A 61,957-nucleotide genomic window follows, 5' to 3' on the forward strand; every position below is an offset into this window, starting at 1 on the left:
AGCCTTACACCTAAGCTCTTGTTTCATGCTTGGTTTGGCCTTCTAGCCACTGAAATCTAGTGGATTTTCAGTGGCTAGCACACTGTTTTGAGCCTCCAAATCAGAGGGGGGTGACCCCCTCTCACCTTGACTTGTTTGGTGGTCATTTTTGGCCTTCCAAAGAGAGCCTATCTTGCATGCTTTGAAGTCACTTTGCAGGGTCAATTTGGTGAGTTCTAAGACTACTATATTTGATTTTCATAGTTGTTTATGCCATGATAAGTGTCCACCTTGTATGTGCTTAATAATCCATTGCATGACCCTCTAAAGGAGCTCATCATTTTTGCATGTATTGGTTGCATCTCCATGGTTATTTGGGCATATTTTCACATATTTTATTCACTAATTTTTGCTGGTTTGGTAAGATTCCATGTGCATCCTATACCTGCCATATAACTCATGTTTGCTAGCCAATCTTGCATGCTATTTTAGTCCACCATGCTAGCATCTTTTGGCCATGCTTTGAACTGGAAATGTTCATGTTTTGGGACTGCCTTGGCTCTGTCTTTAGACTTCATGATCAAATAATGCATGCTTTGTATAGCTATAAGTCATTCCATGTGCCCAGTTTCGAGTTTCGGGGTTCATCTCATGCACCGGGTCCCTTTTTTTTTTTCCACGTTTCGAGGCTGTTTAGCATCATATTTCAGTGCTGGAATTTGTGAGTATGTTTTCCATCTTGCATCCCTTGTCATGCCTTGTTAGAGTTACATGTTATGCCCAGGATCGGTCCTCAGTTTGCGTGCATGTGTGCACGCATTTCGATAGTCCCATTTTCACCTAATGGCTACTGATGTGAGTGTGGCTGAGGTCCACTCATGTTGGTGTAAGTCCATCGTGCATTGTGCATGCCATTTCATTTCGCAGCATTGTGTATGATAGATTGTATGTTAGAGCATTGTGTATGCCTCGTTACATCGTGCATTGTGTTTGCCATTTCATAGCATTGTGTATGCTAGGATGCATGTTAGGATCGCATTCATGCATGTCATGCATATTGCATAGTGCTTGGGATAGGAGTTAGCCCAAGCACGGGAAACGAGGGACATTTCGTACTACGAGTGACGGAACGTGTCTCAATTCCCTGTCGCCGACACTCCGGATTACCCATGATGGAGTTTAGGCCTTGTTGTGTCCATATGTACATTCATTTCATATTGAGTCATGCAAATCGACTCCTCGGCCATCATGCATCGAGATGCGTGATTGGTGGCACGAGGATCGAGGACTACACTCCTTGAAGAGTAGTCATGCATACATATGTGAAAATACTTTGCCATGCCCCTGTGTTGCTCTCTGTTGCAGCAAATCAGAAATTGGCAGCCTTCCGGAGCTTGGCACGCATCCCGAGAACAATTACAAACAGAGGCAAACCGGGGCATCGCAATGGATTTCCGTGCAAGGCAACTCGAGCATGCATCATCCATCATTCGGAACAGAGCTGAGGCGGTCCACAGATTTGCGTGCAATTTACTGCTTTCCTAGATTAATTTGCTAATTAATTAGGATTTTGTACTTATTCGGACTGTACAATTTATTCGGGACTGTATATTATTTATTCGGACCCTCCGAGTAAGGGCACAACTGTAATAAGTGTGCGTGTGTGTGATGTATGTCTTCCAACCCCACGTCTTTCTCCCTTTTATTTACCCGCTTATGATGGTTAGATTAGGGCATGTTTCAATTAACATACAGTATGATAGCATGTTTGCATTCATTCATCTGTTTTGCATGCACCGGGCTCGGCGCATCATACTAACTACATTGCATTTTAATTCCGAGTTGAATACTTGTTAGTTGTAGCATTTCGCATGCCATCTTTAGAATAGCCGAGCCTATCTTAGTTGCATCTTGCATGTGTTGCATTAGGCATTTCTGTATGGTTAGGATCATGCATGGGTTTCTAATCAGCTTCTATTTTGGCTTGGAGTACTCGGTAAGTTTTATGCTTTAGCATCTTTGCATGCGTGTGAGTGACTGCCATGATAGCATGCTTACCATGAGGCTATGTGGTTATGTGATATAAACTGCCTGAATGCTTGTGGGTGAAGGTTGGGTTATTTGAGTTGGAACAATTCGTTGACTGTGAGTTTTAAGTCCACTAGATAGTGGCAAAATCATGTTTTCTAAGCCCATCCGAGGGTGGCAAATCCACGTCTTAGCCTACTTGCGGGTAGCACCATCAAACCATTTTCAAATAAACAAACATGAAATGTTTTGTTCCAATTCAGGCAACCCAATCTATACTTGTATGTTGTGCGTATCACATAGTAAATCTAGGCTAATAACCGGAATAAGAACGCATAATGTTTTCAAAAATAGATATCATGGTTAGTAGAGGCCGATCTTTGATCGGGCGAGCGGGGGTGCTCACGAAGTGACCTTCCCCAATAGTACCCAAGTTCCCGAACCGAGGCAACTTTGGTGATGACGGACACGTGGCCTTAGGCAAACGAGTCAGGGTTTCCTAAATTTTCCCAAAATAAAACATTTAGGTGGCAACTCTGTATCTGGCAAAGCAATCCATGTTTGGCACTTCTTTCAAAATCTGTTTTCTCAAAACGATTTGCCGGATTTGGACTCTTTGGTTCAGATTTAGAACCGTGACAATTTGAGAGTCCGAACATGTAGTGAGCCCAAATGAACAGAATGGGACTCATCCTCCCGGGACGTTCGAGGACGTCTACACATACAGACTGTCACAGCTTATTGGACATTGTTTATTTACTGTTTTGGCTTCCGCCATGCCCCTGTACTCTGTTTTACTGTATTGCTGTTAAGCAGGCCTTCGGTAATCTTGGATTACTGGCCGGTTACGGTGCTAAACCCATAGGGGCGGGTTTGGGTCGTGACAGAGTGGTATCAGAGCGATACTTACCACGAGTTATACCGCACACACGTGTCCCAACGAGCTATAGGATGTCCTAGAAAAGCGATTAGGGCATTACATGAGCATGATAAGTGTGTGGCTATGACATGACTGAATGCATGCTAATGTGTTAATCTGTTTAAACAAATGACTGCCTATGTTGATAACTGTTATAACTGCCTATAGTGAAATGGATAATGCGAGAACTGCAAATGAATTTGAATCCTCATCCTCTGAGGCAAGAATGGCAAGACTGGAAAGAATGATGGAACTAATAACTGAGAGACTAGATCAACAACAGAATCAACAGACACCACCTCTTCCTCCGGTACAGCCGAAGCAGAATGTGAATGTTAATGATGGGGACATAATTGCTCTCACCCATAAGTTCAGCAAAATGAAACCGCCATCCTTCTAGGGAGGCCTTGAACCGTTAAAAGCTGAAGTGTGGGTTCTCGAGACAGAAAAATTGTTTGAGGTTTTTCCGTGCTCTGAAGCACATAAAGTGCTATTGGCCACCTTTACTCTGCAAGAAGAAGCTAGAAGGTGGTGGATGCTTATCCGTGATGACAACACTGTAATGACTTGGGCTCAATTCAAAGGAGCCTTCTTTGAAAAGTATTTCCTTCAGTGTGTCAGGGACAGAAAAGTAACTGAATTTGAACAGCTGAGACAGGGCACAATGTCCGTTGCTGAATATGAAACGAAGTTCACTGAGCTTGCTAGATATGCACCACACATGGTTGACACTGACTACAAGAAGGCCAGAAAGTTTGAAGGCGGCCTTAATGTTGCAATACTCAATAAAATAAATGTTCTGAAATTACCGAATTATGTAAATGTTCTTGACCGAGCCTTGATGGCTGAATCGAACATCGAGGCACTGAAAACTGAAACACCAGCGCCTGAATAGCGTGGTAAAAGGCAGGGTTTTAAATTCAAGAAAGGCAAGCATAACCCATTGAACAAGAAACAGAATACGGGGTCAACAACTAGCCCCAGCCAAGGGAGTGGTTTCATACCACCCTGTTCTGAGTGTGGCAAGAAACATAAAGGGGTCTGTTACAAAATATCTGGAGCCTGTTACAGGTATGGCAAGGTGGGCCACATGGTTAAAGACTACCCCTCTGCTCACAAGCCAGTAGTAAAGCTGCACCAAGCGTGGCAACATCAACTGTTGCACCAAAACCAAACCCCAAAGCTACCGGGACAGAGCCCATGAGGCAGGGCCAAGTGTTCGCCCTAGTACCGGGAGACGTGCAGAATACCGAGACCGTTGTGTCAGGTATTCTCTCTATTTGTACTCAAAATGCTTATGTACTGATTGATTCGGGATCTACGCATTCATATGTGTCGCATGCTTTTTTGCGAAAATCGAATAGACCATTAGAACCCATGAATTATCTGTTAGTTGTATCATCACCCATTGGGGGATCTATGACCTGTGCATATATGTACCCTGCTTGTGAAATTATTGTTGGAGATGCACATTTGTTTATTGACTTACTGCCCCTGAACATTGATCATTTTGATGTAATATTGAGAATGGACTAGTTAACGAAATACCATGCTACCATAGACTGTGTAACAAAACAGGTAGTTTTCCATCCACCGAGTTTACCCGAATTTGTGTTTAATGGGGTTGGAAGAGTACCTCCTCCGTATTTGATTTCATCTGTGAAAGCTGTTAAATTGATTAGAAAGGGGTGTAAGGGATATCTGTGTTCTGTATTGACTGTATCTACTGATGATAATGCTAACGTGAACAGTATTCCTATAGTCAGAGAATTCCCAGATGTTTTTCCAGATAATCTGCCAGGGGATTTGACTGATAGGGAGATTGAATTTACCGTTGATGTAATTCCAAAAACGCAGCCAGTATCTAAAGCTCCTTACCGAATGGCTCCAACTGAACTGAAGGAATTGAAAGTGCAACTGCAAGAACTGCTAGATAAGAAGTTCATCAGGCCTAGCACTTCGCCATGGGGCGCTCCTGTTTTATTTGTGAAGAAGAAAGATGGCTCGCTGCAACTATGTATTCACTACCGTGAACTGAACAAGATAACTGTGAAAAATAAATACCCATTGCCACGTATTGATGACTTATTTGATCAGTTACAGGGTGCTCAAGTGTTCTCTAAGATCAACCTCAGATCAGGATACCATTAGTTGAAAGTTAAACCAGAAGACATTGACAAAACTGCTTTTCGAACGAGGTATGGATGTTACGAATTTTTAGTTATACCTTTTGGAGTTACCAATGCACCTGCTGCATTTATGGACCTCATGAACAGAATCTTTAAACCATACCTTGATGACTTTATTGTAGTATTCATTGATGACATACTGATTTACTCCAAAAGTATAGAAGAACATGAACATCATCTGAGACTTGCCCTACAAACCCTAAGAGAACAGAAACTTTATGCTAAACTGTCTAAATGTGAATTTTGGCTTGATCATGTTATGTTTTTGGGGCATGTTGTTAGCAAAGATGGAATTTCCATTGATCCACAGAAAATTGAAGCTGTAGTGAACTGGCCTAGACCAACAAATGCGACCGAAGTTCGAAGCTTTTTGGGTTTGGCTGGATATTACAGAAGATTTGTCAAAGATTTCTCCAAAATTGCCTTACCGTTGACTCAGTTAACTCAGAAGGGGATATCATTTGACTGGACTGACCAAAGGGAATCAGCATTCCAAGAGTTAAAAACTCGACTTGTAATTGCACCGATTCTTACCCTACCTTCAGGTACGAATGGTTATACTGTATTTAGTGATGCTTCTCATAAGGGTTTGGGATGTGTTTTAATGCAAAATGGGAGAGTTATTGCTTATGCTTCCCGACAACTGAGACCGCACGAAAAGAACTACCCAACCCATGATCTGGAACTTGCTACAGTAGTGTTTGCACTGAAAATCTGGAGTCACTATCTGTATGGGGCGACATGTGAAGTATATACCGACCACAAGAGTCTGAAATATTTCTTCACACAGAAAGAACTGAATATGAGACAGCGGAGATGGCTAGAACTAATTAAAGACAATGACCTACAGATTTTGTACCGTCCGGGAAAAGCCAACACCGTTGCCGATGCACTGAGCCGGAAATCAATTGGAAATTTAACCTGTTTGCTTACCGGGCAGAAGGAATTGCTTTGTGACCTTGAAAAATCTGAAATTGAAATTTTTTTACGAGAACAAGGTGGAACAATAGTTGCTATTTCTGCTCAACCAGCACTAATTGAAGAGATTAAAGAAAAACAGCAACTGGATGACTTCTTGAAGAAGATCATCGAAGAAAGGGAAACTAAACCAAGACCGGGTTTCAAATTTGAAAATAATGTACTGAAATTTCAAGAAAGACTGTGCGTACCAAATGATTCTGAATTGAAAAGAAGAGTTCTGCAAGAGGGTCACAACTCAAAATTTTCTATCCATCCAGGGAATACGAAAATGTATCAAGATCTGAAACTGAATTTCTGGTGGCCGGGAATGAAAAAAGAAATTATTGATTTTGTATCAAAATGTCTTCATTGCCAACAAGTTAAAACCGAACATCAACGACCCGCAGGCTTATTGCAGCCCTTACCGATACCGGAGTGGAAATGGGAGCATATCACCATGGATTTTATTGTGGGATTGCCTCGCTCCAGTAAAGGTATGGACTCAATTTGGGTTATTGTTGATAGACTGACTAAATCTGCTCACTTCTTACCTGTTAAGACAATTTATAATACGGACAAATTGACTATACTCTATATTGATGAAATTGTTAGACTACATGGAGTGCCTGTGTCTATTGTTTCTGACAGGGATTCGAAGTTCACATCGAGATTTTGGCAAAGCTTACAGACTGCATTGGGTACTGAATTGAGACTGAGTAGTGCTTATCATCCTCAAACTGATGGCCAGTCAGAAAGGACCATCCAGACTCTGGAGGATTTATTGAGAATGTGTGTCCTTGATTTTCAGGGAAACTGGGAAAGTCATTTGCCCTTAGCTGAATTCGCCTACAACAACAGCTATCATTCAAGTATTGGTATGGTGCCTTTCAAGGCATTGTATAGCAGAAAATGTAGATCTCCGATTTGCTGGGCAGAAGTTGGAGATGGGCCTTTGCTTGGGCCTGAGATTGTATACGAAACAACTGAAAAAGTGAAACTGATACAACAGAGACTGAAAACTGCACAGAGCAGACAGAAAAGTTATGCTGATGTCAGAAGACGGGACAGAGAATATGAAGTGGGTGATCACGTGTTTGTGAAAGTGACACCGATGAAAGGCCAGACTTGTTTTGGAGTCAAAGGCAAAGTTAGCACCGAGATACGTCGGACCATATGAGATTATTGAGAAAATCAATCCGGTGGCGTATCAAGTTGCGCTTCCTCCTGAAATGGAGCATATGCACAATGTCTTCCACATTTCTATGTTGAGGGACTACCTCCGGGATCCTTTCCATGTGATAGAGCCCACTCGTGCAGTGCTGAGTGATGACTACACTTACGAGGAACGGCCTATTCAGATTGTAAACAGATGGATCAAAAAGTTGAGAAACAAAGAGATTCCGTTAGTGAAAGTTGACTGGCAAAACCATGGTGGCGTGTATGCCACTTGGGAGAGGGAAGATGACATGGCTAAAAGATATCCTGAACTGTTTCCACTGAGTCCTGTTTTCTTGTAAAACGAAGGTAACTCGAGTTTAGAGGACTAAACTCTTTTTAAGGAGGGGAGACTGTAACAACCCTCGTCACTGTTTACCGATTAACCACTGATTACTGCTAAACTGAGACTGATTATGATTGGTAATCGAACTGATTGAAATACTGAACTGACTGACTAAAATCTAAAACTGAATTGATTAAGTATATCTATTTAATTGTATGTCTATCTGTTGACTGCTTAATTATCTGTTCATGTTTTTGTGTTTAAATTGCAAATTGAAGGCCTTATTGGCGGCCGAATCTGAAACTAATTAATGTTCTGTGTTCATTAGAATTTATAAGATTTTATGGTGTATTTATCTAAAATGTGATTTGGTATGATTAAATTGGATTAAAATGTATTAAATTGCAATAGTTGGCTTAATTACCAATTTGTCATCCTAGAGGGCCACTTGCTAGGCACTTGTGAGACTTGGTCATATACTTTGCATATCTCTTCTTCAGCCCTTTTGTGAGCTATAGCCGATTAGAGAGAGAGAGTGAGAGGGAAAGAGTGATTTCAACACATTTAGCTTGGTGACTTGAAGAACTTGTAGGAGATTTGCATAATTGAGCTTCTGTAGACGTCCCCGAACGCCCCGGGAGGGTGAGTCCCGTTCTGTTCATTTTAGGGTCACTACAGCTCAGGACTCTCAAATTTGTCACGGTTCTAAGTCTGAACCAAAGAGTCCAAATCCGACAAATCGTTTTGAGAAAAACAGATTTTTGAAAGAAGTGCCAAACATGGACTGCTTTGCCAGATACAGAGTCGCCACCTAAATGTTTTTTAAATGGGAAATTTAGGAAACCCTGACTCGGTGCCAAAGGCCACGTGTCCGTCATCACCAAAGTTGCCTCGGCTCGGGAACTTGGGTACGATTGGGGAAGGTCACTTCGTGAGCACCCCCGCTCGCCCGATCAAAGATCGGCCTCTACTAACCATGATATCTATTTTTGAAAACATTGTGAGTTCTTATTCCGGTTATTAGCCTAGGTTACTATGTGATGCGCACAGCATACAAGTATAGACTGGATCGCCTGAATTGGAACAAAACATTTCATGTTCGCTTTTCGAAAATGGTTTGCTACCCGCAGGTAGGCTTGAAACATTTGATGATTTATTCCAATTTAAGTAACCCAACCTTCACCCACAGGCATTTAGGCAGTTATATCACATAAGCATATAGCCTCATGGTAAGCATGCTATTCATGGCAGCACTCACACGCATGCAAGGATGCTAAAGCATAAAGCTTACCGAGTACTCCAAGCAAAAACAAAAACTGTATTAGAAATCATGCATGATCCTAGGTATACAGAAATGCCTAATGCAACACATGCAGAGATGCAACTATAGCAGGCTCGGCTATTCTAAACATGGCATATGGAATGCTACAGCTAACACGTATTCAACTTTGACATTGAAATAAAATGCAGTTAGTATGATGCGCCGAGCCCGGTGCATGCAAAAACAGATGAATGATGCAAACATGCTGTCATACTGTATGCTAATTGAAATATGCCCTAATCTAACCATCATAAGCGGATAAATAAAGGGAAGAAAGACGTGGGGTTGGAAGACATACAACACACACACGCACACTTATTACAGTTGTGGCCCTCGCGCAGAGGGTCCAAATAAATATACAGTCCCAAATAAAAGAATATTACAGTCCAAATATTACAGTCCGAATAATATACAAATTCCTAATTAATTAATGAATTAACTAAGAAAGCAAATAAAACTGGGGTGCAAGCCCGGGATTGCCTTGCTTCTGATGGATGATGTACATTTGGGCTGCCTTACGCGGAAATCCACCGGGATGCCCCAATTAGCCTCTGTTTAGCAGTTATTCTTGGAAAGCGTGCCAAGCTCCGAAAAGTTGCTGATTCTTGATTTTGCTGCAACAGAGAGCAGGAAAGGGGCATAGCAATGTATTTTCACAGATATATGCATGCCTCGATCCTCGTGCCACCAATCACGCATACCGAGACATGATGGCCGAGGAGTCGAAATGCACAATTCAATATAGGATGAATGCACATGAAAACACAGCTAAAACCTAACTCCATCATGGATAATCCGGAGTGTCGGTGACTGGGGAATTGAGATACATTCCGTCACTCGGAGTACGAAATGCACCTCGTTTCCCGTGTCCGGGCTAACTCCTATTCCGAACACGATGCAATATCCATGACATGCATGAAATGCAACTAAGATACAATCCTAACATACACAATGCTATGGAATGACATGCCTCGAAATGCGTGCACACGGGCACGCAAACTGAGAAAATGACAGAATGCGATCTAAGATACAACCTAGTATGCACTATGCTGTAAAAATGAGATGCCTCGAAATGCGTGCACACGGGCACGCAAACCGAGGCAATGGCATATGCAATGTAAATGACATGGAAATGTGATATGGGCTTACACTAATATGAGAGAGCCTCAGCCACACTCACATAAGAGGCCGGTGGATGAAAATGAAGTGCCTCGAAATGCGTGCACACGGGCACGCAAATCGAGGCAATGGCATACGCAATGCAATATGGCAAAAATGGCATATAGAATGCAACATGGACTTATACTAACATGAGAGAGCCTCAGCCACACTCACATAAGAGGCCGGTGGATGAAAATGAAGTGCCTCGAAATACGTGCACACGGGCATGCAAACCGAGGTGATGACATACGCAATGCAATGGCATGGAAATGACATATAGAATGCAACATGGACTTATACTAACATGAGAGAGCCTTAGCCACACTCACATAAGAGGCCGGTGGATGAAAATGAAGTGCCTCGAAATGCGTGCACACGGGCACGCAAACCGAGGCGATGACATACGCAATGCAATGGCATGGAAAGATGATATGCAAACATGCTAATGGATTTTCAGCAATGAAATGTGGGGGAAAACAGCCCCGAAATGAGGCGAAAACACACCCGATGCATGGAATCTCTCCCGAAATGCAAATTAGGCGCATAGAATGAACTACAGCTATACAAAGCATGCACAATTGGTACATGGAATGAAAAGACAGAAGCAAGAAAGCCCCAAAATAAGCATTTTTCCAGTACAAATCATGGCCAAACAGCAAGCAAAGATAGGGCAACAATGGCATGCAAAAATGGCCCTAAACATGAGATTATGAAGCAACTCACAGCTGCTAACTCCAAATAGGTTAGGGCCCTTCAACAACATTGAAGAGGGGCCAAAAATAAGTACATTTACAGAATTGTAAAAACCTCAAAAACAAACACAGGTATGGCTGCACTCCCATGCAAGAAAAAGGGCCAAAAGGTGGCCAAAGAGGCAAGTGGTATATGCAAAGCCCAAACTGAAAAATTCCCTTCTACAACATTGAAGAGGGACCAAAAATATGACTATCTTCAGAACTGTAAAAACTCCAAAACAGTATACAAACATGCTAGAAATGCAATGCAAAATGAGGCTCAAAAGTGGCTATAACACAAAGTATGCAAAATATTCATCAAACAGCCAAAGACCCTTGATTAAACATGAAGAATGGGCCAAAATAAGACTATTTTTAGTACTATAAAAAGGCCAAAAACCGAAGCAAGATAGGCTAACAAATCATGCAAAAATGGGGATTAAAAGAGAGATATAACATGAAGTGCGTAAAATATGCCTCAAACCATGAAAGGCCCTTAATGAAACATGAAGAATGGGCCAAAATAAGAACTTTTCTAACTCTTTAAAATGACCAAAAATGGAACCAAGATAGGCTGCCAAGTCATACAAGAATAGGGGACCAAAGATGGATATAAAGACAAGTGGTACATGGAGGTCCCAAACAAAGATGAGCCCTTCTTCAATGTTGAAGAGGGGATCAAAATAAGCCTACTTACAGTTCATGAGAAACTCCAAAATAGATCACACTTAGGTTAAAAAAAAAGCATGCAAAATATTGACATACAAAGGGGGTATTGAAGCAAGTGCAAGATGGAGGGCTCAAACAGGGTTGAGCTCTTAATGAGACATGAAAATGAGCTCAAAAAAATGACCTTTTCAGTTTTGGTCGGAGCTCAAAACAATAAGCATGTATGGCTTGCAAAAGATACAAGAAATGGGCCAAAAAGGGGAAATTGTAACTCACCCTTGAAGATCAATTCTTTTGTTGCTTCTTGGACCAAATTTGTTGCCTTTTAGCTGCTGGAATTCCTCCCCTTGCTGCTGGATTGGAGTGGTGGTGGTAGAGCTTGGTGGTGTAGAAGAAATGGTAGTGTAGAACTTGAAGGTTTTCAAGGAAATGAGGGAGATGGAGAGGGAGTTTTGTATTAAAGCTTGAGGAGTAAATTTTCTAACCCTTGAATGCAATGTTGTCAGCCGATTATATGGACAAAAAAGGGGGAGTAAAGGAGGGGCAAAAGGTGGGGGAAAATAGGCAAGCTTTTCCCCACAAAATATCCCCCGGATTGGGATATTTTCTGGGGGATAAAGCTATACAGCTGTAAAGTGAACAGTGTGAGGATCATGGCCGGCCAGGTATTTTTGTTTCAGGTGGCCGGCCGGCCACATCCCCTAGCCGGCCGGCTAGGGGTCAAAAGGGTCAAGTTGGTTTAGTGGCTGGCCACCAACTTTTAGGGTCCTCCCATGTGTGTACATCACAAATATGTGGTTCAAAGTTCAAGAAAGTGGCCCCAAGTTGTTCAACATTAGCTCGGAAGGAGGAGTTCAAAAGGGTCAAGTAACATTAGTGGCCGGCCACCAACTTTTAGGGTCCTCCCATGTGTGTACATCACAAATATGTGGTTCAAAGTTCAAGAAAGTGGCCCCAAGGTGTTCAACATTAGCCCGGAAGTGAGAAAAACGGGTGTCGGAGGGCGAAAATGGAATATAACTGGTTGCCAAGATAATTGCTGGCCTCCCACCCTCCAGTGACCTTCCTGGTGATGAAATAGAGGCACCTGCCAAAAATGAACGAAAACCGATGCAAAACGAATGCTCGGGGGCCAAAACACGCAGTTCGGGGTCCCGAAAATGGGCTGTTAAGCACCGAAGGTGGCGTTTGGCCACGAAGTGGGTTTCTCAGACCCCAGTGTCCCTTGAAAGGGAGAAAATAAGATGTATGCCAAAAATCAGAGCAAATGGAGATGGTTAAGCGGTCCCGAACCGGGGCACACGGCCAACGGTCCCGAAAAACCGGAAACCGAACTCCAAAATGGGCAAAATGGCCTACGGCCACCAAATGTAGCCCACAGCCACTGAGAGATGGTCTACGGGACCTCTCCCTCCCCTCAGGAAAAGAAACAAAGAAAATCGAGCCTGGTTCGCAAACCGAGGCAAAGCACAAAAGAGGGTTCGGAAGTCCGGAGGCAGGGCTCACGGCCGCGACTCTGAAACTTCTGAACGAGCACATTATGCAACATCACCAAGCGCTCAATCAGTGACGTCTGAGTCTTAAGGTCGGTCAAAAATGGGGTGTCTACAGCTTCCCTTCTTATAATTGAAGACTTAAGGTAGAGATTGTACCTTCTTGTTCATGTAATCAAGTCATATGTTGCATGGTTTATGGAAGTTTAGAAATTAAGGGCATGAATTAACTTTAAATTGTTAAATTGGAGCTCATTCCATGCATGCATGTTTGAATTGTGAGTTGTGAGTTGATTTCATGGTAAAATGTTATATGCATGTTCATATTGTGTTTAAGTCCATGATTTCACCTTGTCTTTGAAAGAATTGGCTCATTGGAGCATGAAATTGAAGCTTTGAAATGGTTTAAACTCATGCATGTTCAATTGAAGTTATGTTCTTGAGTATTGGTTTGGAATTGAGTTGTTTGAAACACCCTTGGACTTTGATTTTACAATTGAGCTTTGGAATCATGTTAAACTATGAGTTTTGAGATGTTTTCTGGAAAATTGGCCCAAGAGGATCGAAATTTATGTTTTAAAACTTGAATTTGAGCTTAAGGTTCAAATATGGGAATTCCAGATTTTGAACTCACGCTCGAGCGGGGTGACTGGTGCTCGAGCGTGTAATTCGTGCTCCCAGTACTTTGCACTGTTTTGAAGTCCGCTCGAGCGGAATAATTGACGCTCGAGCGAGACATTGTGTCTCATGCTCGAGCGGGTGTCGAGCGCCCAATCGAGCGTGATTTTCACCTATCCAGCATTTTTGACTGTTTTGCAGAACGCTCGAGTGGGTAAGTCTACGGCCGAGTGGAAACCTTTGTCTGCATATCCGCTCGAGCGGAGTAACATACGCTCGAGTGTGACCCCTGTTTTCTGAAAATTCTGAAAATACTTTTAAAGTGCATCTTTGTATCCTCATCCATCCTAGGCATTCTTAGGCCTAGTTTAAGACATCTTAATGAGGATATAGATGTAGAACACACCGACGCAAATTAGGGATTAAGTTATTATCTTTCTCAACTGTGTAGCTTAGTGTGTGTGTTCAATCTGTAACTGTGTAGGGTTGGCGACTGGGGACGCGCTCTAACTTTACTGTAGCCCAGAACTCTGTGAGTAATAACTGTGTAAAGATATGTTTAAAATGATTATCTTCTGAACAATTGAACTGTACTGCTTTCTGAACTGTTACTGTTAATTGAATGAATGAATATATATCCTATGTTCTGAACTGTATTGTGGCATCCTTAGCAACTACTGTTTACTGTTACTGTTACAGAGATCTCTGTCGGTTCCCTTGTTGGAACCACTACTGTTTACTGATTGATGGCCATCATTTACTGTTCAGTCTTTCAAGACCTACTGTTTACTGTACTGTTATGCTAATGGATGTACCACATATGACTGTACTGACCGAACGACTGAAATACTGATTTAATGAACTGTTTTCATTACTGTAAGGACATTCATTCTAAACCCCTTTACGCATTATGTTATTTACTGGGCTTTAGCTCACTGCTTATATATATATGTAGGTGTACAGGCACCGGACCGCAGCTAGAAACGTCGGGATAAACTCCAGTTTTGTCAAGCCAACCTATGTGCCTCACTACGAGGTTCCGAGCCTGTCAAGCTAAGGCTATGGGGTGTTTTAGTTTTCCCCCTTCTGTTCTGTCTTGTAAACTGTAAACTGTTACCGTACTGTTTAATAGGGATTAGGTCCCTAAACTGAATGACTGTATATATAGTACATACTGTTTTGTCTTACTGTATATAGTTGAATGAAAAGTTTTTTTGAATACAGACTGTCACAGTTCATTGGACATTGTTTATTTACTATTTTGGCTTCCGCCATGCCCCTGTACTCTGTTTTACTGTATTACTATTAAGCAGGCCTTCGGTAATCTTGGATTACTGACCGGTTACGGTGCTAAACCCATAGGGGCGGGTTTGGGTCGTGACAGATGCTTGGCTTCCATTGGGAATAAAATTGTTCAATCAGTTTTTAGTTTGCGATTTTTTTTTTAGTTTGGGAATAAAATTATAGGGCAAATTACAAACACCTCCCTCGAGGTTTGGTGAAAATACAGATTCTCCCCTAAGGGTTGAGAAATTACATCCCGCTCCTTGAGGTTTATATTTTCATAACAAATTGCCCCCTGAGGTTTTTATTTTCATACAGATTCCTCCCTAATTTTTCCTAATTTGTTATGAAAATCTGACCCTCAGGGGGCAATTTGTAATTTCTCAAACCTCAGGGGAGAATCTGTATTTTTACCAAATCTCGAGGGGGGTATTTGTAATTTGCCCAAAATTATACTAGTGTCCCTCTTTAATTATTTTAAGCTACCTAATATTTTTAATTTTTTAGAAAAGAAACCATGTATGATGTTTTAAGAAGGGAAAATTAATCTAAGGTCCTTCTCCCATTTTTAGTAATGAAAGAGATCCACAATATTATTTTATGATGTCTAAGGTCCCTCAACCCCCACACCCATATATCACAGAGAAATTTGGCTCTCTCAAATCAAATTTCATTTTTCTTTCTCTACTTCAATACTGTTTAAACCCTAGCTCTCACCAATCTCCTCCTTCTCTCTCTACAAAAATGGCAAACAATGGTCGACCACTCGCTGAGATTGTGATTTTGAAAGGTATGATTTAATATATTGCGAAAAAAGGGTCTGATCCACTCACTGATATGAATGCTTTTTATGATTTCATCAAGAAATCGCTGTACATTGATGTTTGCAAAACCCAATTGTTTGAAAAAGTGAGGAGGTTGAAGAAGAAGTATGAGAACAATGCTAGCAAGAGTAAAATGGGCAAGGATCGGATTTTTTCGAAGGCTCATGAACAAAAAACGTATGAATTGTCGAAAAAGATATGGTTTGGTAGAGCTAATTCTGGAGGTGTTGATAGTGCAAAGGTTAATGGGAAAGCAAAGAAAAATTAGAGTCAAAGAGCTATTGAAGCTTCACCAAGGGGTTGATAGTGGAAAGGAAGAAACAAAGATGCAGGTTGAGCCAAGTGCAGGGGTGTCTCTCTCATAATTTAACTTGGTTTTCAATTTCTTCATCTATGAATTGTGTATTTTTCTGCAACTTGTGTTTAGCTCATATTCACTGTAATTTATGTGACTAAATGGGAATTGGTTCTTGCTCTGTTTTGTTTCTGTGAAATTTTCCTCCCAGATTTGGTCATATTGAATCTAAATTAAGTTTGTTTGTGTTAGAACTTTTGCTAAACTTGTTTTCTTGTCAGATTGTTCTTCTTTACTCTTTTGGGAATTGTTTATTCCAAGGCATATTTTGGGAAGTGATTGTGTTTAGCTCATATTCACTATAATTTATGTGACTAAATGGGAATTGGTCCTTGCTCTGTTTTGTTTCTGTGAAATTTTCCTCCCATATTTGGTCATATTGAATCTAAATTAAGTTTGTTTGTGTTAGAACTTTTGCTAAATTTGTTTTCTTGTCAGATTGTTCTTTTTTACTCTTTTGGGAATTGTTTATTCCAAGGCATATTTTGGGAAGTGATTTTGTTTAGGAATTTCTCTAAATTCCCAAAATTTCTCTGGAGGAAGAAGATGATGAACAAAGAAGATGATGATGAAGGCTTTAGGAATTTCTCTAAGAATTCTCAGAATTTTCTCTGGACAAAGAAGATGATGAAGGCTTTAGGAATTTCTCTGAAGAGAAATTTCTCTAGACTTCTCAGAATTTCTCTTGACAAAGAAGATGACGAAGGCTTCTGGAATTTCTTTCGGAAGTCCAGAATTTCTCTAGACTTCTCAGAATTTCTCTGAACAAAGAAGATGATGAAGGCTTTAGGAATTTCTCTAGAGAGAAATTTCTCTGGACTTCTTAGAATTTCTCTAGACAAAGATAAAGGCTTAAGATAGAAATTTCTCTAGAAAGTTCAAAATTTCTCTGAAGAGTGAAGTCTAGAGAAATCTTCAGAATTTCTCTAGATCAGATTTTCTCTTAGCTGAATTTTCTCTGGATCGATGTTAAGGGACCTTAGGCATTATGAAAATATTGAGTGTCTTTTATGCTATAAAATCTTAATACCAGGGACCTTAAAAAAAATCCCTTTTTAAGAAAGAGTATAATGCTTGTATTTTCTCTCTCTAGATGAGTGCTAGCCAGGACCCATCTCCGCCGCCCACCTCCGCAGAGGAAGCAGACTTGCTACGCCAGAGTAAGAAAAAGGTAAAACGTAGACATGCACGAGGCCCCATAGATGATGAAGATGTTGATGAGGGAGAAGAGTCCTCCTACATGGATCTGGAAAGCTCTGCTACACAGCCATTCGGTAAGGAAACCCTTTCTTCATCATTTCGAGATGCTCTTACTGGGGATCATTCTCATGCTTAGTACCATGGGGAAAGTAAATATGACGATTTTGAGGAACCTTCTAAATCAGCGACAAAAAGGTTTTTCTACAGATAAATCAAATTCTAAAAAAATAGATTATGTACATTGTCTTCTTACTTCTTCTTCTTTTTTTTTACATATTATTTCGTATAAAAATTAAAATATTACTAAAAATCAATTCACAAACCAATCCTTAATTGTGTTTAAAAAAAAAACCCTTAATTATGCAAACAGTTGATTGAGATTTTTCTTTTCCCAACCTTTCTTTTCTTTTCTCACCAAAAACTATCAATCCAAACAGAGTGTAAATAATCTAGGACTTTTCTTTACTAAAATTCCTGGATTCTTATGGGATGTTAAAGAATCGACTCATCCATGGCCATTTCCACAGGCTTGGGATTCGTCCGAATAAACATAGATTTGTAACCATTAATTTCATTTTCATGCAAGTTCAATTAGGCTTTGTTGCAGCATTTGAAACAATTGATGAACCAAAGTCTCAATGTACACCCAAACAAACCCAACATTCAAATAGATCCAACAACCCATAACATTAATCCAAACCCATAATCGAAATTGCAGTTAAAAACACAAAATAATCGAACAAATATGGAGTGGATGTGAAAGAGAGAGAGAGAGAGAGAGAGAGAGAGAGAGAGAATGGTGGAATCCGAACATACTTCAAGAATCGAACTGATATTTTTTCAGATCGAAAAGAAGAGAACGAAACCCTTCCCCTTCGAACCGTCAATCGTCGCCGCCGCCGCCCAAGCAGTCTCATTGCTGAAGAGAGAGCACCGTTTCCAAGTTGAAATCTGTTGCTGCCGAAGTCTCCCTTTCGAAAAAAAAAATATTTGAAAAAAAATTTTGTTAGTGAAATTTTTAAATTTCTGTTTAAAAAATAACGTAAGATAAAAATTACGCTGACACCCCTTGAGGTTTATGTTTATTACACCCAAAAGATAAAAATTATATAAAAATGATAATTATTTTTTATTTTTTATTTCTTAACCAAATTAAATTTTAATTTTAAAAAAAAATATTCTAAAAATCAAACCATACATAGCCTAAGAATCATTTGATAAGTCATTTCTTACGTTGATAACTTATTTAATTATTTGTTAATTTTACGATATTTTTACCATCTGAGATCTGTTTGGTAACCATTTCGTTTTCAATTTTCAATTTATATTTACAAAAATTTAAAAACTGTCATAAAAACTTGTTTGATAATTTTTTTGGTTTATAAATGGTTGTCTCAGTTTGCAAATTTGAAAAAAAAAAACATAAATTAAAAAATGAGTTTACGTTGATTTTTAAACAGAAATTTAAAAATTGAAATAACAAAAAAAAATTCAATTAATTTTTTTTTCAAATAATTTTTTTTCCAATTAATTTTTTTTTCAATGAATTTTTTTTTTCAACTAATACTAACCGATGGGGCAATTGGTAATACTACTTTAAACCATAGAGAGAAGATTGTAATTTCTAAAATGTGAGGGGTATTAATGTAATTTACCTAGTGAGGGCAAAATTGGTATTTAAAAAAATTAAATTGCTGGAGGGAGTAATCTGTAATTAAACTTTAAACCTCAGGGAAGGGGATGTAATTTTCAAAAGGTAAGGGAGGAACTGTAATAAACATAAACCTCAGGGAGTGTCAATGTAATTTACCCAATAATATAGTATCATATATTTAGGGGTATAAATCTAGTCCACTGCTCCGTGGCCCATGCGAAATCCACTTGTGGACGGATGCGGACCTACCCGTTTAGGCCCGAGCCTTGGCCCGAGTTTACCTGAAGACCCTGGACCTAAGCCTGAACCATCTATTTTGAAGCTTGGCCTAGTTCAAGCTCGATTGGCCCCAAAAATTTCACCCCTTATTAACTCGACCTAATAATTTTCGCCACTGGTGGCCTGACAGAATGTGCATAATTCCAACCCCAAGGTCAAATTTTTGAAATTCCTTCAAACGGGTCGACCATTATTCCTTAACGGCCAAAACTTTTTTTTTTTAATAATTTAAACCAAAATTCCTATAAATATCACCTCCTCTCTCATTTTATTTCTAATAAACAAATCTCACTCTTAAGCTCTCATTCTCTTTCAACTCTCTCAATTAATTTTTAAGTCTCATTCTTAAGTGACAATTGTAATTATGCAAAAAAATTTCTTTATCAAAAGAAGTTGAGTTTTGTATCGCATTCGCCAGTCGGTAACATTAATTATTTGAATTAATATTTATTAGTTACTCTTTTTTTTACATCTATTGTTTGTTAACGTATATTACTTGTTGTTATTCATATTTATTATTTATTCTTTATTTTAATTCATTGTTAGTTAATATATATTATTTTACTTATATTAATATGGATCCTAATGTCCCTAATATTTTTGTCTATATTGATGAATATACATAACATGAATCTATTGACTCTCCATCTACTATATCTAATATCCCTCTTCCAACAGCATCATCATCATCTAGAGACACGTCTAGTACTGTTTGTGAGCATTTTGAATAACTATTTGTACCTAATTCTGATGGGCCAGTTGTAATTAAAGTAAAATGTAAATATTGTGCAAATCTACTTAGTATTGCATCAGTAGGGAGTACTAGTCATCTAAAAAAATATGTTAATAAACATTTACAAAGCCAACAGCTTTTTATTAGAACTCAAATGCAATTAAGAATTTTAGCAATTGGTAATTTGCAAACATTTTTATATAATCTTATACGTGCACAAAATTATGTTATTAAAAAAGAATAATCTTTTACTATTAGTAAATGTCCCAATTTTCTAAAAACGATTCACGAAGATTTTGCATCTCAATATCAAGGTTTTTCAAGAAATATTACTAGAAATAAGACTTTAAAGAAATTTGAAAATATTAAAAATGAATTATTTAACATTTTTCAAGATTGAAATGGAAATTTTTGTTCAACATCCGATCTGTGGACAAATTGTGGTTTATATTATCAATGAATCCTTACATATTATATAGTGCTTGAAAATTAAATAAAATAATAATTTCATTTAGATTAATAAAATTGATGAGAATTATTGCATCACTACATATTGATATTGATAATTTCACTCTTTTATACCTATCCACCATTTGTAAAATTGATTGAAATTAATAATGAAATGACCAAAGTAAGATTACAATAAAAATGTAAGGACTAATGTCATAATTTAATAAAACTGTAGCAGCCAATGAAGTGAGAAAGATATCATGTATTGTCCACATAATAAGTTTCGTTGATTTTATTAACGTCAAATGAATAGAAGATCGAGTAATATTATTGTAACTTAACTTAAAGTGTAAGGTGTTAATTGTTACAATTAAAAATAAAATAATCAAAATAAAATTTTAATAAAAATATAGGGAAATTCTAGCATAACCTTTAAAAAGGATGCATATTGTGTACCCCTAATTATGTCAATTTTTTTTTTAGTTATGATGTTATTTTAATTATAACTAATAAATTCTTTAATTATATCTCAAGTTGTGTTTAATTATGATATATTTTTTTTAGTTATAATTCAAAAAGTATAAAATTATGTCATTTTTTTTTTTAGTTATAAGATATATATGATAGACACCTTTGAATAGTGTGTACCATTGTATTTTCCAAGCGTGTAAAAGTGTTAAGTATAATTTATCCCATTTATTATATAAATTAGATAAATTACACTATTTAAGTTTCTTCGCAACTTACGTCTCCAATGTTTCTAAATTTTTCCAATTTATTCCAATTAGCCTACATTCATCCAAAATTGTACAATGGACAGCTACATTGTCCCAAATTTAAAACCTACACTCCCCGTTCCCCTCCTTCCCCTCGTCAGAGCTATAATTGTCAAATTAATATAATTGATCTAATTTTAAAAGGTGTGACTAACGAAGATGTGCATCAAACATTTACTCATGCACACCAAAATAATTCATCTTTTTATCTTTTTATTTTTTTATCTTTTTTTCATCACATCACCTCTCTACTTTTTTGCACATCTTTTCATAAAAAAACAAAAAATACACTTATTTAAGTCATCCTGAACAACCCCTAAATGTATATTCATAGAGATGCAAATGATAAATATACACTCATGAAGATGCAAATGAATGCAACCAAAAGTTGTAGAATAATATTAGAGACCCCAAAAAGTCTACCAAAAATTTTATCAAATGTCTTACATGTGTGTAAGACCCACACAACATGAGTCTTATATAAGTCCCATACCTATGTGAAACATTTAGTAGAATTATTCATAAAATTTTTAAAATCTTTAGCATTTTTGAAAGTTGTATCCCATGCCAAAGCTTTTACTTTCACTTGCATCAAACAAGATACACTTGTACTTCCATGAAAATTACAAATTAAAAATTACAATTATTTCGAGTTTTTCCCACCAAAAGCCAATTTCCCCAACAACTCTTCGGACAAAATACGGTGTAAAGATCCAAGAAGAAAATGAATCACACTATAAAGCACTTCATTGCTTTAATAGCCTATTGACAACACTAGGCCAGACGCCACAAAAAGAAAATAAAAATTATCTAAGCAAAATTAAGAAGTCATAAAAGTTTATCTAGGTTTGAACTTCAATGAAAAACAAAAACAAATGAGAGCATATCGAGCTCTCACTTGAGAAAAGTACATCCAAGAAACAAAAAGACATATGCCACCAGTGATGTTAAAAGTTCAAGTGTCCAGGTTGGGTGTATCACAACTGATGGGATCATGGGAACCAAGAAAGAACCACATACCCAGCCAACCACAAGAGATCCAAATCTGCAATGAAGTAGACAAACATTTAAACAAAAGCAAGAGGGGAACTGCAACATGCACGGAGATGTTGAACACAGAAAAAACGATCAATCTCTTCTTATAGAAACTTACCCGATAATGGAAGCTCTAGCTAAGCTCTTTGTCTTGTCATTAAGGAAGTATATGCAAGCTGCCAAAGAAATGGCCACCTGCATAATGGAAATAAATATTATTTTGAAAGAAAGTAAATATTATTTCCAAATATTCTTCATGTATATACAGAGATCAATTAGACTGAAAAATTGATTACACCAAGTGCATATGATATGTGCGCACATTGCCAGGTGTATAAAGAATAGCTTAATGATAGTTTCAGCATTGGTTATCCCATCCAACAGAGAGGCAGAGACTTAAAATGTAACAAAAGGTCAATTTCATGCTACAGTAGACTATTTTTTGCCGAGAAAATATCATTTTGCCTCCCAAACTATCATTGAAAAATCAATTCAACCCATGTTCTTTCAATAATATCAATTTTATACCTAAACTATTCAATTTTGCATCAATTTCACCCCACCGTCAATTGCCATCTATAATCAAATAGAAGTTGCTAATGTGGGGCCCAAACTTCATTTGAAATTTTATTTTATCCCCCAAAGTATCCCCAAACTATCAATTAGAACCCTGAACAACATGAAGTTTGGGGGTCTAATTTATATTTTATAGATAGTTTGAGGCGAGAAAATAAAATTTCAAACAAAATTTCAATGCCATGTCAACATCTTCCGTTTGATTATAAACGGCAACTAACGGCAGGGGTAAAATTGATCCAAAATCAAATAATTTAGGTGTAAAATTGATATTATTAAAAGAACAATGGTTGAATTAATTTTTGAGTGATAGTTTAGGAGGCAAAATGATATTTGCTCCTTTTTGCCTTCTATCATTATTATTTATCAATTTACTTTTTTGATAAATAAGCAATCTTACTGAAAGAGCATCAAGAAGATGCTAAAAGAATACAATGAACGAACCCAAAAAAAAAGGCAACTACACAGAACACATCTGGACTGGCATCTCAGTTTGATCTTTCTAGGGTCATGAAACAAATATTAATCATTCCATTAAATTCTTAGAACCAACATTACCGTTGGTTGCTAGAATCTAATACAAGGATTCAAGGTCATATTACAGTAAACAACTGGAATCTTCAATGCTCCATTAGCAGAATATACTCTTTTATACATTGGAGCACTAAACACATTATTAGAAGTTAAGCAACCATCTCAACTTGAGCTACTTCAAGGCTTTCTAAACAATACCTAAAATTTTATAATTCTAAAGGCATATGGTTGCGTCTGTCAAAGAAGACAGTGTGTGCAATGAATAAGTCTGCCATGCATGAGATGGATCAAAATTATTGGCAAAAGCAGCTCTTTCTTTTATGAATAGAACAAACAGTAAATTGAGTTAAGACAGTATGGTAAGGTTCATGTGGTTTATCATCCATTATCCCCCTCTAATCCATCATCATTGAATTTTCAAAAAATTTAATATTCAGAGTCAAAACAGTAAACCCCAGATAAGCAGACTTGTCTAGCCACTCCAGACATCAATTAGAAAACCTTTAATGATTTAAAGATGCATTGGAAAGTGAAAATAAAAAACAAAAAATTTGTAAGGGCAAGATTTTCTGCAGACTAAGAGGGAATTAAGAAAAGAGACTTTGATTGAAAATAAGAATGAAAACAAACCTGGAAAGCAGGCCCACTTTCAGCAGAATTCATGATACTCCAGCCAGCCATGAATGCAAAAAGGAATAATCTTCTAAGGATAATTACAGTAGGAGGAACTTCCACAAAGCTGAGCAAGTTCTTGACCCAAGGTGGAGACTCTTCTACTTTCTTTTTTAACCTGCTTTTCAAGTTGATTTTTGTTTTCTTCCTATTTATGAAACTTGCCATTAGTATTTTTTCAAAAGCAGCTTCTATTGCTTCTGCACTTCTTTCATGCCGAGCATATTGATCCAAAAGAAAATTGCGGGAACCCCAAATTTCTTCTTCAGAAGCATCAGTACTTATACCAAGGCGTTTATAAGGGTCCCAAACATTAGTTCGAGGGAATTTTGGAACATTGCCTACAGAAGAAGAAAATAAATATTTGACAAGAATTTTTCAATGTAATCAGCAATCATGCGAAAACATAAGGAAAACTGTGAGTGATGTATGTTACATAAGCTGATAAGCATTAAAAACTAGGAGTGATGACTTTAAATACAAATTAATCAAATCAATCTATGCAATCCAGTTAAGAAGATCCACACTGGAACTTCTATACTAGAACCATTGGATGCACACGAACTGACCAACCAAATCATTGAATTCTTTCATGCTCCTAAGAAATGAGAAGCTGAGGAAGTATAACAAACAAATGATTGATCTTCGCAATGCTTATCGCTGGACAAAGAAATCAACACAAAACCTTGCTTATTATTTTTCTTAATAAGAATCGCTCATACACCTATGTTCCAAATGTGACTGAATCCTAAACCTCTGTTTTGGTTAGAAGGGGTACGGCATTGACATATGTAAAATATAAACTAATTTATTCATTTGCTGCCTGCTTACCAACGGAGGGGGTAAGTTGTTATGTGAATATAAACCTCAAGGGATGGGACGTGATTTCTAGAATAGCATGGGGTAATTCGTATTTTCACTAAGCCTCAAGGGTGTAGTTGGTAATTTGCCCTAATATTTTCCATGAAGGGTATCTTTGCATAACTGCACAAGTACAACAGATGAACTTAGTGGGAAAAAATATATATATACAAAAAGCAAATGACTGAAGGTGGAAACTACAGATTAAGTGCTACAGGGCATTCAAGTGTAAGCAAACGTGCATTGTTTTAATTTGGGTAAATTACACTTTGCCCCATTTACGTTTGGTCACTTTTCCACTTTGACCCTTAAAGTTTATTTTTTCCCACTTTGGCCCTTCAGGTTTCGAGTTTTTCCCAGCTTGCTCCTAAAACTAATTTCTATTAAAAATTAGATGGAAAATTATACATTGACAGTCACCTGGTATAAAAATATTTTATCATATATAACTCACATCTTCTGTTATCAGAATCTTACAATTTGTGATTCGATTCATAATTTTTGTAAAATCGCTACGAATCTATGGGTGAATCTATTTTGGAAGTGAATGTTTAATGAATTGCACGATTCACGATTCGATTCACTTTTCACGATTCATGCAATTTTTTAAATTAGGGGTGACCATTGGTTTAATGGTTAAGACTTGGCCTAATAATCTCGAGGTTATGGGTTCAAGTTTTGGGACCATCACTTTGTGTATTATGTCAAAAATTAGATGTGTACTCAATCTTTCCCTTCCCAAACACACATTAATGTGTACTAATTGGGCGTTTTTTTTTTTATTGTAATTTTTTAAATTATTGTGTCCGACATATTTTTTGACTTCTTTTTAACATCTACATATTAAACTACACGATTATTATTCAAAATAATATTTTCATTGATTTAAGTCTAAATATTTCACATTCATAAGATATATTTAACATCTAAATGTATAGACATATATTTTTAAGTAATTTAGAAAAAATGACCAAATCTTTACGATTCACGATTCAATTCAATTCGCGCTTCGGTATGAAACTGTTTCAATTCACGATATGAATCCCTAACATAAATTTAAACCCCAACATAATAATATATTTTTTTATATTATGTGATAGCTATTATGGCATTTTCCGTCTAATTTTTAATAGAAGTTAGCTTAGAAGTAAATTGGGAAAAACTTGAAATATAAAGGGCCAAAATGGAAAAAAATAAACTTAAAGGGCCAAAGTAGGAAATGTTAAGTGTGCTTTTTCAAGTTGCCCCCCTTTTGCCCGTTCTTTTTTATTTATCCAAAAAAAAAAAGGCCCAAAGTAGGAAAGTGGTCAAATATAAAGGGGGCAAAGTGTAATTTACCCTTTTAATTTTTAAGGATAGTCTACTCACACAGATAGGAACTACCTCTCATATTAAATATACCTGGTGGGATTGGTTATTTGGTATTTGTGTCTCACTAAATGAGTAATACACGGATCACATTACCCTTGCAATATACATTCTTTATTCTCTTGCCTTTGCTACGGAGAAGTTCCATCGGAAGCTGGAGAATAAATAAATGCTATAAATCTTAAGGCGAAATCACTCAAATCAAATCCTCAATAGGCCACACACACACACAAAAAAAAAAAAAAAAAAAAAAAAAAAGAGGGTTAAATATGGAGGAGATAATGTTACAAACTGAGTTGTAAATTTAATTTATTTTATAAGCAACAAATTGAGTAACAACTAGCAAATATCACCGGGAAAAAGCATGCATTTCTGACAGATTTGAACAAGAATTTACCAAAGTTGGCCAGTGATTGAGATTCACAGGACAGTTATTAAGCACCAAGTGTCACAGTCAGAAACAAACTATATTGCTTGTACAACAGTTTCATGTGTACTTGATCGGTTCAGTATTTTCATTTTAAGTAAATTACACTAACTCTACAAGTTTGCCATAGTTACTTCATGCTTCCCTAAGATTTAAATTCTCATAGCACTTTGCACCCCTCGTAATCAATCATATTGTTAACAATATGGATGAAAATGATGATATTATCTCTTTTACACTAAAATATATATTTTACATTTGATTATGGATGTAGCTATACACTGTCTGCATTAGTTACGGTTGCTATCCATTAGAAGTCAAATATATCTAAGCCAAATTGGCACCTACAAGATTTTGATCATGAATAATCAGCAATCCAATAAGTTAATGCGTAAGAAAAACACCTAAAGACATTTCCAGTTCCCTTGTGGTAGTATAAGAAGGGTATTCTGCAAAGTGCCAACAAAAATACAATATACCAAGAAAGCTAATAAACAAGCACGAGAAACAACATCCTAATGCCCATATATACACTAGTACATAAATAAACATTGAGATGATATCTCAGTGACCGCACCCACATATCATAGATTGTAAATGCTTGTTTTATTTGCAAGATTAAAAATGATGGGAATAGTGAGACACGTAATTTCCTCTTGTCCATGTTTGTTTTGCAATAGATATGGAAATATATAATTTCAATTATATGTATATTTTGCGTTATTAGTTATATGATTAAAAAATGGTCAATTTTGTAGGATAAAATGACCATTGGAATCGAATCCGAACAATAAAATTTATAACCAAACAATGGAATGTAAGTCCCATGGATTAATAATCCCAATCATATGTTATAGTCCACCCAATCAAACAAGCCCCAAGTGTTAACTGGGTACTTCAAATTTTCAAATGTCACAAATTTCCAAAAAAATACAATTGCATCTAGTTCCTATTCTCAAACATACCACATACACACATAGCTTCAACTTGCTTAGAATTGCTAACAAAATTAAACACTAGGCATTAAATAACCCACTTGGAACAAAATTAAACATTATCAATACCTTCATAAGGTGTATCCACAGCGCATCTAGGGCTCCTAAAATGCAAGCTACACACGGTGGACCTCTTTGAATCGCTACTAAGAGAACTGAACCAGAAACAAAGATTAATCAAAAAGCATTAAAAATCTCGAATTAGTAAAATAACCAACCCTAGAATTAAAAACAATTGTGATAAAAATATGAATTTTATCAAATTGAATTGACTTTCCCATACATATATGAGAGGGGGGGGGGGGGGGCTTACAGTTTTTGGCCGAGGAAAGGAGAGAAAAGGGTAGGGTTTGAAACCAGAAGGGCGGCCATAATTGTCTTCTTCTTTTTTGAATCTTATTTCACAGCGAATTTGTGCAGAAGAAGAAGAGAGACAAAAACCCTAAATTCGGATATTGAAGAAATGGAGCTTCATTGCAGTGCTGGTGATGGTGGGTTGATTGGTACTGTGGCTCGCAATTCCTCTCTCCAAAGAAGCTCTGGGTAGAGGCGAGAGAGAGAGAGAGACAGCTCTTCCTAGTGATAGTATACACTACGCTATGATGCGCAATGCGCCCCTTCGTAAAATAAGTAAATAAATAAATTTGCCGGTTTATTTATTTGATATTTTCAATGAAATTGCATAGGTGCATACTGTAGAAAAATTGTTGACTTTCAGGGGGGGAAATTTCAGGGGGAAATAACTTGTCAGTTGAGCGAAATAAAAAAAAATAAAAAATTTACTAAAATGTGATAAATATTATAAATATTAATAATTGAAATTTTTTTTTTTTTTATTAATGTGTAATAATTTTGAAGAATACTATTGATTGGTAATTTTTTCAAAATTTAATTGATCAAACTTGAAAACATAGATTGAAGGGATATATATATATATATGTATGAATGTATGTATGTATATTTTGGCAATAAAAGAAACGGCACTGCTACGTAGTTCGAAAATCAAATGACTCGAATGACTCGAAATTCTAAAATGACATCATTTTAGGGTGTTTTTTTATTCTCTTACCGGTAAGATAATATTTTCGAGCCATTCAAGCTCTCACGCATTTTCTTAAAAGAAAATCGGTTCCGATTCGTAGCTCGAATTTTCCGTGGCTCGAGTGGCTCGAAATCCCCAAACGACGTCGTTTTAGGATGTTTTTTTATTCTCTTACCGGTAAGATAATATTTTCCATACCATTTGCGCCATTCGAGCCTTACTTTCTCGAGTTACGGAGCATTTTTCAAAGAAAATATAATAAATTTGCTAAACATGGAAAATGGCCTCTTTTTTTCTTTGGGTAATGCTAGCGACACCAAATTTTCTACCAAACAAATGACCAAATGTCTGGGGTCCTCAATTTTGTGGGCCCCACACCCATGTGAGACATCTGGTCATTTATTTAGTAGAAAATTTAAGACCTCTAATATTTTCCTTTTTCTTTATGTAAATTGGTTTTGCAAATGGTTGATGAATTACTTTTTTTTTTTTAAAGATATTTTCAGTGATAAGGTAAATTTATCTTGGAGTAACGAATTTTTAATAAGGGGGTGTTTGGGAAGAAAAAAAATAGCCAAATTTAGGCTAAAAATCACAAAAAGACAAAATAGAATAAAATAGCTAATAAGACAAAATATCACATCAAACCCATAATCATTTCACTTTTTCTCTCACAAACATCACATCCAACCACAAAAAAATCCAATCATCTTCCCAAACACAAAAATTTTAAGCTACTTAAAATAGTCAAAAACTAAAATAGCCTACTAAAATAACCACTTCCCAAACGAGGCCTAAATAAGTTCAGTTGTCCGGTTCACAGAAACAACTCATAATTTTTATTTATTTATTTTTTAATGGAGGAGGATCCGCTCCGGTCTAGATTTAGGATTGGAGGGCATTGTTTGGGCTCATAGGATTCATCACGAGTCCTGTTTTGATAATTTCAAACAGTTTATTTTGCTAGATATTTTATATATTTCATTTACACAAAAAATTAGGCAGATCTGATAAATGCAACTTATTTAATTTATCACATTTTTTACCAAAAAAATATATGATTTATTTTTTAAAACACAATTATTTTTGGTCAAAAATGTGATAAATCAAGTAAATTATAATTACCGAATCAACCTAATTTTTTGTGCAGATGAAATATACAAAATATTCGACAAAATAAACGGTTTGAATCATCAAAACAACCCTAATAGACCCCACAAATGCACAATAGATCCCACAAGTCCAAAGAGCGCTCTTCAATTTAAAATCTAGGCAAGAGGGAACCTCCTAAAAAAAAATAGAGCATCAAAGAATATCAGAAACTAACTGCCTCTAGCTGGATCACCAGTAGCATTGAGGAAAAATATGTTGGGCTGGGGGTGGAATGGGCTGGGCTAAGGTGCTGAACTTTGCTTAGTTGGGCTTGAGCTTGTTCTAATCTAAGCCTACAGAAAGATTTAAAAGCCTTAATTGACATCTAAATTTTATCAAGTTGCCTATTATTATTTATACACTTTTTTTATCTGATATTTTTTGTTGAGTAAAAAATTTATAATATTCGTATACTCCTATACTTGGGTACTCCCACTTTTTGGATTGGGGTACATTAAAACCTAACACTCTAATTAGATGGAATGATTTGGTGAGAAATAATAAAAAAAAATGGTGAAAAAGAGAACTTTTTTCTCATATGTAGTTTATAAATTGGGGATGAAGGGAAATAACTTGTCACCTAATCAAACATATTAGCAGCATGTGGCTCACAGCAAATTTTTTATTTTTTATTTTTTTTTTTGGGTTAACAAACGAATTAAATGCAAAATGATATCGCATTTTGCTGTCAAAGCACGCCCCTTCATTCCTATAAATTGGGTAAGAAAGAATGAGAAAGAGAATTCACTATCTATTTTATTTCTCACTAAAAGTTGTGAGATTTGGTGAGAAATAAATTGATTGGTTGTAAAATATTTATAATACCAAGATTGTCCTTTAAAATGCAAAAAAAAACAAAAAAAAAGAAACAAACAAAAAAAGAAAGAAATGTCACTCATATCCCTTTGTCACGTGCTTTATTTTATACTCATTCAAATATGAAAATAAAAAATTACAATAATTTCTTTTCTTTTCTCACATAAGTGAGACATTACAATCATTTCTTTTCTTTTCTCACCCTCCGATCCAAACGGATTGTAAGTGTAAATAGTTAATGGGTAAAAGCAACTCCAACTGCTTTCCCTTAAATCTCATTTTTAGTTATTTTGAGGAGTTTTAGTATAAAAAAACATGTAATGATAAACTTAGTAGTATTTCCATGAATAAAATAATAATCAATTTACTGTATTATATTTTTGTATTGCATATCTGATCCTCTTTATATAGAGCACGGAATAACTAACTGAGATTTTTGCACCAATTCATGTGGGATAGTGTCCCCAGATGTAGAGGTGATAATCATTATCCAAATGGATTGTTAGGATCCTTTTACGTCTCCACTAGAATGCAAGCAGAGTGCACCCGAGTAGGGGAAATTATTCAATGATCTCTAGAATATTAAGTATTTGTATTTCTTAATCAATCATTATTTAATAAGGAGACTTATAAGTTCTAATAAGTGAATTTATTGTCCAATAAGTTCTATGATAATTAATAACATTTTTCATTAAATACTATTAAAAAATGTTACTAATTGTTAATTTTTAGCGACAATATGAAAATTGTCACAAAAAATGACACTAATTATAAATTTAGTGACAGTTTAAAAAATCGTCACAAAAAAGTGTCATTAATTCACTACTTTTAGCGACAATTTAAAAAATTCATTACAAAAAAAGTCATTAATTGTAAGTTTTAGCGACAATTTATAAAAATCATGACAACAAAAAGTTACTAATTGTTAATTTTTAGCGACATACGTAAAAAATCGTCACAAAAAAATTATTTTTAACAACGATTTTGCCAAGACTTATTTTTAATAAGACTTGATGGGAATTGAGTCTAACTATTAAGACTTATTGGTAGTTTACCCTATTTAATATACCCCTCATGTTTCCGAATCATCCAACACAATACCCCACCTACTCACCTTCATCAATTATTATGTCATGAAATATTACGTGTCTATATTTTAAAATTAATGAATAATTAACCCCAAGTAAAATACCTAGAAGAGGATCCAAGTAGAGTGCACAAAAAATTATGTCACGTGCCCATACTAGACCCATATAATTCCATGTTATTTTTAGCTCCCACAAAGGAGTCACTGCTGGAAAATCGACTTTTAGCGGCGTTTTAAAAACGCCGCTATAGGTACTGAAAACGTCGCTAATTATTTTTGTGACGTTTTGTACCAAACGCCGAAGACGCGGCCGTCGCTATAGCTTTATGGCGTTTGGAAAACGTCGGTATATTAGTATAGGCGGCGTTTTTAAAAACGCCGCCAAATGTCCTACCCTAACTGTACTGTGACGTCAGTATGACATTTAGCGACGTTTTGAAAACGCCGTCAAAGATATTTATACATTTTAAAAATCTAACCGTTGGAATAGGGATATAGTGACGTTCAAAAAACGCCGCCATAGCCTTTATTTTTATTTTTTTTTATTTTTGAAGTTGTGCTAATTTTATATGGTTGAAAAAAATACCTGTCATAAACAATTATTAAGAACTAATAATTGATGTTTATTAAAATAATAAAAAACAAAATTAAAAATAAAAAACAATGCAATAAGATGAAAAATTATAAACAAAATAAAAATAAAAATAATCAATTTAACAGAAACATATAACTCATTTAGGTGCTAACCAAAATTGAGTGGATGCATCAAGAATTCACATCCTGTTAACAAATACAAACCACTTTGATATATATATATACATACACATTTAAAGAGGTCCACGTACTCCATGAAATCTGAAATGTGCATCTCTGTTGAGTTGAGACAGCATGTACCGACTACATAGTGCTTACAATATAGTGCTTGAGAAATTTGCATGGATCTATTTGCTGCAGCAACAAGTGTGGCTTCATTTAACCGAAGATTGGAACTTCGACATCACCGGTTGAACTTCTTGTGTGGTGATGCCAATGAGGTTGTTGTGGCTGATTCAAGCTGTAGTTGCACTGCTTGGTTGTTCCCTTAGCTTCCTCTTTGGATGACACTGCAGCGAGGAGATCTATTCCACCCGAATCCACCTTACTAAACATGAGGTTAGCAACAGCCCTGTCAATGGAATTCGTCTTTGATTCCATAGTTTTCGTGTCCTCCAACCTGAGAGAATAGAATTAGCCTTGTGAATATCTGTCGTTGCAACAAGAACACCAACACCATTGTTCTCATGACAAAATGAAACTTCATCATTTGACATGTATAAAAATACAAAACCCTACACGCACAGAAAGTTTGTGTGCACAAAATGCAGCGATTTGTACATTTTGAGACATTGGTGGATACTGTGTGCGTAAACTTTTATGCACATATCATTGCTGATGCAATTGTATTTAACATGAAGGAAAATAATAAATGATGCAGTAGAAAATTTTAAGAGAAGTAAAGATGACAACATGAGCTTCAGGAAGAGGAGAATAAAACAGGTTATGACTATTTTCATAGATCAAAGCATTTATGCTATTAGTAAATGAAATTGTAGCAGAGTTTCAGAGTACATTGAATAAGAAACTCCAAAACATTAGATTAGAGAGATGTGTGTATGTTGAAATATACCAAAAAGAAAAGACAATAAAATATGATTTCCACGATTCTTTAAGAACATTAACTACACTGCAAATGTTGGCTATCGCTACATTGCAGATATGCTCTCATATCATGTCAAGCTATCATTCCATCCAAAAACATAAATGATAGATCACATTGTGCACTCTGTTAGAAACTCTACCACATACTACCTAAACTAATCATGACAGGTAATAAAACACTATGAGTCTATGAGCGTCATGTTCAGCATAATCTATACTACTTATTTACCCTTAATAAGAGGAATTTTGCACATAATATCACAAAGAAAATACAAAGAATTTCAATGACGAGTACGGAATTAAATGTTTACTTCACAAATCCCAAAACCCATAAATTCATATATAAGGGCATATTTTATACTATTATTAGAAGGTAACACCTTAATTGATGTCCTGACAGATTTTTAGCATGCCTGAATTACCCCATGCTCAAACATCTTTGCATAATTCTAGAATGCAATAATTCCAGCCTTTACCATATCTAAAACTACTTTCAATGGGTCAATAATTCCAGCCTTTACCATATCTACATATTCACCTGATCGTGCAACAGAAACAGAAGCTAATCATTTTAGTACAAGCTGAAAATAACATTCGCAGTCATGTGGTGAAACAAGATGATATGCAAGGTGGTCTACGGACCTTTGGCTGCATCATACCCAAGATAAGGGTTGTCTTGCTCCAATAGCTTCCTGACAACAACAGACCCCTCAACTCCAGCATTCGAAGCTATTGTATGCACAGGCATCTGCAATGGAATTGAACCGTTTGTATGGAAAATTGGTTAGTATTCAAAGCTGCTATCTTTTGATTACAGGTTTGAAGCAAGAAGAGGCTCATTAGTTTGCGATAATACAAAATGAGTGATCTAGAAATGGCTGCTTTCGAGTATTTTAATGAGACCCACAACACATGGAAAAATAAATAAATGAATAAATAAAAAATAATTCTAAAAGACCTTTTCGGTTTATTAATGGTTATAAACGAAAACTTTCAGACCTTAGTGCATTCTGAATAATTTGAACACCAATCTTCTGATCAAAGTTGGCTGTTGGCAGTTTGTCCAACTCTTTTGATGCGTAAAGAAGAGCGACTCCGCCACCTGCAAAGAAAGTGTTTTTTGTCAATCTTTTTATCCATTTACGATAAACTAGAGATTCAGAGAAAGCCAATTAAAATGAAGCTCCCTACCCGGTACAATTCCTTCCTCTAGTGCTGCCTTTGTGGCAGTTAGAGCATCTGTTACTCTGTCTTTCTTCTCACCAACTTCAGCTTCACTTGCTCCTCCAATCTGTGCAATCAAACAAACAAGTTTCATAATTGTGTTTATCAGGGGTACTGCTTCACTTGCAATGATAACAGCATATGAGAATTAGAAACTTGATTGGTTGTGTTTTTGTTTTCATATTGTGTTTTCTGAAAAAACTGTTTTCAGGAATTTTTTTGAAAACAACCCATTTTTACAGAAACACCAAAAAGATGTTCTCGAAATTTTTTTAAAATGGTCTTCGCATAAAAATGAAAACAATGGAGGTTTTTGAACTTTTCATTGTTTTTGTTTCTGAAAACACAAAATCAAAGCAAAAAACAAAAGCAAAAGCAAAAACAAAACCAAACAAGCAGGCACTTAGCTAGCCTGAGAAGTTTGCATTGTAGTGAGGCAGACCTTCAATACAGCAACACCACCAGAAAGCTTAGCTAATCTCTCTTGAAACTTCTCCTTGTCATAATCAGAAGTGCTCAAATCAATTGCCGACCTAATCTGTAATTACAAATGATAGGTAGCATAATGAAGTTAGGATCAGAAGAAATTTTTTATTTTTTACTTTTTTGCTATTGCTTTTCAATTAACTAATGGTCAATCAATCACCAACAGTTCAAGAATAAACTCAACAGGCAAATAGGGCTTCACATTTCGAAGAATGAAGCAACATATACCTGTTCACATCTCTCTTCCAAGGCCTCTTTGTCACCAGCACCGTCAATAACAACTGTGTCACCCCATGCTCAAACATCTTTGCATAATTCTAAAATGATTAGCTTGTACTAAAATTATTGTACTCAATCAGAATTATGATCAAAACACAAACAAACAAAAAAAAATCAGAATTACTCATGTCAGAAATCCTACTTCTCATCCTTTTACGTCTGCAACCAGCTTCATTATTGGTTTTTTTGGTCTTCAGTTGTCTTTTTTCAATTTTTATTTTATTTTTACTTATTAGGGACTTGTAGTCTAAAAGCACCTAAAAACTTAATAAACAAAGGAATGGAAATTGGAAGAGTCAACTAAAGATTAAAATTTAAAAAAAAAAATTGATTTAATTGAAAAGCAGTTTTAAAAGTCAAATGGACCAAAAATCAATCATGCTGAATTCCATTAATCACAATGCAACAAGGCACAAGAACTTATGGAGAGAGAGAGAGAGAGCTGACCAACAGAAATGACATTTTGAATCTCAGCACACATGGCAACAGCCTCTTCAGAGTCAATACCCTCCTCTGGTTCATCTTCTTCGATCAACCTGTCCTTATATCCATCCAAACCAGACCCAATTACCCTCACCTTTGACACCAAAAACCACTGAAACAAAGCAAACACAATCCCCACTAAAGCAGCCACAGGTATCACAATCTGTGTTAGGTTCTCACCCATCAAACCCATTTCAAAAACACTCCCAAATGTGTTCTGTTTTTGGAAACTACGAGTCTATGGTGGCTTGTTTTGAAGAACATACAAAAATTTTGAAACTAGAACAAGAGAAGATAACCTATATATCTATTATCCAAAGGGTATAATAAAATTAGTGGCTTTGCTTTGCATTGGGTCCCTATTTAGGAATTTGATAAACAAAAACAAAAACAAGGTTGGTTTGATTGACAGGTAGGCCAGTGGTGGTTTTATTCCATGGAAGCTGCTTGAAAAAAAAAAGGTAGGTTTGATTATCAGGTAGCCATTTCACATTTGGTGGTATTTACCAATTTTACTTTGAATTGAATAGATACTTCTACCCAAATTCCACCTTCCTTGTTAAGACCTCATTATCATTTAATTATGCAAAGTTTGAAAATTCCATATCTCCAGATGAGAGGAGGTTCCATTTGTTTGACAAATAACAGATGCAAATCAGCCTTAAACTTTATTAACTTGCGCCTCTGAAATGCATTAAGCCACTGCTAACATATCAAATCGCAAAATCAGTGTGTCATCCTACCAGTAAATATGACAAATATTCTGGATATCTAGTTACGACCATAGGCTCATATCCCATATATAGAAGGTGATACTTTAATTACAACAAAGGTAGAATACATTATCTCAGGTCGAGCTCAGTACTTTGAGCTCTCCACTGTCCCTCTCTCTCTCTCTCTCTCTCTCTTTCTCTTGGCTGGACTGCTCTATGTCTCTTCCAGTCATCGCCTTTGTCTCCAATGCCTCTAACATGTTTTGCCACTCTTTGGTGAACTTCTGACCACCCGGTCTACCCCTATCCACATAAAAGTCAAAGTACATGCCCAAGCATAACAAATTATGACTATTGAAGCATGAAACAATGCTTCAACTACATGTACAAGCTTGAATTTGTATTTTAACATATTTTCATAATTAACACAAAATTCCAATATCCAGATTCCAGAAACACAAAAGTCCAACATAAGATCAATAGACAAAACTTCTTATGATGTTCATAAGAGTCTATTTATTCACTTCCACAAATTAGTCCCCTCAATCCAAGACTCAAATTTTATAAACAACATACATATTGTTCAAGAATGTCATATTGTTTTAAGGTTGTTCATACCTCATGTGCCTAAAAAGAAATAAAGACTTTGTCATGCAAAAGGTTCCAACATGAACAAGCTAGAGTATGTATTATGACTATAAATGCACCAACTTGCATCCAACTCACTACCCAAGGCAACTTTCAAGAAAAAATTTCAACATCTAGACATACCTCCGAAAGCCACACTAATTGGATCATTATGCCCTCCACCAAAATTTTCTAGGGCACTGGCAAAAGCAATGTCCCCATCATATCCCCCGCCAAGTCCTTCACTGCAAGTTAAAGAACAAACAGAAACACCAGCATCACTTACCATAAAATACACTAACTTGATAATATTTTACCAACATAATGGGCAAAAAGGATTCATGTAACCGACCATACTTGATTGGGACATAAGGCTTAGTTTGAATTGGTATCTGTATGATGGTCATAAACGACCCAAATCAACAACCTATCAATAACTCTTCACTTTCTTTGGAAGGCAAAGGAGCCAAACTCATCCAACTAACAAAAGTTTGTGCAGAATCAATATATCTTTCCCTTGAAAATCAATAACAACATAATGCAGAATTTCTAGCCAAGGACAAGATCACAGGGATAACAAGAAAATTAGATTTTTGCTAATGTAAACTTTGTTCATTCTCTCAATTTCATTCCTATCTAATATGTTTCACTTCTTTTTCAAACCAAAATTGTTCATCAAAACAAAGATATTAAAAAGTTAAGAACATCCGGGGAAAAAGAACACCAACTTATTGAAGCATATTATCCTGAAAACAGAGTTATGGTTGAAAATTAGATGACATTAACATCTTAACATAGGGAACAACTATAAATTGAAGTTCAATTAATGGTGCCTAATCAAATTGAAGCAACAACATATCAAATTTATGCAAATGAATGATTGAATACATAAATAAAATCAAATATAATCGAAATTCAAAGATATACGGCAATTGCAAGAAAAAGTTAAAAAATATGAAAGAAAAGTTGAATTCGTAAATCAGGCAAAAGTTCAGAGACAAGATTAAAAATGTACTCACGTGTATTTCCGACATCCTTTGTAAAATTTTAAACTTCTTTCCCTCGGGGATTCAGCACTCTCCTCCAGGCATTGCATCTGTTTCACCAAAGAAGGCATCATCATGACATTTGGAGCACAAAACAAAGTCAAAATAGTTTTAAAATGAAGGCAAAAGAGATAGTGGACAGATGATATACCCCCCACAGGCCATCACAGCCAAGAATGATGAAGTGGTCTCGCTCTGTAAGCTTCGATGGAGCTTCGAAATCGGTTGGATCTGGAGCTTCGATGGAGCTTCGAAATTGCTTCGATGGAGCTTCGAATATCTGAATCTTCGATGGAAATCACTGAATCTTCAACGGAGCTTCGAAATCGGTTGGATCTGGAGCTTCGATGGAGCTTCGAATATCTGAATCTTCGCTGGAAATCACTGAATCTTCAACGAAGCTTCGAAATCGGTTGGATCTGGAGCTTCGATGGAGCTTCGAAATTGCTTCGATGGAGCTTCGAATATCTGAATCTTCGCTGGAAATCACTGAATCTTCAACAGAGCTTCGAAATCGGTTGGATCTGGAGCTTCGATGGAGCTTCGAAATTGCTTCGATGGAGCTTCGAATATCTGAATCTTCGCTGGAAATCACTGAATCTTCAACGGAGCTTCGAAATCGGTTCGATCTAGAGCTTCGATGGAGCTTCGAAATTACTTCGATGGAGCTTAGAGAGGGTTGAGAGAGAGAGAGAGAGAGAGAGAGGGGGCTCAGATAAAATGATGTATGCGTATGGGTTGAGAGAGGGCCAGATACAAAATAAGGGTTGAGAAGGGGCGTGCGGTACACCGCATTCGGAGGCCTGTTATAAAACGGCGCCGTTTTGGTTAAAAAGAATATGCGGCGTTTATAAAACGCCGTTAAATGTTAATAACAGTGACGTTTAAAAAAACGTCGTTAAAAAAACGCCACCGTAACCCTTTTTTCCTGTAGTGAGTGAGTTTAAAAAACTACCTCAACCATGTCATAGCCATAGGCACACCTATTTATTGAACAAATCTTACATAAATCGGTTCAAATAATTTAGAGTGTGTAAGCAGTACTTGTCCCCAAAAAATAAATAAAATCAGTGACCAGTGTATGAGGAATCAAACAAGAAGGCAAAAGGGTTCTTCTGATGATTTTGCAGTATATATATATATATATATTCAAATTTGAAAAGAACACAAAATAACCAAATATGATGAGTAGACCATGTTCTAATGGACTAACAAAGACACCCATTATGTGACAAATGCTAAATATAAACGTTTAGTTTTTTTTATGAGAGAGAGAGAGAGGATGAAAACGTGAGAGCTCTGTTTGTTTTTGTGCTTTTGAGGTGTGTGTTTTGTTTGTTGGTTCTTGGATTTATGTCACCCAAGGTATTAATTGGGATAAACATTCATTTAATAAATGATTGTTTACCAGAAACAATCCATCACTTCTATTTATTATCTTATTAATTTGGAGGTTTCTTCAACATTTTCAATTCCATTGGTTTCAAAGTTCCACCTTGGATCATCACCTAATTAGTAGTTCCCTAAATTGCTAATGTGCCCTATGTTTGTTAGGCGGAAGTTGTTGGAAGTACAAATTTTCCACACAAGTCATACATTAGTTAGTTTGGTTTGTGTTTTGATTTTATGTTTTTATATTTAAAAGATACTTGTTGGTGAATGGTTTTTGAAACTATTTTTTAGAAATTTTTTCAGCCAACAATCCACTTTTTTAAGAAATACAAAAAGGTTTATTTTGAAATTTCAAAATTATTTTTTCACACAAATGAAAATAATATGAAAAAATTGATGTTTTCGAGAACACCAAAAACAAAAACACAATCAAATAAGCAAAAATAAGTTTATGTTATAAGAATGTTTGTCTTATCCTCTTAGTTGTTTGAAGTTATACTTGATTGGTTATTTTTTGCTTATGTTTTAGATTTTGACTCTCTTTAATTAAAATTTTAAAACCGAGGGCTATAGCTATCACCGCATTATAGCTTTAAATTTTTTCTCAATCATTTTTTAATTTAAAATAAAAATTTATTAATGACGATCTTTTACAATTTGAAATAGAAAAAAATTCACCGGGCTACCCCCACCAATTACTATATGTATGCCATGAATCAAATCAATCACTCACTATAAAGTCTTCTTCTTTTTTTTTTTGATCGGCAAATGTTAGTTGTTAGTTGTTAGATTAGCACTTATGAGAGAAGATCTCCCCATTCTTGGCAAAGCACCTAAATGCTTACATTCCTTTAATTCAACTCCCCTAATGAGAATTGAACCCATGACCTCCTTGGAATTAAGTCCTAAGAAAGGTATGAAGCCTTCTTCCTTGTATGGCTGGAGGATTTGAATTTTTATGTTTTCTTTGTTCTACTCACTCGATTTGTGAGAGTTCTCTATCTTAAACCTTACTCAACAAACAACAATATATATCAGATTGTTGTACAATATTCTCATGAAGATAAGGTTATACAAACATGTCTTTCATTATGCGATTAAGGGGTATCGTTTGTTCCTCGGGTTTATATTCTCAAAACGGGCCCAAAGAACCCTACTTAGGAAATGATTTCTAGTCATCAAAATAAAAAATAGGAACAAGTTTTGCACATAAAAACTTCATCTTGAATCTCAAGTAATGATGAAAGAAAAGCCACTAGGTCAATTTAGAGAAATTTGAATAAAGCATTTATATATATATATATATATATAGCACTACTTATATATTAAAGTTTTGTTTGACATTGGTTATGGTAGTCAATTTTTTCGTGTTGAGACTTTTTTAACTTGACTTTTTTAGTTTTGTTTGGTTTTTATTTTTAGACTTTTTTGATTTTTGTGAGAAAAAATATATAATGATTATAATTTAGATGTGATATTTTTTCTTATTAACTTATATAGTTTATTTTATCTTTTTATATTTTTTTTTGTTTTTAGTTCCAAAATGAAAACCAATTGAGGACTAAATTCTCAAATTATTTTTTCTTCTTCTGTTGTCTTACCTACTAGCTTTATCTAATGGTAGCTTTATCTAATGCATCAAACACAAGTACAAGAGGACACATCACACTATTTTAACATGTTGTGTATGTAATTATCTCTACCAAACCCTACTTATTGATAAGCATTTACCACTATTGTTTCGATGGTTACACAATTGTTGCCTTTATACCAACATAAGCTAGTGATTGTTGCTAATATTTGAATCTTTACCCATTTATAGATTTGTTGGGCAAATTACACTAACTGTCCATATAATTTGGAACTTATATCATTTTAATCCTTGACTTTTTAATTGTAGCATATTTGATCATAAATTTTAAATCTTGTTTTAAAAAATGACAATTGAAGATACCATTGCTCAATTTTAAGGAAAAAATTGTTAATTTGATAAAATATAAACGAATTTGACAAAAATAAATATCAAAAAAATATTTTTTAATTTTTAAAAATTATTTCTACCTACCAAAGATAAAATTATGTAAAATTGATAAATCTTTAACACATTTATTTATTTTACTAAATTAATTTTTATTATATGTTTGGATGCTGATGGATAGTTGTTAGGCTTTTAATGTATAATTGATTAAAAATTAATTTTGTAAAATAAATAAATAAATGTATAGAAGATTTATCAATTTTACATAATTTTATCTTTGGTGAGTAGAAATAATTTTTAAAAATTCAAAAATATCTTTTTGACATTTATTTTTATCAAATTAGTTTATATTTTATTAAATTAACAATTTTGCCCTTGAAATTGATCAATAGTATCTTCAATTGTCCTTATTTAGAACAAGATTCAAAATTCATGGTCAAATGTGTCACAATTGAAAAGACAGGGATTAAAGTGACACGAGCCCCAATTATAAAGACTGTTAGTATAATTCACCAAATTCAGTTGTTTACCTATAAAAATTAATCAACTTGCATTGTATATTCCCCGTCATTATTTTATAGGTTTAGAAAAAATACAATTCACTAGGTTTGTTTCTAGTTTTTTAAAAATACTTTTTAGAAAATTCTACTTTCTTATTTTTCATATTTTTTTATTTTTACTAAAATTTTCTAATATTTTAAGATTTTTTTAATTTTTAGACACACCTAACATAAATACACTTAAAATGTATAATTTTTGTGAAAAAAAATCTTTAAAAAATTCACTAAATACCAAAAATTAAAAAAATACGAAAATTCAGTATACTTTTCGTATTTTTGTATATTTATTAATTTTTTAAAATATTTTTTCATAAATATTTTACTTTTTAGATACATTTAAGTAAAGTACATCTAAAAAAGTAAAAAAAAATACTTAAAATTTTAAAAATATTCACTAAAAACAAAAAACTCAATTTTCAAAAAACTGAAACTAAGCACATTGATTAGTGTTTGGCATAATTTCACTAACAACATTTATTAAGGTTAAAATGTCCAAAACTAATGCAAAAGTTGTATATACACATAAATAATATATTTTTATATATTTTAGTGTAAAAACAATGAAAGTATTATTTTTTTCATCATTGTGACTAACGAACGACCGATGAAAAAATAAATAAAATGTTAGATATATTAAATTTTAAAATAATATATTGTAATTATATTAAACTTATTCCAAACCTCAAGAGAGACGTTGGTGTAATTTACCCTTATTTTATATAATCATTTGATTACAATTTCATATTGCAAAACCAGCCAAGCTAGCTATTTCCCATTCCCATGGATACCAAAGAGAGCTCCCAATCACAAGAAGTTCTATTTCAATCCCAAAACCCATGTACCAATCATCCCTCAATGGCTCATGAATCTCAAAACTTCCAAGAAAATGGAGAGAGAAAAATCCTAAATCTTCAAAAAAGAGGTAACAACCATGAGAGAAGGTTCCTTGGAGTGAGACAAAGGCCCTCTGGGAGATGGGTAGCTGAAATCAAAGACTCCTCACAGAAGCTAAGGCTATGGTTGGGGACTTTTGATAGGGCAGAAGAAGCCGCCATGGCTTACGACAGTGCTGCTCGCCTTCTCCGAGGAAGAAATGCAAAGACAAACTTCACATACCATGGAATCATGACTACCCATGAAGAGAATTGCAACTTATTGGGAAAGAATCCAAGGCTGTATCAGCTTCTTCAACATGCCATCATGAAGAACATTTCAAAGCCCTCATCTTTTACCAACAAGTCTGTGGATAGTCCAATATTATGGAGAGGTGATCATAATAGAGGTGGTGGTGTAGAAGATGGTTCAATCAATTTTGATACACTTGTTGAAGAAACCATAGTTTGTTCTTCAAGTTGTGGAGATGGGTTTGGATGTTATGGGTCTCAATCTCAAGACAAAGATAAGATTTGTAGTCTCTCACTCGGTAGTTCTAGGGTTTATTCGTCTGTAATTGTAGCTCCTTCTTTTGGTCAAGGATCCTGTGTCTCCAAATCTCTCAGTTCTCCTGTCTTCAGACACTCATAGCCATTAGATTACTGAAAATTTCAAAGAACAATAATCCGAAAACGTGATCTAATGGATGCAGATGTTTTGAGACAAAGGAACAAAAAGATTTGAGACGATAGCATTTTGTACCCTATCTTTTAGTGTAACTAGGAGTCAAGGTGAAAAAGAAGAAGTGGTGTGAAGAGGCTCAACAACTTGATTGATTCTCTTTTCAAGTATGGTTTAGTGTGAGAGAACAATTAGTTTACCTTGTAAAAAATGCTTTCTTTTCTTTTTCTTTTTCTTTTTCTTTTTCTTTTGTTTTTATAGATATATTAACCCCATGTAGCTCAAGAAATTTCTTTCTTCTCAGCTTCTAATATCACCTATGGTGAAGTGCATAGATTTTACTTGGGTTGTCATAAAACATTTGAAAATATATATTGTTTTCCTTTTTTATCTTTGTAAAATAATTTTCAAAAATTCAAAAAAATATTTCCAAAAAAGAGTTATTTTTAGAAGAAGAAAAAAAATCAAAAAAACAGTTGGCAAAACAAGATGTTAGTGTGTGTTAGAAAATAAAAACAGAAAACAAAAACAAAAACAAATAGTTGAGCTCTCAAATTCCTCATTTGTTGTTTTGTGTATAGCCTTCATGGTAATTGTTTTCATTTTTTTATTATTATTGATATTGATTACTGATAAGCTACAACCTAAAATACAAATAAGAAATTATGAAAACCAGTAGTAAATTTGGACATTATTGGACACATCTTAAATCTGATAGTTGGATATATATGATTAATTTAAAATTTTAGTTACCAGACAACTGTGCATACCCATATGCTTTGTCATTGGAATCTTGACTTGTCTCTACTTAGTTGCAAAACAACACTCAAATAATTTAAGAAAATGGCTTATGATGCATTATTACTAGCTTATTAGCTAAGCATTTTTTGTTCTTTCTAGTGCGATATTTGGCTTATATTTTAAATAATAAATAAATTACCGGACTGGATTTGGATCTCCAGGCTGTGCCAAAATTAGTCCAAACTCAGTTTACTGTATATTGAAATAATGACATTTTGGTTAGCAATAGTATAATAATCATCAAGATTTGATAGCTCTTATTTTAGGATAAATTACATGTACCTCCTTGAGATTTGTGACAATTAGGAACTTTTCATATGGTTTCAATAATTACACTAACCTCCCTTATTTATGAAAATATTATCAAGATTTCCTCAATCTATTCGTACAAACGGTGTTAATTGGGTGTGAAAATGTCCATATTATCCTTTGATTTGCATATGAAAAGACGCAAATATCCGTAAATCAACTTATTTATTATCAACATGGGTAAATTACACTTACCTCCCATAAGGTTTTGCATATACATTATCAAAGACCCACATATTTTAGCATTATTCAATAAAATTCTTAAATTCCATGCAATATAAAATAAAAATTTTAAATTGTTAAGACATTATTAAAACATTTAATGGGAAAAAAATTAATTTTCATTGATAAAATACTTAAAAATAAACCATCTCTTTAAAATTAATGTTTGATAATATCCTAATAATTTAATATAATACGTATTCCATATACATAAACAACGTAAAATTTATCATTTTAATTAATACATTTCTTATTGGAATTTTTTTTTAAATTGAAACAAATGAATTTTTTTTTCTTACAATTTGCAATACTTATTTATTCATATGTAAGAAAAATATATATATTATTTTGTCTTTTCTCAATCATATATTATACTCAAATTTTAATTTTTATCTTTGAGTCATTAAACTTCTAATTGATGCATATTAAAAAAACACAGGTTAATATTTTTTACATGATTACAAAATTTAAAAAATATATAGAAATATAAAAAAAAAATCTTACAAAGGTTTTTAACAATTAAACCAAACTCATTCATTATCAACATTAATCTTAACCTTAAATGCACTAAATTTAATTTATCTTAATAAATATATATGAAATTATTATTTATTTTTCATAACTTTTTCAAAATATAAATGTAATTTCTAGACTTTATTTTTTTCCACAACAAGTTTTTGAACTTTTATAAACAAAAAATAAAATAAAAATTCAACTGTTAGTGAAGGTGAGAAATTAATTTTAAGATTTAATTTAATAAAAATATGTTAAATGAGATAAATAAAGATGGAGAAATAGATTTTAAGTATCCTACATAACAAATTAATTGAGTATTTTATTATTCTCAAATAATTTATCCCTCCATTCAGGTAAAGATTAGTTTTAATTTTTGGTGTAAGAAATGATAAATTGTTTGGATTGTTTATTACTCTCAAATGATATCTTGATCCTTCATTCCTATCAACTAATTTTACTTTATTGTGAGGCGATTACATTTTTTTACTTCTATATTTATTTTTTAATTTTTTTTAATCATGTAAAAAATATTAACCTGCGTTTTTTTAAATATGCTTTGACCAGAAATTTAATGACTCAAAATTAAAATTTAAGAATAATATATGATTGAAAAAGATAAAATAATAATTTTTTTACATATGAATAAATAAGTAATGTAAATTCTCGAGAAAAAAATAAATTCATTTATTTCGACTTTGAAAAAAATTTCAAATAATAAATGCATTACTTAAAACGATAAATTTTACGTTATTTATAAAGTGTGGAATGAGTTTTATATTAAATTATTAGGATGTTATCTAACATTAATTTTGGAGAGATTATTTATTTTTAAGTATTTTATCAATGAAAATTATTTTTTTTTCCATTAAATGATTTAATAATGTCTTAAAATTTTAAGGGTTTTATTTAATATTGCATAAAATTTAAGAATTTTATTAAATAATGCTAAAATCTGTATGAGTCTTTGATAATATATATGCAAAACTTTAGGAGAGGTAAGTGAAATTTCTCATTTAAATAGATAAGGTAACTAATCATCAATTTCGTCATTTTTAGTATTATAACCTATGATATTAGCATGACATCAGCAATATCTTAAATATCTTGATAATAGTTTTAAAAGTATGAGAGGTTAGTGTAATTATTAAAACAACAAAAAAGATTTTTGTAATTATCAAAAATCTCAGGGGAGGTAACCATAATTTACCCCTTATTTTTTCATCGGCCCAAGTTTTTTTTTTTGGTCTCCCAGGGTATCCTCCGCCGACCGCGGAGACTAATCCCTTCGCTGATTGTAGGCACTTCGAAGGGTGGAACAGCTGGCCCAGAGATTTAAGGATGCTCCATGCCCAAGGCGGGAATCGAACCCCCGACACTTGGTTAAGGGAGGAGGAGTCCTTACCACTCCACCACACCCCCTAGGTTTCATCGGCCCAAGTTACCTGTTGGGTCATGCAAGATTCAAGTTCACTCCAGTTAATTTTCACTTCATTTGGCACTAGTATATGAGGTAACTTCTTCTTGATTTATTTTTGTTTTTAATAATTTATTTTAAAAATTATATTAAATTATTGTACTTAAATCAGATGACCTTATAACTTTAAAAAAATAAAAATAAAAATTATGTGAGAGTAGTGACTAGTGTTATAAGCTGCTAAGCAGCCGAAAATTTGCCACACAGAAGTTAGTTGTTGGACTTGCAATTTCAATCAACAAACAAATTTTCACTAAAAAAATAAATAAAGTCATTTTTTAATTCGAAAAGCCTACTAAATTAGTTTGTTTTTGTAATTAATTTTTTATTTATAGGATCATCTAATTTAGACAGATATTTTCGCAAATTTGAAGAAAAAAATAAAAAACAGAACTTGAAAAAACAAAGATAATGCAATTTATCAATAGGGAAACCAACAATCATTGAGAGGTGGGAGAAATATTACCACAATGTGAAAAATTTTGTGGGGTGCAACTTTTGTTGTGTTTTTTTTTTTTATATGGAAAAGAGTAACACCACTACATTTTTGTAAATACTTTTTAGGAGGAAAAAAAAATTAGGATTTAAGTTTTGTAACAAAATAAATTTTAAATTTTATCAATTTTAACACTAATCCTTTTATTTATTTCAATTTAAACTATCTGTCTATTTTCGTTATACAAAATTAACAAAAAAAAATAATATTTTAATCATTACACTCAATGTAAATGTACGAAAAATGTTTAAAATGTCATTTTTTTATACAGTTTAATGATTAGAATACTTTTTATTCATCATTATTATTTGATGAAAATAAATAAATAGTTTAAATTAAAAATAAATCAAAATATTAAGATTTAAATTAACAAACTTAAAAATTCGAAATTTATTTTGTTACAAAGTTTAAACCCTATATTTTTTTGTTTTTTATTTTGTAACTTTCTCTACTTTTTATCAAATAAACTGATTTGTAATCTCCCTTCTAATAAAGTCGAGGATTGAATGATTAATGAATTGTCATACAATAATTTTTGAATAATTGAATAATGCTTGGGATTCCCTTTGGGGGTCACCCCCTCACCCCCTTTGCCACGTGGCGGGTGGTGATTGAAGGAGCAGGAAAAAAAAGAAAAAGAAAAAGAAAAAGTAACCAATGAGAGAGAGAAGAGGTCAAAAGAGATGGGGGAAAAGGAGGATGAATCATTATTCATAATTTTTTCATTGTGTCCTTCTCAGAAATGGTTTTGGCAGGATTCCACAGAACAATGTACATACATGAATAGAACAATTTACAGTACATGTTTGGCCAAAGAAGTTGATATATGTCTATTCAATGGATGAAATAAATTTGTTTGGAAAATGCTATATAAGTCTTAAATTTTTTACCAAATAAATTATCAAATATCTCACATGACATCTACAAAATTACAAACTCACGCCCATGTAAAATATTTGATAATTTATTTAGTAAAAAATTTAATATCTTTAAGATTACCCAATTTATTAAGCTCACTCATCCATCTATATCATCAGTTATAAATATACCATTACTATCCCATGTCACATTAGGAGAAAAAAAAAACAAACTAAGACCAAAACATTATAGGGTGAAATCCACTGTCAACTTATTAGAATTGACTTTAAAATTCAAGAATTAGAGTTTCAAAACAATTTTCTTGTTATATCTAATCAATACTCGCATATTTATATATTAGCATATATAGACTACTCGTAGGAATTTTATATATTTTATTAATATTTTTATTAACATTTCTCTACCTGATAAGATTGCATTAGTGATAAGTTTGGGTGCACATTCATGATGCCCCAATCCAATCACATGAATCACCATCACATTTATATCAATGCTGTCATTATTGTCATTTTCCTCATTACCATAGCATTATTGGGACACAAAATTATTCACCAGCTAATAATTTTACTACTTTTTATTTTTTGTCTTTAGTGGGTTTAAGAAGAATTGTGTCAATTTTTTAGATCTATCTAGATTAAATATTTCTGAATTTTTTAAACAAAATAAAAATTAACTCACTAAAGAAAAAAATAAACGAAATTTTATCCAACAAAAAAAGTCTATTAATTTGATTAGTTTTTTTTTTTTCTTTTCTACAATTTCTTTAAAAATTGTCCATTTTTTTTTTAAAAAAAAAATTATCAAGATTGCCTAATCTAGAAGACCTAAAAAATAACATATTTCAACTCAAAATTAAAAACCAAAATAACTTAGAAAATAAATTGCTTATCTCATTGCCTACATTATACTCCAGGCAAATAATGAATCACAAAATGTACTAACTAGTTATTTTGTCTCTCAATCACTCAATATAGATAAAGTAACATTGCATGAATAATTCCACCACATAATTACTTTGAAATTAATAAATAATTTTCTGATGTGGATGGGATTCTATATTTATTTTGAGATTTTTGAAAGATTTAGACCTAATAATTATTTGATATACATAACATGAGAGAATATTTACACTAGATAGTGGGGGCAACAGCTCAAACAACCTTGAGCCAAAAATAAAAAACAAACTAGAAGTCTAGAAGTCCAATGATTAATTCTTGTAAGGAAGAGGCCATATATGGTGAAATGATGAAAAGAAAATGGGAATCTTCAATAAGAGAAAGGGAAGGAAGCAACAGTGAAAGAACCCAAGGGAGAAAATTTCAATAACTTGTTTGGCTGCCTAGAAAATTTTCACAATGGAATTCTCACAGCCTTTGTGGTTGAATGGCCAGTGTAAGGGATTGTTTGAGATATTCTAAATAAGTACATTTTTTGACTTTTTATAAAATATGAGTTGGGTTTGAAGTGATGTGGTAAAAAAGTAATGTGACTTAAATAAGATGATGTGACTTAAATAAGATAGTGACTTTTTGACTTTTTCAAAGGATGCCTAAGATTTCATTTTTCAGATTTTTTCCAATTGCTTTTTCCAGGTGATGTAACTTTCATAAAGGACAATTTCCACATTATAGTTGGTGTTCATATGGAAGATTACATAATCATTTATGCTCTACTCAAATATGGTTTTGGAGTATAGTATTTAATACCAGATTCCTAGAATTCACATCAAATAGCAAATTATCTTGACAATTTGGCACTTCAATTCTGTCCAATGTTTTTTTAAGGATACCAGACAAGAGTGAATGGTAGCGTTTTTTTGGGAAGTCAATAAAAAATCAGCTTTAAACTTTTTACTCATTTCAGGTCACATTACTTCTCATATTTTTTATTCACAAAAAGATAAAATATACTAAAAAAAGTCAAAAAACTAATTTTTATCAACTTTCCAAAACACCCCTCTATACCACTAGCTACCCACCCACCGTTTACCTGTTCTCCTTCCCCACATCCGTATGAATAAAATATATAAATTGTATTTTTAAATTCAGAAAACAGATGATGAAAGCATGCTTTCCCAGTTGGGTAGGGTATCCACTATCTCAAATTTCTAAAATTGCAACTAGCAATTATTTAATATTGTTAGTGATATCATCCTAATAGCATCTAATATCACACATTTATATAAAATTTATAATTATTCATTCAAAAATATGAGTGGTGAAACTTACTAAACTAATGAAAAATTATTTATAAATAGAATTTCTACAAAAAAAAAAAACAAATTCATATAGAATGATGTGACAATAACTCACTCGTAATTATGAAACATAATAGTGGGTGCTTTGGTTAGAAATGCAAGGATCACAAAAAAATCATATAATTTTACACAATTTATGTATAAAAATTCTATTTGTATAGTATTACCTTAAACTAATACAAGGCTAACAAATAAAATGATTACACAAATTGTTGTTAAAAAAAAAAAAAAGGCATATTAATTATCCTAGGATTGTTGAAACTTTATACCATATTAAATTCATTGGCCCTCTCTCAAGTGATGACAATGTCACAACAGATAGGGAATCATAGAAGGGGATAGAAAATTGGATCAAAAACTAAGACTAATGATCCAAAGCCTACAGTTTCATTTGGGGATATGCTTTTTCCCTCATTGGAGGAGAACAAAAGGGAAAAAAAAAACACTTTTGACCATCTGCTCAAGAAAGTGACACATAATTTCTAACGAATTTGATTCCCCCATGCTTTTCATCTGGATTCTGTAGTTTTGAAACCAATAGCAGTTTAGGAAAATTTAAATACAACCCATGAAGAAACACCCTTGTTTTGTGTTACAATCTCAAATTTGTAAGGACTATGCCAAAGGAAAAGAAAAATGACAAAACATATAATTTAGAGTATTAATATAACTAAAAAGTTATTAAGAAAAGTCAAACAATATACGTTTTTTTGTAAAAAAAAAAAAAAAATTAAGAAAAAAAAAAATTCCCAAACACTTTTTACCTCATATTTCGGTTAAAATTTATTTGCCCAGCTCCCAAACAAATCCTTTGTGTCCATTACCATTCACCCCACTTCATTTCTCTATAAGCAAAACAACAAATGACTTTTTAATGATTTATGATTAAGGTTGAGGTGACATCGCTATTTTATTAGTTTCTTTTCTTTTTTGCTTATTTTGAATTTAAATAAAATTATTACTAAAAAAATTGATATGTTAAGCAAATGTTAAAAAATTGGAAAATTTCAAAGTTCAACGTGCATTCTTTATTATTAATTTTTTTTTTTTTAAGTTTTTAGAAAATTTTAGACTAGAATGACTCTTCTTTTTTAAAAAAAATTAAGTAAAATTTTAAAGATTTCACTAAAAACTATATATAAATATAATTCTTTAGTATTTGCTACACAAAGTTTAATCTTGTTAAAATAAAAAATTAAAAAAAAAATCACAATTGTCCACCACAAAAGCCGTAACCAAATGATTTTTTTTTTTTTTTTGTGCTCAAATAGACAAAAAGTAATTGAAAAAGACAAAACCACACAGTTCCTAAGTTAGTGCTCATTTGGTTATCATCCTAAGCTAAAAAATTACAAAAGGACAAAAAAAATCAAAAAATCACAAAAGGGCAAAAATCACAGAAGGACAAAAAAAATTTACAATTCCAAAAGTTCAAAAATTCAAACAATCAAAAAAATCTCAAGCTAAAATAGTCAAAAAAAAAAAAAAAACACAAAAAATCAATTAAAAAAATTATTGCCAAACCACCCCTAGGAAAGGCAGAAAGATAACATGAATAATTATCTACCTCAAGAACCATGATCACAATTTCTGAATGCTCGTACCAATGCTAGAAGATAACATTTTTAACCCATGTCCTCTTGATTAGTACTACTCCCACTAATGCTAAAAGATAACATTTTAATCTACATATACCCCTTCTTTTTTCGGTAGGTGAGTTTGGGTAGATTCATTACTCATAAATATTTGAGTTAATAACCCAACTATAATGAAACATTACTTATTAGAGAATACAAAAACTTTCTTACATGGACAACACAATAAAATGAATTATATATTAGTATGACATAATATTCATTCTACTTTGCCGAAAATTTATACACAATTGAGATTAGAATAAAAACATAATCAGAAATGCCTCTTTAAATAATTGATTTCCTCCATATAAAATAGGCATCAAAATTAAAATTCCCCCCAAGTTCGACAACCATTTACTTTATTGAATTTAAAGGGAAAAAGGAAAGACGAAAAGAATAAAAAAACAAGGCAGCACTTGTGTATCACATCCTTAAACTGTGACAGATACCATGAAAAACAGAACTATCAACTTTCACGGCATGAAATCCCTCTAGAAATTAAAAAGATTATATTATTATTTACATCTTGAATTTGTGAAGTACAAAAAAAATTGAAGAAAAAAATAGAAGAAAGTTTATCTGAAATGTAATTTTTTTTTTTTTTGGTTGGATAAACGAGACAAATAAATAAATAATTGTAAAATTAAAAATAAATATTTTTCTGTTGGTTACATTTTTCTGATTTACTTTTCTGCCTACAAGTAGGAGATCCAAACATAGCGTTACATTGAACTTTATAATATATATATATATATATATATATATGAGGATTGAATGATAATAGAATGACACAGACAGTCAAAGACATTTTGCTGTTTTTTTTTTTTTTTATATAAAAAGAAAACTAGATCTAGGCTCTAGCCCACTAATGTGAGTTGAAAAAAAATTATATATATATATATATATATATGCGCAAGATAAATTCCAAATAAACAAATATCATTTCAAAAGACATTCAATTAGAAGCATCAATTACTTGGTATACATTTCAAGTATGATTGGCAACAACAAAAATAAATAAATAAATAAAAGAAAAAAAGAAAAAAAAAACAAAGCAATTAAAACTGATTACACAGATCATTTCAAAAGACATTCAATTAGACGCATCAATTATTTGTATAAGTTTCAAGAATAGTTGGCCAAAAAAAAAAAAAAAAAGGGAAAAACAAAGCAATTAAAACTAATTACACAGCAACTATCAAAAGACAAACATTATCAAGAACATCCGATAAATACAAAACTAAACACTCACATCCACATAAACACATACATACATACAAATCAAAGATCTTCAGTCAAAAAATCAGCAGTTCCTACAGTCAATAACGATCAACATACATATTTTACCAATTTACTACTCAATTGAAGCTTCACAACTCCAAAGACAAGCGTAGAGAGAGAGGAGAGAGAGAGAGAGGAGAGAGAGAGAGAGAGAGAGAGAGAGGTGTGGTGAACGCTGGATGCAGAGGTTTATCGACCGATTCCTGTAAATTTGGAGAACACAACCAGTTCAGGGAACAGATCGATGAACCGCTGCGTCCAGTGACCTGAACCATCTCAAAACTAACCTATATATATATATATGCACTCTCAACAAACAAAAATGATCAACCACTAGAATCAAAATCAACGAAATCGAATTATAATTAAGCAAACCTTGAATAATTCAAGTGATTAACTAATCTAATCAGTGCGCTAAACAACACAGATCTGAAATTCCACATCTCAAACAAACAAGAGAACCAAACAAACAATCAACAAGAAGCGAATTCAAAGCAAAACTAGTAACAAAACCGTAATGAGCTATATTATATACGTGTACGTATATCATTCTATAGAATCTACCAGATCAGAGATTTTCATGTTTCAATTCAACTGATCTCCTAGAAGATATTTATAAAGACAGTGAGAGTTATGGAGAGAAAAAGAGAGAAGCAAACGAAACTGAAGATTCTGAAAAGTCGCCATTGCCGTAGGAGGTTAGGACTCTCTCTCTCTCTCTCTCTCTCTCTCATCTCCGTGACGCGATATCAATGTTTTGGCGATGAGCTGAGTCACGATGCAGAGAGTTTCTTGTCATATTTCTCACCAATTATATCTTTCATATTTTTTCATCATCTATACTATTATTATTATTATATATTATATATGTGAGTAATAACTTGGTGTTCAAAAATGTAGTAATTTTTCCTTCTATTAAGTGACAAATTTTTTTATTTTAAAATAAAAAATAAAAAATAATTATTCAAAAATGTGAGTAAAATTTGAACTTAAAAACTTATCTATTATAAATTATAAGTTTTATCTCTCTTACTAATTATAATAACCTCTTACTAATCATTATTGATTATACTCCTTCATATTTTTCAATGGGTCTGGCTTCTCTCCAGTTTCAAATTGGACTGGAGAATGCCATTTGGCCCGTGGGAGCTTACGGTAAGTCTTATTTTGATAATTTAAACTGTTTAATATGTATAATTCGTCAAGTATTATATGCTTGTAAAAAATCACGTTGATCGAATATTGTAATTAAATCAATTTTGTATAAAAAAAATAGACAATAAAAAAATAAACGATTGACAAAATATCAATCTGATGAGATAGCTATCGATATTCGATCAATATAATTTTTTACAAATATATAATATTTAACAATTTCTACTCATTAAACAATTTAAATTATCAAAATAAAACTCGTAATAAACCCTCCACAAATCTAACTACATTCTTCAATCCGATATGAAATGAGAGAGAAAGGCACTCCCTTTTCCAATCGCTCAATATTAATTTATTAACCCCATCTCTTTCAATAATCATAACATCGTCAACCGAAACAATGGTGGTGTTTGGTGTAGCTGTTAAAACAGATTATAGATTATAGCTTAACAGATTATAGATTATGACTTTAATCAGAAGCGGTTAATCTGTTTGGTATAGCTGTTGGATTATAGATTTAAGTTGCTGAGTAGTGTTTGTTAAATAAGCTGTGAAGTAGCTTTTTCAATTAATTTTTATTTTTTATTATTCACTATTTGTCTACATTTTTCATAAAAAATAATAATAATATTTAATAGTCCATTTGAGTCTTTTTCTATTTTTAAAAAAATAAAAAATAAAAAAATCTAAGAGTATAACCGTGAATTGACATATCCACAGCAGAAGCTGATAATCAGAAGCAAGGGGTGAGCAGCTTCTCAGAATCAGCTTTTTTGACTTAAAATAAGTTGTTAGAATCAGAAGCGGTTTGAAATAAGTTTAACCAAACAGTCCAAAATAACTTTTTAAAAGCCAAAAATCATAAATTGGCTTAAAAAAGCGGCACCAAACACCCCCAATAACTTCCGGTAGTGGTGACCCCTGGGGGTGCAATATGTAAGGTAGGGGCTGCTTGATATTTTGCCACGTGTTAAATTATAATTACAATAATACCCCTGGTGTTGTCGGTAGTGTTGACGGACAAGCATGTTGTGTTTGGCTAAAATGATAATGATAATTTATAAACACACCATTTGATATTTATTTAAAATATAAAAAGTAAATTATAAATATACTCTATAACATTTTTTTAAATATTATTTATTTTTTTGTAATTCTAAAAATTATATTTCACCTCTTAAATTTCTATAAATTTATAATAAATGATCTATTTTATTAATAAATTATTAAATTTATTAACATATTTTAATAATATCATAAATATTTTTTAATTAGTAATTTAGATAATTTTATCATTGTATAAAAGAATAATTAAGAATTTTATTTTTTAATTAATTCTTTCAAATAAAAAATTCTAATAATGAAGTAATCATAATTTTTCAAACAATAGGAACCTAAGAAGCAATCTATATTTTTAACAATGAGGTATTTATAATTTAGGTGTTGTTTAGGATTGCATTTTAGGCCTTGTTTGGAAATAGACTATTTTAGTAATTTTTTAATTTTTTGACTAAAATATGATGTAAAAAAATTAATATATTTAGAATGAATTTTTGATTTTTTACAAAGCCTCTGTTTGGCAAGATGGTTTTCAGATTTTTTTGGCTATTTTAGCCACAAAAAACAAAATAGGCTATTTTAGCCATAATAAACAAAACATCACATCCAACCTATAATCATTACATTCTTCTCTCACAAAAAAAGTCAAAAAAGCCAAAAAGTCAAAAAGCCCTTCCCAAACCAAGCTTTTTAGCCCAGGCTAAAATAGCCAAAAAAGTCAAAAAGTCAAAAAGTCAACCTACTTCCCAAACCAAGCCAAAAAGATGTGTAAAAAGTAGAAAGGAAATAAAATTTTTGACTTTTTAGTATATATTATAGGTTTTTTGGTTTTTTTAATAACTTTTTTACTTTTAGGCTAAAGTTGTTGCATGCCAAACGAGGACTTAGTGTACTTTTTAATTTTTACGAAAATATATGTAATAAAAGAGAGAGATGATATAACCCAAATAAATACACTTATCAAATAAGTGCACTTATCATTCCCAAACAAAGCCTTAATCGAAGTATGAATTATCCTATATAGTTTTGAATATTATTTTTCATCCTTTCAAATTTCTAATCAAATAACAAATGATTTCTTTTATTAGTAATAAATTATTAAGTCAATTAATAATTTTCAATGATATTAAGAATATATTTCAATTAACGATTTTGATAATTTTATTATTGTATAAGAGATTAGTTAAAATTTTAATTTTTTTGTTAATTCTATTAAATAAAATATTATAACAAGGGATATGTATAATTTTTAGGACCACAGTTAGCAATATCTATCTTATACTCCTTTCGTTTAAAATATTATCTCTTTTGGGGAATCTAATTTTTTTTACTAGTACAATTATTACTCTTCAATAATATTAACTTTCCAAACCTTTGATCTAGTAGTACAATTATTACACTTTAAAAATATTAATATTAATGTCAATGAATTTGAAAGAAATGCAAAATAAGAAATTCATATTATTTTCGATGGTGCTACATGCACCAATTATTATGCTAATTAGTGTACCAACAGTAGTTATAACTTTATTATCGATCCCGCTCATTATACAAATTATAAATATCAAAAACTCTTTAAATTATGTCACATCATCAATTGGTACACTAGTTAATATACTAATTAGTGCATATAGCATTATTTTATTATTTTAGTTCTTAATTTTAAAAAAATGACTAATATTCTGGGATAATAAAAAATAGAATAAGAGCCTAATATTTTAAGACGGATAGAATATCTATTTATATTATTATTAAGGAGTCTTTTGAGAATACACTAAAAAAGTTAATTTTTTTTTATTCTTTAATTTTTTTAAGCCAAAAAAATCGGCTTTTTTAACCCAAAAAAAAAAAAAAGTCAATTTTTTTTGCCAAAAAGTTAACCTTTAACAACTTTTCAAAACACTCTTCAGCGAATGCTTTAGTGACCAATCCTTCGTGTCATGCTACGTGACAGTTTTTTGGAAAATGCATGAGACCCCAGTGGGGTACTGGGGGTCTCTCCTGATTGGTCCAAAATAATTTTTTTTTTTTTTTTTTTTTTTTTGATTTTCCTTCCATTGCCAGCCCCCCACGTGGAGGTGGGGGTGCTGGGGGCCCTTCCCTGCTGGGGGTCTCCAGCAGGGCTCCAGTTTTTTAAAGCTAAAGTGTCCAAACCTTTACGTCATATCACTTGATAATTTTTTCTAGCTTAAAACAAAACATTTCTTAATAAAGGTGTAGAAGGTTTTAATCCAATACTTTAAATTTTATTAAGAACGCTATTATTATTTAGATATTAATTTTTTATTTTTATTTTTACTTATTTAAATGGTACGCAGGTCGCGTCTCCTGTCGGCTAATCTTAGAAAAGTATTTGTAATTTTGCCAAAAGAGAAGGGTAAATGAGCCAAAAAATAAAAAAAGGAAATGGAAGTGATGGAAGTGGTTTGTTTGGCAGCCCGTGAATGTGCGGATGGTGGAGTGCAGACGGCCAAACCAATGATAAAAAATAGGGCTATGCTACATACCCCCAGCTGGGGCACCCAGTGGCAGGTGGCACACTGCCATTGGGTGGACTTTAAAAACAAAAAAAAAAAAAAAAAAATTTCAGCCTATCAGGGGCGACCCCCAGTGACCCCACTGGGGTGTTAGGCATTTTTTTAAAAAATAAATAAATAAATAAAAAGGCTCCAAACGTCCGCACAGTGTACCGAGAATAACGTGGCATTGTATCCATTGTTCCACTTGGTGGCCCCTCCCTATCTGTTACTAGGTTGCGCCATCATAGACGCCTAGTTTGGAGGTTACAATTTTTTAAGGCGTTGGCATCTGTCCGGCCCTTAATTGGACTGGACCGTGCTGTTGGGTACGTGAAGGCTCACCACGGTCTCGTTTTAATAATCTGAATCGTTAATATGTAGAACTCGTCGAGTATTATAAATCTGTAAAAAAATTACTTTAATTGGATATCGGTAGCTATGTGATCAAATCATATTTTTGTCGACCGTTAATTTATTCACCGTCTATTTTTTTTTATACAAAACTAATTTGATCACTTAGCTACCGATAACCGATTAAAGTGTTTTTTTACAGGCTTATAGTACTCGATGAGTTCTAAATATTGACGATTCAGATTATCAAAACGAGACCTGTGATGAGCCTCGATAGACTCAACAACATAGTTTAATCTGATTAAAGACTAGACAGAAGCCAAGCCTATTTTTTAAATGACTTTCTTTTGGTCAGTTTGTTTTCATAGGAGAACGAAGGGAATTGATAATGAGAAAATTAAATAAAATTGTATTTATTTTGATGATAGTTATTAGTGTAGGAATTGTTAAATTATTTTTATATAAAATAATAAAATAGATAAAAAAATATTAAATATTAAATATTAATATTTAAAAAAAAAATTCAATATATAAAAAATAAAAAAATTTCTAATCTCCTTATTATTTTTCTAATATCATATTCACCTTTTTTATCTTAATCCCCCTCCCAACCTCTATCTATATCACCTCCTTCATCCTAATCTCCTCCATAACTCTACAAACAAATAAAATACTAAATAATTTCACTTTCATCCTAATCTCCTCCTATTTATTTAACTCCAAAATAATCGCGCCTTTGTTTTTTGTTTTTTTGTTTTTTTTAACAAAAGAATAAGGATTGGGCTTTCCTTCCCTTCATGATACGGACAAAAAGGTGCTGTACAGTTCCATGAAGTTAATAATAAATATAATTTATATTATTTTTTATATTTATCATTCATAAAAGGAAATAGGCCAATTTAATTTTTGTATCATATTTAATTTATCACATTTTTTTACTAAAAATTGATTTTTTTGTGGGTGAGATTTTCCTTTTTAGATTTTTTCACATTAAACGGATCAAAAAAGTAAAAAAAAAAAAATTAACACAAATTTAACGAAAACAAAATCCTACAAGAAAAAAATTCGGAGAGCCAAATGAGACATTAGTAATTTTTTGACCTTTTAATTTTATTAACCAAAAAATTAAATTATCAAACAAAATCTTAAGTTTCAATTATGTTTTTTTTAATATAGTAAGTCATATATATATATATATATATATATTTGTGAGACTTACGTATAGGTTTTAATGGGTCGATTTAATTGTTCAATAAGTCCTATTCCAATTAACAACATTTTTCATCAATCACTATTAAAAAAAATCACTAATTGTTAATTTTTAATGACAGTTTGAAAAATTTATCACAAAAAGACATTAATTATAAGTTTTAGTAATAGTTTAAAAAAATTCACTACTTTTTAGTTTTCAGCAACAATTAAAAAAAATTATCACAAAAAAATATCACTAATTATAAGTTTTAAAGACAATTTATAAAAATCGTGACAAAAAAATGTCATCAATTGTCTATTGTACCCACTTATGCAAAAAAGAAAATCAAAAAAACTATTTTTATTGACAATTTTCTAGGACTAATTTTCAATGGGACTTAATAAAAATTAAATCTAACTATTAAAACATATTGAATGAGACAATTTATTCAATTTTGTTACAATCACATACATTTGCGGTTGTTCCTATCTTTTCTCTATTTTATTGCATACAAAAATACGTAAAAAAAAGTGAAATAAATTTAGTGATAAATATTAAAACATATTTGGTTGTATTTTTGTTTTTTGTTTTTATTTTTTAAATAAATAAAATTATTTGACAAATTATTTTCTTTTTTCTAGTTTTTTTTTAAGCAACTCATTTTTTAGAAAATACTATGCAATTATTTTTGAATTTTTTGAAAACAATTTTCAAAAAAAAAAAATGGAAATAACGTGTATTTTTTAAGGTGCCGTTTGGTAACACTTACGTTTTCAGTTTTCTGTTTATATTTACAAAAATTTAAAAAACTCAAATAAAAACTTGTTTGGTAAAATTTTTGATTTATAAATCAGTGGTGTCAGTTTATAAATTTGGCCCAAAAAAAAAAACCACAAAAAATGTGTTTCCATTTTGAGTTTTCAGTTTTTTTTGTTTGCCACCCAATAGTAGCCACCACCTGCCACCATTTTCCACCGCCGTCTTCCGCCACCACCACCCACCACCCACCTCCCATCACCACCTGCCACCACCACTCACCACCCACTCGCCGCCACCATCCACCCCTCGCCGCCGCCACTACCACCACCCACCACCCACTTGCCATCCACCCGCCACCCGCCACTACCATCCATCGCCCGCCACCACCACCAGCCACCCACCACCAACAGCCACCTGTCACCCACCCACCACCACCACCACCACCACTACCACTAGGGGTGTGCATAATACCGCCGAAACCGCCGAAACCGCCAAAACCGCACCGAACCGCACCGCCAAGGCAAATTCGTTATTATTTGTCAATTGAACCGCCGGTTTTTGGTAAGAAAAATGGCAAATTCTAGTGACACTTTTATCAATCCGCCGGTTTCTATTTTTCTTCCAAACCGCACCGACCCGCATCGCTATTAAATCATGTTTTATAGGATTCTAAAAATTCTTTTTTACTTAAGTTTGCTTGTTGTTCTATACCTTAGAATATAGTATTACATTACTGCTCGAGGGGAATTTTATGTATTGTATTTGATCATTGTAGCTTCCACAGATGCTTGTAATGAACTGATGGTATAGTCGTTGATATTATCATGTTGTTGCTACACTTGCTGCATCAGAAGAAAGCTTCACAAGATGCTTAACATTACGATATCTCTCGTCTTTTTTTTACTCTTTGATTTAAGTTTTGTAATTTGAATTATATTTTTTATAAACCGCCAATCCGCCCGAACCGCCAAGGCAAATCCGCCATGATTTGCCAACCGAACCGCCGGTTTTCGATAAGGAAAATGGCAAATTCTAGTGACACTTTTATCAATCCGTCACCCGCCATATGGTTTCTATTTTTCTCTCAAACTGCACCGACCCGCACCGCGCACACCCCTAACTACCACCATCACCCACCACCCACCCGCCACACACTACCCACCCGCCACCCACCTGCCACCACCACCCACCCGCCACCTGCCACTGTCACCCACCCACCCACCCACCACCACCACCACCACCCGTCATCCGCCACCCACCACCCGCCACCACTACCACCACCACTACCCACTCGCTACCACCCGCCACCGTCACCCAC

At 33.4% G+C, this 61,957-nt stretch overlaps 3 protein-coding genes and 1 long non-coding RNA gene across 4 annotated transcripts; 1 reads left to right on the forward strand and 3 right to left on the reverse strand.

Moving 5' to 3' along the window:
- Nucleotides 1-21,713: 21,713 nt before the first annotated feature.
- Nucleotides 21,714-28,298, reverse strand: CDF1 (cell growth defect factor-like protein (DUF3353)). Its single transcript, XM_028229241.2, has 5 exons — nucleotides 27,909-28,298; nucleotides 27,665-27,750; nucleotides 23,903-24,285; nucleotides 22,281-22,357; nucleotides 21,714-22,172 (listed from the first exon to the last, which is right to left on the reverse strand). The coding sequence occupies exons 1-5, from the start codon at nucleotides 27,965-27,967 to the stop codon at nucleotides 22,022-22,024; spliced, it is 756 nt and encodes a 251-aa protein (XP_028085042.2). The 5' UTR covers nucleotides 27,968-28,298; the 3' UTR covers nucleotides 21,714-22,021.
- A 5,760-nt stretch (nucleotides 28,299-34,058) lies between these two features.
- On the reverse strand, nucleotides 34,059-36,055 carry LOC114311170 (chaperonin CPN60-2, mitochondrial-like). The gene is made up of 6 exons (XM_082908577.1): nucleotides 35,827-36,055; nucleotides 35,329-35,381; nucleotides 35,057-35,152; nucleotides 34,582-34,681; nucleotides 34,390-34,492; nucleotides 34,059-34,138 (listed from the first exon to the last, which is right to left on the reverse strand). Exons 1-6 carry the CDS (start codon nucleotides 36,053-36,055, stop codon nucleotides 34,120-34,122), a joined length of 600 nt encoding a protein of 199 aa, XP_082764703.1. The 3' UTR covers nucleotides 34,059-34,119.
- A 1,153-nt stretch (nucleotides 36,056-37,208) lies between these two features.
- Nucleotides 37,209-38,952, reverse strand: LOC145813660 (uncharacterized). Its single transcript, XR_014356860.1, has 3 exons — nucleotides 38,400-38,952; nucleotides 38,222-38,298; nucleotides 37,209-37,447 (listed from the first exon to the last, which is right to left on the reverse strand). It is a non-coding gene; the product is annotated as an uncharacterized LOC145813660 (long non-coding RNA).
- Nucleotides 38,953-42,910: 3,958 nt separating this feature from the next.
- LOC114305866 (uncharacterized) lies at nucleotides 42,911-44,073 on the forward strand. The gene has a single exon (XM_028251003.2). It carries the CDS (start codon nucleotides 42,959-42,961, stop codon nucleotides 43,700-43,702), a length of 744 nt encoding a protein of 247 aa, XP_028106804.2. The 5' UTR covers nucleotides 42,911-42,958; the 3' UTR covers nucleotides 43,703-44,073.
- The last annotated feature ends 17,884 nt before the right edge of the window (nucleotides 44,074-61,957 follow it).

Source organism: Camellia sinensis, chromosome 15 (assembly GCF_055761805.1).
Source record: "Camellia sinensis isolate YWXY chromosome 15, ASM5576180v1, whole genome shotgun sequence".
Taxonomy (NCBI): domain Eukaryota; kingdom Viridiplantae; phylum Streptophyta; class Magnoliopsida; order Ericales; family Theaceae; genus Camellia; species Camellia sinensis.

Excerpts from the sequence above, each read along its gene's own strand:
- LOC114311170 (XM_082908577.1), bottom strand. The coding sequence starts at position 36,055 with ATGGGTTTGATGGGTGAGAACCTAACACAGATTGTGATACCTGTGGCT. Across the intron at positions 35,382-35,826 it reads TCAAAATGTCATTTCTGTTG|TTGTTATTGACGGTGCTGGT; the intron begins GTCAGCTCTCTC and ends GGGGTGACACAG. Across the intron at positions 35,153-35,328 it reads TGGAAGAGAGATGTGAACAG|ATTAGGTCGGCAATTGATTT; the intron begins GTATATGTTGCT and ends TTGTAATTACAG.
- CDF1 (XM_028229241.2), bottom strand. The coding sequence starts at position 27,967 with ATGGCCGCCCTTCTGGTTTCAAACCCTACCCTTTTCTCTCCTTTCCTC. Across the intron at positions 27,751-27,908 it reads CCTTTCCTCGGCCAAAAACT|TTCTCTTAGTAGCGATTCAA; the intron begins GTAAGCCCCCCC and ends TTTCTGGTTCAG. Across the intron at positions 22,358-23,902 it reads AAAGTGGGCCTGCTTTCCAG|GTGGCCATTTCTTTGGCAGC; the intron begins GTTTGTTTTCAT and ends TCCATTATGCAG.
- LOC114305866 (XM_028251003.2), top strand. The coding sequence starts at position 42,959 with ATGGATACCAAAGAGAGCTCCCAATCACAAGAAGTTCTATTTCAATCC.